The sequence below is a fragment of the Pseudophryne corroboree genome, chromosome 11 (genome assembly GCF_028390025.1).
Source record: "Pseudophryne corroboree isolate aPseCor3 chromosome 11, aPseCor3.hap2, whole genome shotgun sequence".
NCBI classification, from domain to species: domain Eukaryota; kingdom Metazoa; phylum Chordata; class Amphibia; order Anura; family Myobatrachidae; genus Pseudophryne; species Pseudophryne corroboree.
Window position 1 is genome coordinate 260,910,026 of NC_086454.1, and position 67,669 is coordinate 260,977,694.

Below are 67,669 nucleotides of genomic sequence, written 5' to 3' on the forward strand. Positions count from 1 at the left end.
TCGAGACTTACTCTGCCACTGCGATCAGTTCAGTCGTTCCTGGTTTGACGTCACAAACACACCCAGCGTTCGCCCAGCCACTCCCCCGTTTCTCCAGACACTCCCGCGTTTTTCCCTGACACGCCTGCGTTTTTTCGCGCACACCCATAAAACGGTCAGTTTCCGCCCAGAAACACCCACTTCCTATCAATCACACTCCGATCACCAGAACGATGAAAAATCTTCGTTAAGCCGTGAGTAAAATACCAAACTTTTGTGCTAATTTACTTGGCGCAGGCGCACTGCGAACATTGCGCATGCGCAGTTTGCGACTTATCGCACCGATGCGAAGAAAAAGAACGAGCGAACAACTCGGAATGAGGGCCAATGTGAATAATTCATGTGGGGAGCAATAGGATTTATGTGGGGAGAAATGTGATTGATTTATGTGTGGAGCAATAGGACTTATGAGGGGAGCAATGAGAATGTTTTTTCTGTGTAGGCCAATGTATGTGTGGATTTGTATTTTTTTTTTTTTCTGTGAGGGCCAATGTGTGTGTTTTGTTTTTTCTGTGTGGAACTGATGGTGTGCCTTGGCAATTTTAAAATATTGTTCGGTGTGCCGTGAGTAAAAAAAGGTTGAAATTCACTGGCATAGAGGGTTTAAGTCAGGGCATATAAAATAATAAAAAACAACAACAATATTTTGTGGTAAAGAAAAAAGACCTCTAATAAAGGAAAAGTTTGGTTGCGAAAAATTGACAACATGCCATACACCCCAAGCAATAGCAATGTGTTGATTCTGCAACTGTCAGTTAGGCATCTTCTGCCTCTAATGACAGTGCAATACCTTTACAGTCAGAGTCTAGAGGAGGTGCAAAAAAAATGAAAACCACAGTACAACAAACTGCGTTAATAAACAGAAATGTCCCAAATCCCGAGGGGGAGTTTAATACTCCTTTTACACTGCTGCTAAAAACCCAGTCTATTGCTGTGATAATACGGCAGCGGCTCAGTGTAAAATGGTTTACTAGGTCCAGTCACCAGGGAAACCAACCCTGCTAACTTGCAGGGTTGGTCCCAGGAAGAACTCGGGTCGTGGTGCAATGTAAACAGGGTAAGCTGGGTTGGTTCGACTCAGGACCCGTTTACTGCATAAAAAGAGCCAGAGCTAGGAGATGATCTCACCTCCTAGCGGCAGCACTGCACACGTGACCACTAACACCAGTGACCCAGCATTAAGCTGGTTCTTGTCACTAGTCTGATCAGGGTATCAGCCAGGTAGAATACGTATTGGAGCAAGCTACAAAATCCTGGGCGCGACCCAGTATTAAGATATAAAACAGGTATTCGTGCATACCCTCCAACATTTTACACATAAAAATCGGTACTAATTAGAAAAGGGGTGTGGCCATGGGTAAAGGGGCGTGGCCATGCCTATACTTTCAATGGAAGTTTGGAGAGCCAAAAATCGGTACATAAAAAAAATGTACTGTACCTGCTAAAAAGGTACAGCTGGAGGGTATGTTTGTGTGTCCTCGAGTGCTATGTGTGAGCCTGACCTTTCTAATACTGTTCTCGCAGAGAAGCTACATTCAACCATTTCTGCTCCCTCTGCAAATGTGGGAATGAACAGTAAAAGTATAGCTGATGACATAGATGGCACCAAAGAAATGCAAGAGGATAAGGGGGATATTTGTGTAGCAGATGTCACGTCTGGTGAATCTTGTGGATTCGTTTTTGGGGCAGATGACTCTTGGGCACCTGAATCTCTACATAACAGACGAGCAGGACGGATGAAGGTCTTGCTCATGGATTTATTGCATCGGAGTAGTTTAACAGATTCTCCAAAGACAGTTGTTTGAAACACAAAACTGAGGGTCGGTTGGTGGCTGGGTGATACCGGTTACCTTGACCTAGAGCTAGCGGGGAGTAACGGGCAGGCTGGTTACTGCGGCGTCTGGGAACGGGTAGCCAGGAAGTTAGCTGGGACTAGGATGGTCAACGGAACGGAGCTGTAACAGGAGTGTCGGGTAGTCTGCAGCTAGCAGGAGTCGGATACCGGAGACACTGCGGGAGCACAGAGAACTAGCTTCACAGTACCTGTGAAAGACGTTGCACTGGCAAATTCCATCCTCCAGGCTACCCTGTCTTATAGCAGCTGCCCCAAGCTAATTGGCCACAGGAATGTGATAAAAGGACGAAGTGTGGGCAAGACAGGCTTTTTGCCCACATCCAAGATGGTGCAGGCGGAACCTGGCACCAAGAACACAGCTCCAGCCTGATCACCAGGGCCGCCATCCAGTGGCCCTGACAGACCTTCCAGCATACCCCGCCTGGCGCCAGCAGCCCGCACCTCCACCCGATGGACCTTCCCAGAGAACTTGGACAGGTAAGAGGCAGCCCCCCGCACATACTCACGCCGGACCATGACATTACCCCCCCTCTTTAGAGTGGCCCCTGGACACCCGCTAGGTTTCTCTGGGTGTTCAGAATGAAATTTGCAAACCAACACTGGGGCATGGACATCCGCCGCGTACTCCCAGGAACATTCCTCAAGTCCATATCCTTTCCAGTCTAGTAAGTACTGTAAACGACCATAATGAATTCAGGAATCAAGTACTTTTTTAACTTCAAATTCTAATCCACTTTGGGTGAGCACTTTCGGTGATCGTGGCAAAACTCTCCGGAATTGGTTCAAAACTAAAGGTTTTAACAAGGAAAGATGGAATGAAGAAGGAATTTGGAGGTAAGGAGGTAGTTTTAGGCTGTAAGCCACTGGATTAATTATCTCCTCAACTGGAAAAGGACCTATAAAGCGAGGGGCAAACTTCATTGAAGGCACTCGTAAGCGCAATTTCCTCGTAGAAAGCTAGACTTGGTCTCCTACCTTGAGACTAGGTATTGTTCTCCATTTCTTATCAGCCCATTTCTTGTAACGAAGAGAAGATTTCAGAAGGTTACTATGAACCCGATTCCAGATGTTCAAAAAATGTTTTAAGGAACCTTCGACTGCTGGTAGGTCGAGTGCTGGTAAACTTTGAAATGCTGGAACTTTAGGATGGGTTCCATAAACAACGAGGAAGGGAGTGAGTCTGGTGGAAGAATGGTAAGTATTATTGTGGGCGAACTCCACCCAAGGTAAATATGTTCTACCCAGTCATCTTGAGAAGAGGAGAGATAAAGGCATAAAAAGGTTTCCAAGTCGTTGTAATAGTACGACGCGCGTGTGCATTGTGCCGCATACGCATGCGCAGAAGTGCCACTTTTTTGCCTGATCGCTGCACAGCGAACGAAAGCAACTAGCGAACAACTCGGAATGACCACCCAGGACAATAAGAAAAACCTAATTATTGGTCTACAAAATACCCATTGTCCACTTAACCACAGATATGTGGACAAGTAGCAGTGGGAAAAATAATGATTATTTGACTGTGACAGCCCATGGGGTGGGTGAATTGCCCTCAGAATCATTATCTAACTACAATTTAAAATGAGAAAGACAGACAAAAAAACTCTTTTTGGGAGCACTCTTTTGTAATAATAAAGTAAGTAAAATTAATGAAAACAATCTGAATGTGCTAATATTATAAAACTTAACCTTTAATTGATTCCCCAATAAAATCTGATATTATTGTCTTAGAACAATTATATAAAAACTTGATTTCCTTTTTAACACAAGGTTCAAGTTGCAGAATTAACTGCAGGTGAAAATCTGTGGAATGTATTGTGGATCCCTATATTATTATTAATGAAAAGGAATCTGATTGACCACTGAGTGGTTTGTAACTATGGGGGTCATTCCGAGTTGATCGCTCGCTAGCAGTTTTTAGCAGCCATGCAAACGCATAGTCGCCGCCCACCGGGGAGTGGATTTTCGCTTTGCAGAAGTGCGAACGCCTGTGCAGCAGAGCGCCTGCAAAAACATTTAGTGCAAAACAAGACCAGCCCTGAACCTACTCTTCGTCTGCGTTGATTCTAATGTTGGAGGGTTGGCTTTTGACGTTACATAGTTACATAGTCAGTGAGGTTGAAAAGAGGCAAAATGCCCATCGGGTTCAACCTGTATTCTGCGTTAATCTGTTCATATTATACTGTGCATGCTGAAGTAATGGTTTAGTACCGATTTACAGCAATGATTCCAACCACTCCCAGAATATTAATGTCAATATGCTTAATGCTAAAGCCCTGTTAGAAATTTGTCCAATCCGTTTTTAAATGCAATTACAGAGTCTACCATTACTACCTTCTCCGGCAGTGAGTTCCAAATCTTTATTCCCCTTATGGAGAAGAACCCCTTCCTACGCTGTGTACGGAATTTTCTCTCTTCTAGCCTCAGTGAGTGCCCACGCGTCTTATACAGAGTTCTTTTAATAAACAAATCCGCTGCTAACTCCTTGTAATGACCCTTTACATATTTGAAGATATTGTGTCTCTAACCCTTTAATCAATTTAGTAGCTCATCTTTGAACTCTTTCTAGTTCCCCGATATTCTTTTTGTAATATGGGGCCCAGAACTGAATGCAATATTCCAGGTGTGGGCGTACCAATGATTTGTACAACGGCAGAATTACATCCTCATCCCTGGTCTCAAAGCCCCGTTTAATGCACGCAAGCACTTTACTTGCCTTCTTTGCTACAGTTTGGCATTGTGTACTGTTACTAAGCCTATGGTCTATGAGCACCCCCAAATCTTTTTCCACCAAAGTTACCCATAGATTTTCTCCATCTAGAGTGTAGGATGCAAGTGTGTTTTTTGTCCCAAAATGCATAACTTTGCATTTTTCTATGTTGAACCTCATTTTCCATTTAGATGCCCAGAATTCCAGTTTAACTAAGTCATTCTGTAGAGACTCCACATCGGTTTCTGAGTTAATTACCTTACACAGTTTAGGCCTATTCCTAGATCATTGATAAATATAATGAACAGCAGTGGGCCAAGAACGGACCCTTGTGGTATTCCGCTGACTACTGGTGCCCAGCTGGAGAACATCCCATTGACCACTACTCGTTGTACCCTGTTATCCAGCCAATTACCTATCCATGTACAAATAGTATTTCCTAGGCCAAGTTCCCTTAATTTGTGGACCAGTCTCCTATGTGGCACTGTATCGAAAGCTTTTGCAAAATCTAAGTAAACCACGTCCACTGCTTTTCCATGGTCAATATTCTTGCTCACTTCCTCGTAGAAGCTAATTAAGTTGGTTTGACATGATCTGTTCCTTACAAACCCATGCTGACTTTTTAGTAATAAACTTAGATACCTGTAGGTGCTCCTCTATGCTATCCCTCAAAATGCCTTCTAATATTTTGCCCACTATAGAGGTTAAACTATCTGGTCTATAATTTCCAGGATTATTTTTAGTTCCCTTTTTAAATAAAGGCACTACCTCTGCTATGCGCCAATCCTTTGGTACCATGCCTGATCTAATCGAACTATTAAAAATCAGGTATAGGGGTTTTGCTAGCTGCGTCCTAAGCTCCATAATAACCCTAGGATGAAAACCGTCTGGGCCTTGTGATTTATTAATCTTTATCTTGCTAAGCCTCTCCAGGACTACTTCCTCACTTAAACAGGTATCTAGTGATAAAGCTAATTATTTATCTTATAACACAAGCTATTTCCTAATTAGAGACAACATACGCAATAGGCGCACGAGGTGCCGTAACGGTACGCACTTAGCGTAGCAGACGCTAGGCCGTGGTCGAGACGCACGAGCGGCACGTTCGCTCACGGCTTACGCTTGGTATCGAGCACGCTATAGGCGGCCGACTACCGTAATGCTACGCTACTAGCGTAGCGGACGCTGTGTCCACGAGAGGAACACGAGCGGCGCAGATGCTCACAGGATGACACACAGTAAACCTTGTATGCAACACACTGAAAGGCTAAGCTTATACTGTAAACCTTACTACTGAAATACTGTAATGATATAACGCTTCTTAACCTTGTTAATATAAAAGCTGCTTGAGCGACTGAGATGCTCAGTATACCCTTAGCAATGTAATGATAAACACACGATACCTTGTAAGGTTCCAAAACCTTTATCTAGATGATTTTAGTATGTAAAAAGGGGAAAACAGTAACAGCTTATACACTACAGTCCTAACATTAATAACTAACAGAAATATCTAAACAGAAATATACACAATAACGAACGATTGCAAATACAAATAAACAGAAAGTGAATATATGGCAAACACTTATAGGTTAGCTAAGAGAACAATTGCATACATACAGAGTAACGAAATGGCCACAGAGAAAAACTTACACACGTGGGAATGAATCGCCTGCGCTATCTGGAATCCAGCTCTAAGTTAATCAATGATGAAAACCTTTGTAGAGAGTCTGTGAGTGAGCTGGCCCAGGCTGGCTGCCTTATATTTACAGCCTACATTCACAATACAATGGTCCCTACAATCTCATTGTTCATTGGACACAGGAATGTCTCTTTGCACTATAACAAAAGGTCATAGGTGGGTTCGTACGGGGGGGATGTGTCTCTCTCCAACTGCTCAGGTGGGAGGCATCCTCTGGATTCCCCCTGCATGTGTAATGAACTGCAAATACTGTAAATGTCCATAAACTTCTTTTAAACATAACTATACGCAGGAGCGATTTATCTCTTCCTAACCAACACCGGATTGTTTCTAATAAAATACTCTTCAGTTAGGTACCAGACACCACTGTTCAGACCCTGTCTGACCCTTCGTATCATGCAAAGAGGAATTCCCCTGTCCACGAACCATTTACACTAAACATACTTACAGATATTATTAAAGGGAATATTACCTACAAAACACGCTATAAAGGTTAAATATACTATAAACGAGTCGCCCGCTACAAGCTCATAAACTCTACCGTAAATATGCATATACCGCGCGTACTCGCCGGAGCGAGCGTACGCAATTTGCGGACATGTGCACGTACAGCAGACTATATGCACGAGCAGCGGGCATGTGCATGGGGTTAATATATGGCAATGTGAAGCATGATATTTTTCGACTTTGACAGTCCACCCTTTGGCAGTCATCAATAACTGCCACTTCCTAAACAATTCAAACAGAAAAATATATGTCATCATGTAAATACCTTTTTATGATTGGGTAAAGGGAGGAGAGGAGAAGGTGGGAAAGATATGACCTAGTGAGATAGTAAAGCATGTGTGTATGAATCTATGTCTGAGGGGTCATGTATCATCGTGCCGTACGTGTTCTAAATCAAACTTCGAGGTATTGCGAAGTATACATTTGAATCCTTCTTATCCCGTATTAAGGGTCTGTGGATGGGCTGTCAAACTCTACCGAGCTCTTTTCGGCTTTTGGTTGCAACAAATGGGGTGCACATTAGTTGATGATACATGAAGGGGGAGAGTATGTGGATGCTAGTATGTGAATATCACCTGTCGACTATGTGGGATACTACCTGGAGGTTGCAGAGATGAAGATAAGAAACAAGCGTTATAAATGCAGTCATGTAACTATGTGAGATTTAGTGTACAGTCGCCGATTGAGGTCTTGTCTGATGTCTTGTCTGATGTACATGTTGTCTGATGTCTCACGGTGCTTTTGCTGTAAGTGGTGAACAAAAGCTTTTCCAGTGTCCATAAAATTTCAGTCTCTAAAGTATTGGGTTTCCAGTAGATAGTTAAAGTCACTAAAAGTATTGGGTGTCTGTGACACAATTCATCAATGGTCTGTATAAAAGAGGTTGTCAAATTCTTCTTCCAAGTGGATGTCTTTGTACCTTGGAGGAAAACAAAGGAGAAACGGGTGAAAGAAACAGACCGTGGAATCACATTTTCATCACAACATTGTCTCTATCGTTGGGTCATAAATTAAATTAGTTATTGTTATTACAGTGTCCTCGCTCCTCAGACTCATCACTCTGGTACTACGTTTACACTTCGTTAAAGTCCGAACGCATCTAAATATCAGACCAACCAATATGACGACTCCCAGAATACACAAGAGAAATTTTCCCTACATCCATTATAATGCCTTGGGCCCATTCTCCTAAACCAGAGAACCAATTTCGTGGGTTCAACCATGACACCCAGCTGGTCAGTTTATTACCCACAGCAGCGAGAGTAAGATTATGCCTCCTTCGAAACTCCCACTTTAATTGCAAAATGTCATCCATCTTTTGGTCTATGACCTCGGCCGGGTCCTCAGTGCTGTTTGTAATATATGTGCAGCACTTTACACCATACTGAGTTGCTAGGGTAACACAATACCCACCTGTCATTGCTGTGAGGTAATTGAGAATCATCCTATGCTGAACCAGCTCTGTTTTGTAGGCTTGTAGCTCTCTCCCAGTATACCTGAACGTGTCGTCATACATTTCGGTGATATTGTCTATCAGGTTCGCAAGTGCGTTTATATACCTAAAGTTTATCACTCCTCTGGCGGTACGAGTGATATCCAACGCGAGTAGGAATTGAATCCCGGTGGATTCATGGATCAGATCAGAGGCCGGATGCTCTGTCCTCTCTATCAGGTGTCTTTTAACAACGTGCTCGTAATGAGTGTGAGTATAAGGAGCTTGGGCACCGCGGTGAATGTCTTTCATTTTGTTATGGGATACAGTCATTACTTCAGGCAGTACCTTTCCAATGTAACACAATCCCTCTGAGTTTGGGGCGAGCCACTTATACGCCTTCCTCCCGCATATGAAATATGCATCATCGGGGAGAACATATGGGACGGAGTATGACATAACCATGTTACAAACTTTCCATGTGAAATCTCCTAACCCTAATTCTCCCATCTGTCTAGTGCACGTATCCGGTTGTACGATATGTGCACAGTATCCTGGTGATACTTCTCCAACTCGCATGATCCTACTTCCTAGAGTGTATCTATACCGGAAATATTTTCCACTGTCGGCTATCTGGCGTATAAGCTTTGAATCTATGGGCATTCTATCGGCTCTATGTGAAAATGTCATGGTTTGATTACTCCATGACACTTCCCAATTTCCCGGCTTTCGGGGATTGGAAATGTTAAAGCATAATAAGGACCTATCCACATGATATTGGTGGAGCTTCAAGCTAGGAGGACTAGAGATATTAAACCTCTTGTCCACCGGCCTCCCACCACTTAACTCAAGTACCTCTCCTACAGTTAAAGGGAATGGTACTAGTCCTGATTTGCTATGACCTTGAGGTACTTGAGAGCACACCCAACAGTCTGTCTGGTTTAACACTTTACCCACTAAGGAGTGATAGTCACTCAATGGATGCCTGTCCATGTGGATATTAAAACTGGACTGACATTTCTTGATGCACCCATCCTCAACTATATTGTCACAATGCCTACAGATGCAGTTCTCTTCAGCTAACAATCCTTCACAATTCCTTCTATTGTCAATGCTACCAGATCGTTTTCTGATACTCGCCTTTACTCGGTGATTGTGTTGCTATTGGAATTCTACGAATCCATCCTGATCATCAGAACCCATTCCAGATCCTTTCTCGACCTCACTGGTACTCTCACCTAAATAGACTGCTCTGGTCAACAACAGGGTCAAGAGGAAAACACGGACTGCAGTCAATTGGGGCGAGTCCATCTTACAGGAGGAGAAAGAGAAAGTTGTAATGGGGGTACAGAAAAATAATTGAAGGGGGAAAAAAACTTGTTACGATGTTTTCTAGTCTTGTTATTATTATTTTTTATTATTACATTTTATTTATAGGGCGCCACAAGTGTTTCGCAGCGCCGTACAAAGGACAGTACAGGGAGACAAAACTTAGCATAACAGTAAATAAATAACAAAAATGGAGTGCAGGTAACAAAGAGCAACACAGTTCTCAACATAATACAGCTTAGATGTAAGTAGCGAAGGAGTAATCATTGTACTACTTGGGGCTGGCGGCCATAGCTAGAGATGAGCCTTTACCAGCGGGAGAGAAAGCAGGTAAAGGTGGTCGCTGAGTGAAATGTGTCAAGAAGAGGACAAGAGGAAGGAGGGCCCTGCTCTGAAGAGCTAACAATCTAGTGGGGAGGGGCAACAGACCGATGACATGAGGTACAAGCAAGCAGGTAGAAGCCCGATAGTGGTATGCGAGCAAAGCAGAGATGTCCAAGGCATGGGGCAGGGGGATGGAGGAGCAGCTTAAGGACTAGGTTATGCATTGGAGGGGTACGCTTTGATAAATAGGTGGGTTTTCAATGCCCGTTTGAAGCTTTGCAAGGTCGGGGAGAGTCTAATGGAGCGGGGGAGCGCATTCCACTGAAGGGGTGCAGCACGGGTAAAATCCTGAACTCGTGCATGGGAAGCAGTGATCAAGGCAGAGGAGAGGCGACGGTCATCAGCCGACCGTAGTGGGCGGGAGGGAGTATGAAGGGAGAGGAGGTTGGAGATGTAGGGAGCAGTGGAATTAGAGATGGCCTTGTATGTGAGGGTGAGGAGTTTGAAGAGGATTCTGTAGGGGAATGGGAGCCAGTGTAGATTTTGTTGAAGAGGAGTGGCAGAAGTGGAGCGGCGGGAGAGGAAGATGAGCCTAGCTGCAGAGTTGAGGACAGATTGGAGGGGAGCGATGTGGGAGCAAGTGAGGCCAGCGAGGAGCACATTGCAGTAGTCAAGTCGTGAGATGACCAGTGAGTGGATGATAAGTTTAGTTGCACTCTGGGAGAGAAATGGCCTGATGCGCGCAATGTTGCGTAGCTGGAACCGACATGATTGCGCCAGAGCTTGGATGTAGGGTGCAAAGGAGAGGGAGGAGTCAAGAGTAACACCCAGGCAGCGGAGTTGGGGAACAGGGGAGATGATAGTGTTGTCAACAGTGATAGAGATATTTGTAGGGGGTGTTGCTGTGGCTGGGGGAAAGATAATAAGTTCAGTTTTATCCATGTTGAGCTTCAGAGAGCGCTCAGACATCCAGGAGGAGATGGCAGAGAGGCAGCTGGAGACCTGAGAGAGGACAGAGGGGGACAGATCAGGAGAGGAGAGGTAGAGTTGTGTGTCATCAGCATAGAGGTGGTATTGAAGGCCAAATGAGTTAATGAGCGCACCCAGGGAAGAGGTGTAGAGGGAGAACAGAAGGGGGCCTAGGACAGAACCCTGAGGGACACCAACAGGAAGGATGGAAGGGTGTGAGGTGGTTCCGGAGGCAGACACAGAGAAGGAGCGGTTAGTGAGGTATGAGGTAAACCAGTCAAGGACGGTGCTAGAGAGGCCAACATTTTGAAGTGTGCGGAGGAGGAGAGGGTGATCCACGGTGTCAAAGGCAGCAGAGAGGTCCAGAAGGATGAGCAAAGAGAAGTGGCCCTTGGATTTGGCCGAAAGCAGGTCACTGGTGACTTTCACCAGGGCAGTCTCGGTGGAGTGGAGTGGGCGAAAGCCAGATTGTAGTGGATCAAGGATGGAATGGTCAGAGAGGTAGCTTGTGAGACGGCTGTAGACCAGTCGTTCAAGTAGTTTGGAGGCGAAAGGGAGAAGAGAGATGGGGCGGTAGCTAGTGAGTGATGAAGGGTCGAGGTTGGCTTTTTTGAGAATAGGGGACACCAGAGCATGTTTGAAGGGTGCAGGAAAGATGCCAGTAGAGAGCGATAGGTTAAAGAGGTGAGCAAGGTGGGAGCAGGCAGTTGGGGGGAGGGAGCGGAGAAGACGGGAGGGGAGGGGGTCCAAGTGGCAGGTTGTGGGGGGAGAGGATAAGATGAGGGAGTGGACTTCCTTGTCTGAGGTGGGACGGAAGCAGGACAGGGTGGGATAGATGGGCGGGAGGGATGGTGTGAGCAGAGGTGCAGCGGAAGGGTGACGGGAGGAGATGTAATTTTGAATATCCTCAATTTTGGAGATGAAGAAGGAGGCAAAGTCAGTGGGAGTGAGGGAAGAGGGGAGGGGTGGAGGAGGGGGGCGAAGGAGAGTGTTGAAAGTTTCAAAGAGTCGGCGTGGACTGGAGGACTGAGAAGAGATGAGTGTTTTGAAGAAGGATTGCTTGGCGAGAGAAAGAGCAGAGCTGTAGGAAGAGAGGATAAACTTGAAATGGACAAAGTCAGCCAGAGAGTGGGATCTCCTCCAGGAGCGTTCTGCAGACCGTGAACATTTTTGTAGGAATCGTGTGAGTTTGGTGTGCCATGGTTGGGGTTTGGAGCGGCGGAGGGGGACAGATGAGAGGGGGGCCACAGAGTCAAGAGCAGCAGTAAGGGAAGAGTTATAGACGGAGGCTGCCTGGTTGGGACAAGTCATAGTGGAAAGAGGAGAGAGGGAGGTCTCGAGGGAGGACACAATAGTGGGGTTGAGGGACCCGAGATTGCGTCTGGTGATGGTGGGTCTGGGTGTGGAGCAGAGAGGGGAAGATGAGAGGGTGAAAGAAAGCAGATGGTGGTCAGAGAGAGGGAAGGAAGAGTTAGAGAAATCAGAGAGATCACATCGGTGGGTGAAGACAAGGTCGAGGGAGTGGCCGAGATTGTGGGTAGGGGTGGTGGACCATTGGGAAAGTCCAAAGGAGGTGGAAAGAGCAAGAAGGTTAGAGGAAGCTGCATTAGTGATGTCGATAGGGATGTTAAAGTCACCGAGGATGATAGAGGGGAGGTCGGAGGAGAGAAAGTGGGGAAGCCAGGCAGCAAAGTTGTCAAGGAAAGGTGTACAGCGGCCGGGGGGGCGGTAGATCACTGCCACATGGAGGTGAATGGGGTAGAAGAGGCGGATAGTGTGGACCTCAAAGGTGGAGAAGGTGAGGGAGGGCTCAGGTGGGATGACGCGAAAGGTGCAGTTAGGGGAGAGAAGAATGCCCACACCTCCACCCTGGCGGCCATCAGGTCTGACCGCGTGGGTGAAGGAGAGGCCTCCGTAGGAGAGGGCAGCAGGGGAGGTGGTGTCAGAGGAGGAGAGCCAGGTTTCAGTGATGGCGAGAAGGTTAAAAGAGTGGGAGATGAAGAGGTCGTGGATAGTTGGCAACTTGTTGCAGATTGATCTAGCATTCCAGAGTGCACAGGAGAAGGGAAGGGATGGGACAGGGGAAATGGGGATCAGGTTGGCTGAGTTCTTAGTGCGTGTGGGTAGTCTGGAAATTTGTGTGGCGGGTGATCTTGCAGTGAGGATTGGTATGGGACAAGATCGAGGAGCCATGATTCCTGTTCAGTAGTGTTGTTCAGAGGGATAGTATTGAATGGAGTGGCTGTAATAAGGAACTAACAATGATAAGGGGAATGTAGTCAGAGCAGAGACAGTGGGAACCAGTTTTTCTGTAAATAATGGAGGGAATGGATACACCGAGAATGTTACACAGTGGTTGTAGAGAGTATAAATGAGGAGCAGAAAGCAATGTATGAGAGCAGTGTGGCTGTTACTTAATCAGACAGGGAGGTCAGTGTCCAGGCTGTGTGGATTGCAGGCGTTGGTGGTACTGGATTAGGTTACTCGCTGTAGGCTGTTGTCTGCAGGTGTGGAAGATAGTCTGCTGCCCTTCTGTTCCTCTCCTGTTTATCTCCGATTATCTCCAAGGTCATATCGCCATACTTAACACTAACATACTTCACAGCTAAGATGCTATACAGCCAGAGGCTTATACAGCCAAGTATGTACTGATTAAATACAGACAGTCTAGATTGCTAATAGCACCCACCCACAACAAAAGGTCTGCTACAGGTGTGAACAACAGAGCAGGACATCCCCCACTAGTACACAGTGAATTCCTACTATAGTAGTGGTTAGGAATAACAATAAACAAAGATGCAGGTTACCTATCACAATTCATAAGATAAGCTTAGAAGTTGCAGGGATGAAGAACCATGTAGGAGTGAGATAAAGTACCTATCACAATTCATAAGATAAGCTTAGAAGTTGCAGGGATGAAGAACCATGTAGGAGTGAGATAAAGTACCTATCACAATTCATAAGATAAGCTTAGAAGTTGCAGGGATGAAGAACCATGTAGGAGTGAGATAAAGTACCTATCACAATTCATAAGATAAGCTTAGAAGTTGCAGGGATGAAGAACCATGTAGGAGTGAGATAAAGTACCTATCACAATTCATAAGATAAGCTTAGAAGTTGCAGGGATGAAGAACCATGTAGGAGTGAGATAAAGTACCTATCACAATTCATAAGATAAGCTTAGAAGTTGCAGGGATGAAGAACCATGTAGGAGTGAGATAAAGTACCTATCACAATTCATAAGATAAGCTTAGAAGTTGCAGGGATGAAGAACCATGTAGGAGTGAGATAAAGTACCTATCACAATTCATAAGATAAGCTTAGAAGTTGCAGGGATGAAGAACCATGTAGGAGTGAGATAAAGTACCTATCACAATTCATAAGATAAGCTTAGAAGTTGCAGGGATGAAGAACCATGTAGGAGTGAGATAAAGTACCTATCACAATTCATAAGATAAGCTTAGAAGTTGCAGGGATGAAGAACCATGTAGGAGTGAGATAAAGTACCTATCACAATTCATAAGATAAGCTTAGAAGTTGCAGGGATGAAGAACCATGTAGGAGTGAGATAAAGTACCTGAGGAAGACAAGAGAAGATAGGGTCACGTCAGCTGAAGCATCTCCGATTATCTCCAAGGTCATATCGCCATACTTAACACTAACATACTTCACAGCTAAGATGCTATACAGCCAGAGGCTTATACAGCCAAGTATGTACTTGTTGTTCTTCTTGCTCAGATGTCATCTCAAAGGTGCTGTCTCTCAGTCTTCCAAACGAACATTCCGGTGATGCAATATTCTTTCCGACTCAGCGATCTTTCTGTAAGGAGAATAAATCTTGCATTACCATTTGTCTAACTGATGTGTGACATACCATCTGTAACGCATGAAAACATGAGAAAAAACTAAAGAGAGAGAACAATATATATATGTTACATAAGACACAACAAAAAAAAAACATTGTCAGATCTTCCGTTCACCATCAGGCTGTCACATCAACACATCCATTGGTATCTTTGCACAGTCTCCCCCACCAGTATTTCCACACTCCACCCTTTTGTGCCTGGCCAGGACACAACGATGCTGGTAGGACATATTGGGGTTGGGTAGACCTCTGAATAGACCAAGTAGTCATGTGACGTTGGAGCTGTCGTGGTGAACGTCAGAGATGGGAAAAAGAAACATTTACAGATAAATTACAAAGCTTACCCGGCCGTCCCTGTGTTTACAAGGAATGGCCTCCCAATTACATTGACTGTAACCTCAGGCTTACTATCAAGGTTAATGACCAACTTTCCTGATCATAAATTATAGGTGTAGCTCAAAATTTTACATATGTGGTACCTGATTACAATTTCATTTTTCATGTCGTTGCCTAGGAGGTTTATATGACTTTTGTATATCTCTCAATCTACAATCTCTTGCAAAATGTCCCTTTTTGTGACAGTTATAACAAGTTAACACATTTGAATTACTCACAGGGGTTTGGGGCTTAAGCTGGTGTGGCTTCGTTGTCAGGGCTTGTCTACTGATTGTCATTTGCTTACTGCTCTGTGACTCCAGGTGTCTTTTGATGTTCCATTCATGGTCAATAGCAGACTCTCTCAAAACAGCCACCGAGATACCTCTCCAGTTAGGTAGAGAGGTTTGTACCCTTGTTCTCAACACTTCCTTTAAACCATCCATTAATACCTTAACCGCTATATCTCTATGCTGTGCATTTTTCTCAATGTCCGTGATCCCAGTGTCTCTAGCCATTACTTTCAGTGCTCGATTGAAATAATTAGAAGTACTTTCCCCTTCTCTTTGTCTTATGGAGAAGATTTTGTTCCACTCGACAACGGCTGGGAAATATACTCCTAACAGTAGGTTGATCTGCTTAATATTTTCCTGATTGTATTCCTCCGTACGAGGTACTTCTGTGTCTAATTTACAATCAGTAATAAATTTCGCAGGGTCAACACTGGAGGGTAAACATGCCCTCAGCACTGTCCGCCAACCTTTGTTGGTGGGTTCGGCGGAGTTTCCTAGTTCTTTAATAAACCTCTGACATGCGGCTAGATCTCTCCTAGGATCAGGAAATTCAGACATAATTGTCCTTAATTCTGTCCGGGACCAGGGGCAGGGCATTGCACTGTTCCTGGCGGGAATGATTCCCTGAGCGTCAGTCTTCCCATTGGGGACTGTGATCACCCTGACAGGATTAAATTCAACCACATCATCTTGTGTTGGTTCTACAATATGAGGTACATTTGTTTGTGCGTGATATATAACACCGTACTTACCTGTGGACACGACCTCACCTGACCCTCCGTTAGGGGGTTTGACTACTGCCTTTACCGATTGGGTCGCGTTCACCTGGATGTCTTGTATGATGGCTGCTGGAAAAGGTGCCGACATCGTGCTGGGCTCACTTTCTTGTTTGTAATCCTGAGGGAAGTTTAACATGGAGTGCAACTTGCACGGGTTAGAATTTGTACATTTATCAGTTTTCCTTCTATCATTATTATATTTGTTACAATTATTCTTATCAGTAATAATACAGTTGCTAAGTGCACAATTATCATATACCAGTGTGTCATTCTCTGCAGCCATTTGTTCTCCTGTTGCCATAACTGTCTTACCAAAGTGAGAGTCAGCTGTGTAAGCTAATCCTCCTTGTATCTCACCTTCCCGTTGCCATAACTGTAAACAATCATAATGCCTAATCCTCTGTTTTGCAGATGTTATTAGACATATCCTTTTCTTTAAATTTTGTAACACCTCAGGACTAAAGCTGCCTACTCTTAGGGACTTTTCCCCGTTATGCACAGTCACTCTTTCCCATTCATTGAAAACCTCTGTGTGTGATCCATTTCGGACCTCCTGGTCTGTATCACACGTTATATACCTTGCCGACCTTATGGGCCGGTTTACTAAATCAACCTGAACCAGGGTTGATCGCCCCCTACCTGAACAACTGGCCCCCATCTTTGCAGGTGTTGCTTTCACTACCTCTGACCTTCAAATCAGGGTTTTCAGCGAACCCTTACAAAAAACAAGTTGTCTGGGGTAGGTCGACGGTGAAAGTTTACCGAGTACCTTCACACACTCGCCCACGTCGACCAATATGCCCACACGCTGCCTTAGCGCTGGCGTACTCAACCTAGGGCCCCTGCAACCTGAACCTCTATTTACTGGAACGTGTGGGTGTGATCCGCAGAGCACTTACCCTTCCTAGTAAATATCAGTTGCTGGAGAATTCCTAAATGATCAGCAAACCTCCCTTAAAATGAAAACTAATGCACACAATTACATGCGGTACAGTCGCACTATGTATAAATAACTATTATTTATACGCCTTACGACCAGCGGAATCGATAATTGCGGCTGCAAATTCCTTTCAGCTTGAGCTTGATGGCCTATATGGGTATTGCACCAACCCTCCCGGAGTTGTGCCTCTTGACTCTATCTCTAGCGGACTTCCTAGTCTGCTGTACCTGGACCTCCTGGTCTGTGACCTCCTGGTCTATGTCTACAGTAGACCTCCTAATCTGCTATACTCTAATGCTCTTATTACAAGACTAACAAGGGATGCCTCCCAAGCCACCACGTGCTATCACTCGCACGGATGTACCTCTACGAGAACTCGATTTCCTAGGTTCCAACCAAAATGAGAAACTTATATATATGCACACGCTCTTTCACCTCATATACTCTTTACTTTCTTTTCTGTACAGAAAATTCCTTTCATGCAGTAACACAGGCTAGTCCCAGAGGAGTTGCAACTAGAGAAGGATTAAAATTTTGGACACTGAGATTAACTTGCGCTATTATCGCGTTGCCTCCGTATCGCCTACTAAAACAATACTATCGTGTGATTTGTATTAAGTGGACGTACCCATACGCTCCGTTGCGTAATATACGCTACGTGTATCGACCTTTGCGTCGCGTACGCTTGTCCCGCCCTTTGTTAGGGACACGTGTACACAGGCCAGACACGTCCACAGTAACACAAGTAACACGTTTCTACCAATGCAAATGATATTTAACTGTAATCATTTACCGAGCACCACACAGATCTCCCTTGTATCTTAGGCAAAGCCGTGTGCGTGTTTTACAAATTACTCCCTTACGTATTAATATTACTTTTAACTACCAATAGCAACAAATATTTCTCAGCACGTTATCAATGATAAATGGCAAACAGGAAAGTGAGATGTGAAAATACACAGATGAAAATGCAATTCTAAATTAATCTAATAACATACATTGATGTCACACACATATAATATTACATCTATGAGACCTTATTCAGTGCTTCTAATTTGCATATGAATACGATTTCCTTCACTGCTGGGAGAAAAAAAAAACAGTTATACAGGTTCATTTGCATTTCAATGGCCCATCTCACAAGTAGCAGAGTTAAACAGACTCTTGAAGGGAGAAAAAGGAAAAAAAAAAAAACAACAACAACTTTGTTTTATTTCTGTGTGTCGTTCTTACATCAAATATTAATTTTACTGTTAACTTATATTAAACTCCATCTGAACTATATATAATTGATTATGCATGGGTTAAATAAATGCATTGGTAACTCAAATGGTGATTTCTTTTTGACAAGGGACGGCTGATTATTCCTGAGTCAACTGAAAATCAGCCATTCAGATTTTTTTTTTGACCTTCCCAAAATGGCCGCTGCTCCTCCCCCTTCCACATCCATGAGGGTTACACAAAATGGAGGACAGACCATGCGGCTTCTATTGTCACAAAAAAATCACCATCCAAGCCCCTGAAGTTATTTTAGGCCTGGGTTAAAAATAAAACTATCAAGCTATTCAGAGCGATTATAATACTTTCAAACCTACTTAACAGAAATTAAAAACCGTTTAAAAAGACAATAGCGTAACGTTCTTACCTTCCTCAGATTCCACCAGCATCCCTACAACCCAAGAGAATCAGACGCAGACGCTCATCTGATCAGCACTACAAGATACCACTTTTCCGCCCTTTGCTGATCGATAAAGTCTGCACGTTTTCGCCTGACTGCGGATATGAGGTGGACCGGACTTGCCCCCAATTGATAAAGCTAATTATTTATCTTATAACACAAGCTATTTCCTAATTAGAGACAACATACGCAATAGGCGCACGAGGTGCCGTAACTGTACGCACTTAGCGTAGCAGACGCTAGGCTGTGGTCGAGACGCACGAGCGGCACGTTCGCTCACGGCTTACGCTTGGTATCGAGCACGCTATAGGCGGCCGACTACCGTAATGCTACGCTACTAGCGTAGCGGACGCTGTGCCCACGAGAGGAACACGAGCGGCGCAGACGCTCACAGGATGACACACAGTAAACCTTGTATGCAACACACTGAAAGGCTAAGCTTATACTGTAAACCTTACTACTGAAATACTGTAATGATATAACGCTTCTTAACCTTGTTAATATAAAAGCTGCTTGAGCGACTGAGACGCTCAGTATACCCTTAGCAATGTAATGATAAACACACGATACCTTGTAAGGTTCCAAAACCTTTATCTAGATGATTTTAGTATGTAAAAAGGGGAAAACAGTAACAGCTTATACACTATAGTCCTAACATTGATAACTAACAGAAATATCTAAACAGAAATATACACAATAACGAACGATTGCAAATACAAATAAACAGAAAGTGAATATATGGCAAACACTTATAGGTTAGCTAAGAGAACAATTGCATACATACAGAGTAACGAAATGGCCACAGAGAAAAACTTACACACGTGGGAATGAATCGCCTGCGCTATCTGGAATCCAGCTCTAAGTTAATCAATGATGAAAACCTTTGTAGAGAGTCTGTGAGTGAGCTGGCCCAGGCTGGCTGCCTTATATTTACAGCCTACATTCACAATACAATGGTCCCTACAATCTCATTGTTCATTGGACACAGGAATGTCTCTTTGCACTATAACAAAAGGTCATAGGTGGGTTCGTACGGGGGGGATGTGTCTCTCTCCAACTGCTCAGGTGGGAGGCATCCTCTGGATTCCCCCTGCATGTGTAATGAACTGCAAATACTGTAAATGTCCATAAACTTCTTTTAAACATAACTATACGCAGGAGCGATTTATCTCTTCCTAACCAACACCGGATTGTTTCTAATAAAATACTCTTCAGTTAGGTACCAGACACCACTGTTCAGACCCTGTCTGACCCTTCGTATCATGCAAAGAGGAATTCCCCTGTCCACGAACCATTTACACTAAACATACTTACAGATATTATTAAAGGGAATATTACCTACAAAACACGCTATAAAGGTTAAATATAGTATAAACGAGTCGCCCGCTACAAGCTCATAAACTCTACCGTAAATACGCATATACCGCGCGTACTCGCCGGAGCGAGCGTACGCAATTTGCGGACATGTGCACGTACAGCAGACTATATGCACGAGCAGCGGGCATGTGCATGGGGTTAATATATGGCAATGTGAAGCATTATATTTTTCGACTTTGACACTAGCCAAGAGTCATTGCCTTCACTATCGTTAAGCACTACTGTCACCTGTGCATCCTCCCTGGTGAATACTGATGAAAAAAAATTGTTCCATATTTCGCTTTCAATTTGTCATCGTTTGTCAATGATCCCAATTCATCTTCTAATAGGCCCACGTTCTCCTTCTTCAACCTTTTGCTGTTTATATATTTATAAAACTTTTTAGGACGTCACACACCCGCCAGCGTTCGCCCAGCCACGCCTGCATTTTCCCCATCACGCCTGCGTTTTTCAAAACACTCCCTGAAAACGGTCAGTTGACACCCAGAAACGGCGCTTTCCTGTCAATCTTCTTGCGTTGTGCCGTGCGACTTAAAGCTTCACTAGAACCTGTGCAAAACCACAAAGGTCTTTGTACCCGTACATCACGCATGCGCATTGCGGTGCATACGCATGCGCAGAAATGGCAATTTTTAGCCTGAACGCTGCGCTGCGAACAACGGCAGCTAGCGATCAACTCGGAATGACCCCCTATGTGATATCTTTAACTGACAATCTCTGTTGACAGTAACAGGATCTAAAGATATACATATGGGATGTTTGTTTCTTGAAAAATTGCCCACGACACCTAGTATTCCCAGGTGGTCTCCCATCCAGTTACTGACCAGGCCTAACCTGCTTAGCTTCCGAGATCGGACAGTATCGGGTATATTCAGGATAGTATGGCCGTGGGCGGTTAATTCAAGAATGGGAGAAACACTTCTGCTTATTGTACTTGACACAAACCGTATCTTTTCCAAATGAGAGAGTGTGAACACTTCTGCTTTCTGTTGTGACTTGGTATAGTAATTGGTGTATTGGCAGAGGTGAATCACCTCAGCCAGAGTAACTGTCAACCAGATGAGAGAGTGTTAGAATGTGGGTGGTCTGATGATTTGGTGGCAAGAATACATCTTCTGCTTTCTGGTAAGAAAGTGACTTGAGTGCTATGGACACATGAAATTGAAGTGTAAAGAATTGGTGTACTGAAATTCTATCAAAGATCCACACCTCTGATTAACCTGTGTGAAAAAAATATGGGATTTGGTATACCTGGAGCTCAAAGCTGGCTCAAAAATAACACCCCCCCCCCCCCCCCCCCAAAAAAAAAAAAAAAAATGAAAAAAACAAAACAAAACGGTGAAGCTCAAAGGCTCCCTAAATATAAGGATAAGTCATCAGGACTGACATAATAAATCACAAATACCATCCAGGGAGTCTGGACTTTGGCTTTGACAAGATAAATCACTATATATAGATAGATAATTAGCTATTGGCTGTCAAAATAAAGCACCATATGTAGATAAATAATCGGCTATTAGCTGTCAAAATAAATCACCATATGTGGGTAAATGATCAACTATTGACTGTCAAGATAAATCACCATATGTAGGTAGATAATCAGCTATTGGCTGTCAAGACAAAGCACTGTATGTAGGTAGATAATCAGCTCTTGACTGTCAACAAGTCACAAACATTTGGCTTTGACAAGATAAATCGCCATATGAATGTAAATAATCAGCTATTGGTTGTCAAAAATAATAATCACCATATGTAGGTAAATAATCAACCAATAGCGGTCAAAATAAATTATCATATGTGGGTAAATGATCAGCCACTGACTGTCAAGAAAAAGAACCATATGTAGATAGATAATCAGATACTGACTGTCAAGGCAAATCACTATATGTATGTAGATAATCAGCTATTGACTGTCAATAAGTCACAGACATTTGGCTTTGACAAGATAAATCACCATATAGGTAAATCATCAGCTGTTGACTATCGTGATAAATCACCATGTGTATGTAGATAATCAGCTATTGACTGTCAAGATAAGGATAAATCACCATATGTAGGTGAATAATCAGCTATTGACTGTCAATAAGTCACAGACATTTGGCTTTGACAAGATAAATCACCATATAGGTAAATCATCAGCTGTTGACTATCGTGATAAATCACCATGTGTATGTAGATAATCAGCTATTGACTGTCAAGATAAGGATAAATCACCATATGTAGGTGAATAATCAACTATTGACTGTCAAGATAAATCACCATATGTAGGTAATTAGTTAACTATCAAGAAAAGTCACCATATGTAGGTAATGATCAGTTATTGACTAGCAATAAGTCACAAACATTTAACTTTGACAAGATAAATCACCATATAAAGGTAAATAATCAGTTATTGACTGTCAAGATAAATCACCATATGTAGGTAGGTAAATAAATAATCATCTCTTAACTGTCAATATACATTGCCATATACTGACCATGCAGTGTAGGCATATATTAATAGCTGTCCTGAATATCACATAGCACACAGCATAATATATAGTTAAAAAATTTAATTAATTAATAGTGAAGGGGAGCATCAGAAGACCAGTGCAATTAGCATGCATAAATAAATGTCATTATCTAACTAACAACACCAGCTCATTCAGAGGCAGGCTACTCTGTTTACAGTATCACCAGCTTTACTAAAAGGCATACTGCTGACAACCTCTTAGAAAAACTGAGGGATGTCATAGCAAAATGGTTTACCCCACTTGGACTGTCCTCAGGATTTGTGATTTCTGATAATGCCACAAATATGGGTGAATTCCAACACGCCCCATGTTTTACTCACACAATCAACTTGGAGGTACAGGGTTTTTGTTTTTTAAATGACAAGGGCATGCAGGTGATGATGTCTGTGGTCCATTTCAATTTGCCCTGCCAGCAACCGAAGCAAGATGTGGTAACCAGGTGATATTCCCTCCCTTATATGTCTCAGTGAATGGAGGAACAGCAAAAAGCCATCCACAGCTACAGTATACAAGCCATGACTTGGGAGAGGAAGGGGAGTGTAGCTTAGTTCAGTGCAGTAGAGAATACTTTCTGTGTTGTGCAAGGTGCTCAAAACTTTGAAGTAGCCACCTGTGAAGTGAGTTAAAACACTGCTATCTTGAGTCATGTGATTCTCCTACTTAGGATTTTGTAAAATCAGCTCAAGAAATTGAAGGAAGAGATTAAATGAAGTGATTCCACTTATTATTTTGGACTTGTAGATCATGGGGCTAATTCAGACCTGATCGCTTGCTAGCGTTTTTTGCAGCACTGCGATCAGGTCAGAACTGCTCATGTGTATGCACCGCAATGCATAGGCGCTTCGCACGGATACAAAGTTGATCGCTGATGGGTTTGTGCGAAGAATCCATTTGCACGGCCGTTCGCAAGGATATTGACAGGGAGAAGGCATTTGTGGGTTGCAAGTGACCGTTTTCAGGGAGTGGTTGGAAAAATGCAGGCATCAATTCCGTCCCCGGACAGGCTGATGTGATCACAGTGGCTAAGTCCTGAGCTGTGCAGAGACTGCACAAGATCTTTTTGTACAGCTCTGCTACACATGTGATTGCATACTTGCAAAGTGAAAATACACTCCCCTATGTGCGGCAACTATCTGTTCACAGCAGTGTAAAAAAACCCTAGTGAGCGAACAGGTCTGCATTAGGTCCCAAGTCCTTTATTCACTTTACAAAGAACCAAGGGTTGCCAATATCTTGAAATTGGATTACTACATTTTAGCAACTGTGCTTGATCCTTGGTTTAAGTCATACATCATGTCTTTCTGTCCAACTGACCCAGATCTTAGGAGATGCAAAGAGCTCTTGGTAAGCAAGTTTACAGCTCAAGTGTAACATGCCATCTCCTCCTTCAGTTTCTCTGGTAGCTACCAGGAAAAAACTCAGCTTTTGCAAGAGACCCAGTGATGATGCAGAGGAGTCAACACAACACTGACATCTGGTCGGGTTTAAAATAATTGCCTAAAATTAGTGACACTTCTACTGTAACTCCATCTGATATGTTCACCATCCAAAGAATGGTGGAGGATTATTTTCATGAAACCATAGAAATAGGCATGTCACAGAGTCCCTTTGACTATTGGAAGAAGAAAAAGGCAATTTGGAGGCCCTTGTACAAACTTACTTTGCATTACTTAAGCTGCCCATCCTCCAGTGTGTACTCAGAAAGAGTTTTTAGCCCAGCTGGGAACTTATCAGCAGTCGACGTAGTAGGCTACTTTCTCAAAATGTGGAAAGATCATGTTCATCAAAATGAACTAGAAATTGAAGGACGAAGACCTTTACCAGCTTGTACAGAGACTTCTTGAATGGTGGATTCCAGCTGGGATACATTGATATTGTGTGAGGATGATGTACACACTGATGAGGGTGAGGATGAGGGGGCCCAAACAATCCAAGCACTTCAGCTACAAAAGTGTCAGTCTCTTACTGAAGTTCTTGATTTGTTAAACTGTGCATGTTTTTTTAAATATCCAGCATAAGGGTGAGTGGGAGGGCCCAAGGAATTTTTCATTTTGCACCACTGTTCATTTCTGGCACTGCTGTTTGGCAATGTTTCATAGATGTGCTATAAACTGCAGTATGCTTGTTCCACTGCTCTGTCGCTTACTAACCAGCTAGCTCACTGCAACATCTGGCCTAAACTGAATGAAAACAATATTGTGATCTGTGAGGTGGTCAAAATTGACTGGAAATGACTAGAAATTAATGTTATTGAGGTTAATATTACTGTAGGAACAAAAATGGCCCAAATTATGTGATTTTAGCTCATTTTTGTAATTTTGTGAAAAAAATACAAAACCAAAACCAGTCACAATGTTTAGGCAAAACCAAAACCAGACGACAAATTACAATCAAAACCAGCAAAAATGGTCTGGCGCACATCTCTAATATATACACACGCATACATATATTTTAGTTGTTTTATTTCTGCATGTGCTATCTCAGTTAGCATCTATAAAATGTAAGTACATATTGCTATTTCAGATGTCAGGGTCAAGTTTCTATGGAACCATGGAGGTGGTAACTGCAATGAAAAGAGTCTTCTTGTCTTTTTCTCATGATGTCCTGTACACCTATTCAAATCACATGGAGACTATGGCTGCTCTAGGAGCCTGGTACACGCTGCGGAAATCTCTCCACATTCTGCATGGTGGTTACAGCTTCTTCAGACAATATGTTTCCCCATGTATCCTCGACAGGACCAGTAATCTCACAAAATATGGAGAGTGGGCCGTAGTCACTGGTAAGTGCCACAAAATTCACCAGACAATATGATTCCCTTGTATCCTCAGCAGGACCGATCATCTCACTCTATATGGAGAGTGGACCGCAGTCACTGGTAAGTACCACAAACTTCATCAGACAATATGTTTCCCTTGTATCCTCAGCAGGACCGATCATCTCACTCACCAGTAGTCACTACTGACTACTGGTGAGTGCCAAAAATGGATGGACTGCATCATCATGCATTTTGGTGTAAAATGATCTATAACCTTTGGAATATGGCATTGTTATAGAATTTACAACTATACAACTGTGCATTTTCCCTATAGCTTTCAACAAATTTACAATCGTATTCAATGCCAATTTACAATCGTATTCAATGCCATGTACTTTTTTGCCATAGCTTATACACCAGTATGTTAGGAATGATAAAATACGAAGGAGAGGCAGGGCAAAAAGCATCACATAAAGGCAAATTGTGTACAGTGATGGTGTCTGTTTCATTATTTTCTTTTGCTTATGCCCCAGGAGCCACAGACGGAATTGGTAAAGCATATGCGGAGGAGTTGGCGAGCCATGGTATAAACATCATCTTAGTCAGCCGTAATATAGAGAAGCTCCAGAAAGTGTCTGAGGCCATCACTGGAAACTATGGGGTGAAAACTCGTTTCATTGTGGCTGACTTTAGCTGGGGCCGCGAGGTATATCCTGCCATTAAGGAAGGTCTGAGAGATGTAGATGTAGGGATTCTAGTGAACAATGCCGGAGTCTGCTATGAGTATCCACTTTTTAATGAGGTTCCAGAAGACAAACTGTGGGAGATCGTCAATGTCAACATTGCTGCAGCTGTAATGATGGTTCATATAGTGCTCCCTGGCATGGTAGAGAGGAAGAGAGGAGCCATCATCAATGTATCATCGGCATCATGTTACAAGCCTGTGCCTCTGTTGACTACATATGGAGCCTCAAAGGTAATAAAATTGATTTAACTCAGCATCCCCTTCCTAAGGTTCAAAGTCAGAGATCTTACCAAAGCATCAATAGCACCATTGATGGAGACCATCCATGATTAACTCTACAATTACCATCACTATAAGGCAGGCACATACAATCCCTGTAATTGTGAATGAATGTCAATTCTGAGTACAGCTGTTACTACCACAGTGACAGAGTAATATGGGTAACAGAGTTAGTCTCACCTCTTGTACGCCAACTTATTCCCATCATTCCCCAGTATCTCAATTCTATCCTAGTCCCTGCACTCCTCATAGAATAGGGCAGCATCAATGAATGTATCAGATACTATATGAAGGATACGGACAATGAGTGTAAAGAATTCTAACCCCATTTGCTGCTGCAAAAACATCATAGACAACAGTGTGATAAGGTTAAAATATAAAGTCTAAATCTAACTGCTGTACACTATGAGCTGCAGGGATCTGCTGTCCCCTCCCCCTCCATCCATTCACAGCTCTCACTGGCTGCCAGGACATCATAGCCTCTCCTTCCCCTCCCCCAGCATACAGGCAGCTGCCCCACTAAGACCTCACCCACCATATGTGCGCCTTAACCTTAAAAAACCTCTTGGTAGTCTGACAAGGACAGAATTCCACCCTCCCTAGCAAACAGACTATTATAAATATATCTGCAATGTCTATATGTGCCTGGGCCATATTGGCACAGACACTAGGGATGTGCGCTGACCCCCATGTTTTGGTTAAGTTCGTGTTTTGGTTTTGCCAAAACTGCCCTCAAATATTATGGTTTGGGATTTGGATGTGCATTTTTTTTAAATGATAAAAACTGTTAAAATCACTTAATTTGGGCCTTTTTGTTCCTACAGAATTATTAACCCCAATAACATTCTTTTCCAGTCATTTCCGTTCAATTTTGAACACGTCACAGCTCACAATATTGTTTTCATCCAGTTCAGGCCTAAGTTTGGACCAAGTTATCTGGCTGAGTAAGCTAAGACACGCACACACACACACACACACACACACACACACACACACACACACACACACACACAGTGGCAGTGCAGTGGCATCCAGGCTCTGGGCGCACCACCAACTAGGACAGTATCCAATAGAAAAAATTACATATGATTTTTTCTCCCCAACTATTGAGGGTTCAATTGTCCGATTTTGGTTTCTTCATTTATGACTACATCCTTGACCTGTGCCCGATCGCCCTTTTTCTTCCCAGAGAAAGTAAACAAGAATGTTTTCATTAATCAAGAACTAGATCAGAGACCTGAAAAAGGGGTGCAAGAATAAAAGAAATGTGGTGCAAGTTAGAAATGTCCTTGGGCCCTCCAACCGACCCTTATGTTGGATATTAAAAACAGATATGCACAGTTTAACAAACAAACAAAGTACTTCAGCGACAGGCACTGCAACTTTTGTGGCTGAAGTGCTAGGTATATTTGGGCCACCCCAAAACAAACTTATGTGCTTAAAGCATCTAAGATAACAGCACTACAGTGGCAAGATATCATCATCATTATTGTTCTCATCCTCACCCTAATCATTGCTGTTTACATCATACTCATACAATATTTATTCATACCCGCTGGAATCCACCATTACAGAAGTCTATGTACTATGATGTAATTGCGGTAAAGGTATTACTTATTAAGATTCCAGTTCATTTTAATGAACATCGTCTTTTCGACATTTTGAGAAAGTAGTCTTCTACACCGATCGCCGTCAAGATTCGAGGCTGTGCTGAAAACGAAGTTTCTGAGTACATACTGAAGGGTGGGCAGCTTAAGTAATATAAAGTGAGTTTCTACATGGGCTTCCAAACTGCCTTTCTTTCTTTCTTTCTTTCTTTCTTTCTTTCTTTCTTTCTTTCTTTCTTTCTTTCTTTCTTTCTTTCTTTCTTTCTTTCTTTCTTTCTTCTCTGCAGCAATCTACCAATCAGGCCTGTACGGTAGAGTGGCTAGATGGAAGCCAATCCTTAGCAAAAAACACATGGCAGCCCACCTGGAGTTTGCCAAAATGCACCTGAAGGACTCTCAGACCATGAGAAACAAAATTCTCTGGTCTGATGAGACAAAGATTGAACTCTTTGGTGTGAATGTTAGGCATCATGTTTAGAGGAAACCAGGCACTGCTCATCACCGGGCCAATACCATCCCTACAGTGAAACATGGTGGTGGCAGCATCATGCTGTGGGGATGTTTTTCAGCAGCAGGAACTGGGAGACTAGTCAGGATAAAGGGAAAGATGAATGCAGCAATGTACAGAGACATCCTGGATGAAAACCTGCTCCAGAGCGCTCTTGACCTCCGACTGGAGTGACGGTTCATCTTTCAGCAGGACAACGACCCTAAGCACACAGCCAAGATATCAAAGGAGTGGCTTCAGGACAACTCTGTGAATGTCCTGAGTGGCCCAGCCAGAACCCAGACTTGAATCTGATTGAACATCCCCATATAACAATATTGTGAGCTGTGAGGTGGTCAAAATTGACTGCAAATTAATGTTATTGGGGTTAATAAAAATCTAGGAACAAAAAAAGGCCCAAAGTATGTGATTTTAGTTTATTTGTAAATTTTTGAAAAAAAAATCCAAATCCAAGACCAGTCACAGCAGTTTGTCAAATCCAAATCTAAAGCCGGACGACGAATCAGAGCCAAATCCAGCAAGAATGGTCCAGCGCACATCTCTAGTTAAAAATAGATTTACAAAATTGATAATCATTGATAAAAATTGATAAAAACATCTAAAATCATTAAATTTTTGCAATCCAAAACCTGAAATTTGGGTTTAAACTTCAAATTCCAAACCGCAGGAAGATCCCAACCAGAACTTAATTTGGAGTTTGGATTGGATCTCCTTGGAAGATATGGATCAGATTTTGACTCGGTTCAGATCCACAAAATTCGGATGGATTTGGATTTCTGGAGAACTGAACCATACATCTCTAATTCAAATCTAGACTACAACATTTAGCGGGGGAAAAAACTATTTTTTCAAGTGCAGATTTACTTTTTACTGTACATTTAAAATCCTGATTTTTGCAGTTTTGGAAGGGTAGATTAATGCTAAAGCAAGAACCACAGAGTTTTTTTTGTGGTATTTACAAAAAGAAAAGAAAAAATCACATTTGCTGTTTATTCACGTTATTGAAATTTCAATTAAAAAAAGCAATTTATTGACATACTAGTGCAATTTTATTAGATAAAGTAAGTAGACTAATGGTATATTTTGGAAAATAAATGCAATGTCTTCTCGAAAAAACAAGGTATAATATATGTGGGTACTGCATAAAAGCAATGGTGATATTGATGTTGGAAAGTGATGAGTACAGTACAAACAAAAAAATGGGCACATGACACAGAGAACCCTCGAGCAGCATAGGAGTTAATCATGAAAACCTGCTTGTAAATTTCACATTAAAATTATTTTATCTTCTTTTTTTTTTTTTCTAGAGTTTTCTGGATTATTTCAGCCAGACTCTGCATTATGAATACTCTTCTAATGGAATTTTTATACAGAGTTTACTTCCCTTTTTTTTGGTTTCCAAAATGACAAATTTTAGCAGTCTTCTTCAGAGGAAGTCTCTGCTTGTTCTCTTTGCTAAAGATTATGTGCATCAAGCAGTGAGAACCATAGGAGTGTCTCAGAGGACAGCAGGACACTGGTCCTATTCTATCCAGGTGAATATATGTTTGAATAAAAATAATGTGAAATTTAGAAAACGTATTGTTGGAAATTATTGTTATTTGTTTACAGTATATAGCAACATAATAGCACTGTACAGAGAATCATTGGGGCAGATGTATTAAGCCTGGAGAAGTGATAAAGCAGTGATTAAGAGTAAGGTGATAAAACACCAGCCAATCAGCTCCAATATGTAAATTTACAGTTAGGAACTGATTGGCTGGTGGGTTATTACTAGGGTTGAGCGGGTTTGGTTCTCTGAGAACCGAACCCTACCGGACTTTACCATTCGAGTCTGGTTCCGAGTCAGGCTCGGGATTTCCCGCCTGACTCGGAAACCAGAACGAGGCAAAACGTCATCAACCCGGCTGTCGGATTCTCGCGGGATTTGAATTCCATATAAGGAGCCGCGCATCGCGGCCATTTTCACTCCAGTCTCAGACAGTGTAGTGAGAGGACGTGTCTCCGTCCTCAGTTTCTGTATGGGTGGGAAAGTGGGGTGGCGATTCTAGTGCTGTCTTGTGCTGCTCTGTCCAGTGTAGTCAGTGTCTTATGCTGCATCAGTCTAGCCAGTCACAGTGTTGGTGTCCTCTGCTGCTATATGGCCCCAGTGCAGCTGGCTGCTGTATATGTCCATTGTAGTTTTGCTGTTTTGTCTTGCATCAGACATGGGGTAGTGTCTCTCTTGTGCAGCATCAGTCCAGTGCCCAGTCACAGTGGTGGTGTCCTCTGCTGCCATATATCCAGTGTTACTGGCGTATAATATTAGTGATATTGCTGTATAATTCCCGTGATATTGCCGTATAATTCCCGTGATACTGGCGAATAATTACAGTGATATTGCCGTATAATTCTCGGGACACTGGCGTATATTTCCTGTGATATTGCCGTATAATTCCAGTGATATTGCTGTATAATTTCCGTGATACTGGCGTATAATTCCTGTGATATTGCCGTATAATTCTCGGAATACTGGCATATAATTTCAGTGATATTGCCGTATAATTCCTGTGGTACTGCCGTATAATTCCAGTTATCCTGCCGCATAATTCCGTATAAATCCATATAATCCCGTATAAATCCAGTCCAGTGGTGCTGCCATATAAATTCAGTGGTGCTGTCCTGTGCTGTATATTATTTACTCCAAATAAAGGGGTTATTAATATTTAATCCAAATTTTTACAGGGTTTGCCTGTGCCGCATATTGTGTTATATAACTTCAGAAAAATAATGGAGAACAAAAATTTGGGGGATAAAATAGGGAAAGATCAAGAACCACTTCCTCCTAGTGCTGAAGCTGCTGCATTAGTCATGACATAGATGAAATGCCATCAACGTCATCTGCCAAGACTGATGCCCAATGTGATAGTAGAGGGCATGTAAAATCCAAAAAGCCGAAGTTCAGTAAAAAGACCCCCAAAAATAAATTTAAATGGTCTGAGGAGAAACGTAAACTTGCCAATATGCCATTTACGACATGGAGTGGCAAGGAACGGCTGAGGCCCTGGCCTATGTTCATGACTAGTGGTTCAGCTTCACATGACGATGGAAGCCCTTAACCTCCATTTTGCCAATTAATTCCAGTGATTTGGACGTATAATTCCAGTGATTTGGACGTATAGTTCCAGTGATTTTGCCATTTAATTCCAGTGATTTGGACGTATAATTCCAGTGATTTTGCCATTTAATTCCAGTGATTTGGATGTATAATTCTAGTGATTTGGCCTTATAATTCCAATGATTTTGATGTATAATTCCAGTGATTGTGCCATTTAATTCCAGTGATTTGAACGTATAATTCCAGTGATTTTGACATTTAATTCCAGTGATCCTGCCGTATAATTCCAGTTATCCTGCCATATAATTCCAGTGGTACTGTTGTATAATTCCAGTGATTTGGCCATATAAATCCAGTGATCCTTCTGTATAAGTCCAGTGATCCTGCCGTATAATTACAGTGATACTGCCGTGTATATATATATATATATATATATATATATACAGCTGCTCGGCTCCGGCACTCCTGCTGTGCACAGCTTGCTCAGGTGCCTTCCCTGTGGGGCATGCCCACCTGCATATAGAAATTGTTGTGGAGGCGGCACTCAAAGACTTGCACGAATAGTGAAAAAGCATCCACGTGTGTGGATGTTGCTTTAATGTGTGACGTTTCGGGGACGTATCCCCTTCCTCAGACAGTGAAAACAGTGCAATGGTACAGGTATAAATACTTATAAAAATCAGTGCCACTTACCCCCCTTCCACGACTCTCAGCTGTGTGCCTCGCGGTGCTCCAGACCTCCCATGTCCCGCACTTCCGGTTTCTCTGTTACCCGAGCACAGGAAGTAGCGTCATCGGGTCAGCCTGTTACCATGACGACGCACAGCTTACTGTCACGGAGGAAACAAATACATAAATATGCATCTATAACATCTAGATACTAGATAAGCATAAAATTCATGGTGAACAATAATACTACGTGTTGGCATACAATATTTTAAACATGCACAATACAAAATACAGTTGCGCCCAATATGGGCTGGAGTATGCCAGCTATAAAACAATAAACAATAAAACTATGTGCAATGTGTACGTGTGGAAATTGCACCGGACGACCTACTGCTCAAACTTACTATTTGGCATAGCCATAAACATCTGCTATTTTTATCACTTTTACCTAATTGTTATCATATGCTAGTTTATTTCTAATGATCAATACTAGGTGCCACCGTATCTTATAGTTCTGAATGTCAACGTTACTAAACATAACGGGGGATTTAAAATCAACCAATATGGTGGATTCTATTAATATAAATTAAAAGTACAGGCGTGTATCACCTTAGACACTTCTATAGAAAATTAATGAGTCCCATATTTTCATTGAGTCCCCTTGGAGCCAAGCTGTCTAATCTAAAAATCCATTTAGATTCGAGTTGGAGCAATTTCTTGCCCCTATCACCCCCACGTAGGGAAGGAGGGACATGGTCTACCGCCTTGTATCTAAGGCTGGCCAGGTTATGTCGCAAGATAGCAAAGTGACGGGCAACCGGTTGATCGCTTTTACCGGATTCTATTGCTGCCCGTATGGCTGAGCGGTGTTGTGTAAGTCTCACTTTTAGTTGACATTCTGTCTTTCCGACATAGTATAACCCGCAAGGGCATACTATGACATATACGACATATTTTGTGGTGCACGTTAGTGGCCACCTGATTTTAAGCCTCTGGCCAGTCTGCGGTCATACCATGGGTTAATGAATATAATACCAAAAGCCCTGGGACAACGAAACAAGTGAAAAGTCTTTGGCAGATGGTAACTACAGACCCTGACTTGAAATGCCTTCAAAATCATAGATTAATGCCCAGTTATTCCCGAAGTAGAAACATCAAGGACAGGATTGTTAAAACGGATGTAACAGGTTTTTGTCAACCAAAAGCACCAAGCAACTTTCTGAGTAGAAAGAACGGATGCTTTAAATGCCTGGGATGCATTACATGTTCGTTTATGCTGACAGGTGATACAATACCACACCCGCAGACTGGCCAGAGGCTTAAAATCAGGTGGCCACTAACGTGCACCACAAAATATGTCGTATATGTCATAGTATGCCCTTGCGGGTTATACTATGTCGGAAAGACAGAATGTCAACTAAAAGTGAGACTTACACAACACCGCTCAGCCATACGGGCAGCAATAGAATCCGGTAAAAGCGATCAACCGGTTGCCCGTCACTTTGCTATCTTGCGACATAACCTGGCCAGCCTTAGATACAAGGCGGTAGACCATGTCCCTCCTTCCCTACGTGGGGGTGATAGGGGCAAGAAATTGCTCCAACTCGAATCTAAATGGATTTTTAGATTAGACAGCTTGGCTCCAAGGGGACTCAATGAAAATATGGGACTTATTAATTTTCTATAGAAGTGTCTAAGGTGATACACGCCTGTACTTTTAATTTATATTAATAGAATCCACCATATTGGTTGATTTTAAATCCTCCGTTATGTTTAGTAACGTTGACATTCAGAACTATAAGATACGGTGGCACCTAGTATTGATCATTAGAAATAAACTAGCATATGATAACAATTAGGTAAAAGTGATAAAAATAGCAGATGTTTATGGCTATGCCAAATAGTAAGTTTGAGCAGTAGGTCGTCCGGTGCAATTTCCACACGTACACATTGCACATAGTTTTATTGTTTATTGTTTTATAGCTGGCATACTCCAGCCCATATTGGGCGCAACTGTATTTTGTATTGTGCATGTTTAAAATATTGTATGCCAACACGTAGTATTATTGTTCACCATGAGTTATATGCTTATCTAGTATCTAGATGTTATAGATGCATATTTATGTATTTGTTTCCTCCGTGACAGTAAGCTGTGCGTCGTCATGGTAACAGGCTGACCCGATGACGCTACTTCCTGTGCTCGGGTAACAGAGAAACCGGAACTGCGGGACATGGGAGGTCTGGAGCACCGCGAGGCACACAGCTGAGAGTCGTGGAAGGGGGGTAAGTGGCACTGATTTTTATAAGTATTTATACCTGTACCATTGCACTGTTTTCACTGTCTGAGGAAGGGGATACGTCCCCGAAACGTCACACATTAAAGCAACATCCACACACGTGGATGCTTTTTCACTATTCGTGCAAGTCTTTGAGTGCCGCCTCCACAACAATTTCTATATATATATATATATATATTGTGACAAGAACACTGGGATAGTGTTTGAGGGCAGGTATGTTTGTCACAGGTTCTTGTCTTACATGTATTAGAAAAATGAAAACTTCTAGGAATATGTTTTGTTTTGTTAGAACCTTTTCAGTTTGTTGGAAAAGCTGGGTAAGGGCCCTGAAAGAGAGATGGGGCAAGTTCCAGACATTGGGCCCAGTTCGGGTCTTTGGCCTCACAGAAGGCTAATCAGGCTTTCAGCTGTGTAAGAGTGTTATAGAGCTGCTGGCCTGATTAGGGTGGGCAGACTGCCTGGGAAGACTGTAGGATCTCTGTGAGAGAAACACGCTTCCTGATACAAGTGAGCTATACAGTGTTTGCTGGAGAACTCTGTGTTTTTTGTTTTAGTGATAGTTAGGAACATCTTGTGTTTAGTTAGTGCCGGACAGGCAAGGTATTTTCTTTTGGTGTTTGTTTTATTTTCTGTACAATAAAACTGGCTGGGGCCAGTTGTACCAGAAACTGGACTTGTGTTGTTCCTCAGCTGCTGCGTGCTGCCATATACCCCAGGAAACGGCACCTTGCACCCTTACAGTGTTACAACTTGGTGGAGAATGCGAGCAGTCCGTTCTGCGCATAAGTGAAAGCAGCAGCTTTATGAGGCCTGCAGAAAATGGTGGTTTATGCAGATACAGCCCAGTGTGAAGTTGCTGAGACTCACCCCTGAGAGTTTGATATATGTCCTGGTTGAAAGCAGCTACAAAGCCGCCTGAAAAATCTGTCGACATGGAGGAACTGCTTAAAGCCTTGCTGCAAGTTACAGCGGCTCAGCAGGAGGCCAACAGACAGAAGCAGGTGGCAATGGTGGAAAATTGGAGACTACAGCAGGCAGCTGTTGACGAACTTTACAGGCAACAGCGTCAGGATAGAGAGGCCTTAACAGAAGTGGTGCAGAGCCTTGCAGCCCGGATTGGAGATGTGGCCGTCAGTGCTCCGACCAGCTCTAGTTCTATACGGGCCAGTCACTTCCTGCAGAAAATGACAGAGGCTGATGATGTGGAGGCCTACCTGACCACGTTTGAAAGGACTGCCGAGCGTGAAAACTGGCCGAAAGCACAGTGGGCCAGTCTGCTGGCACCTTTCCTGTCAGGTGAGCCCCAAAAAGCGTACTTTGATTTAAGCCCTGCTGAGGCTCGGGACTATGATAAATTAAAGACTGAGATCCTGACCCGCCTGGGAGTCACACTGTCAGTACGAGCACAACGGGTGCACCGGTGGGTGTACGCCATGGAGAAGCCTCCTCGCTCCCAGATGCACGACCTTATTCAGCTAACAAAAAAATGGTTACAGCCAGAGACATTAACTGGTCCCCAGATGGTTGAAAGAGTCATCATGGACCGCTACTTGAGATCTTTGCCCATGGTCCTGCGCAAGTGGGTGAGCCATGGAAACCCAGGTACTGCTGACCAATTAGTGGACATGGTAGAGAGGTATTTGGCAGCAGAGGAACTACTGATGACCACCCAGCAACCCATAGATCCTCGACAGCGCCCTTCAGTAAAGACTGGTAAGACTGTTCCTTGGGAAAATGTTGCTGGGCGGATAAGAGAACGCGAGGCTGGAGAGACTGTAAACACTGGCCCTGGAGACAGGCCAATGGGGCTAGAACGGTCTATGCTGCCCAAACGGGTTGATAATCGTGTGGTTAAATGTTTTAGGTGTGGTATGCCAGGTCATGTTATTGCCAATTGCCCAGTCACACAAGAACCCATGCAATGTGATGCTGCCTTTGAATGTCGCAGAATGTCTTTCTTTGCTAGGTTAGTCTGTACTGTGGTACCTTCACCTGAGCTGGAAAAACAAATGTGTGATGTGTTCTTAGAGGGTAACCGGGTAGAGGCCTTGCTAGATTCAGGAAGTTTAGTTACCCTTGTGAAAGCTGGGTTAGTGAACCCCTTAAAGGTCCAGCAAATACCTATTGGGGTAACTTGCATACATGGGGATACCCAACATTATGTCACTGCTGAAGTGAATATAGAAACTTGTTGTGGGTCAGCAATTGTTAAAGTAGGACTGGTCCCCACCTTGGTGCATGAGGCCATAATAGGGAGGGATTTTCCTCATTTTTGGAAACTGTGGGAATCACGGTTATCAACAGATGTGAGAAGTAAAGAGCCAGTTGATAATACCGGTGATTTTATGGATGTACGTGTATCTTCTGAACTTTCTGACCCTTTGCCTTTTGCTAGTTTGGCTGGGGAAGTGACAGATGGGGAGTCCAGTGAGGACACTCTTGCTGGGAACAGAGACATAGTAGTTAGAACTGAAAGCGTGCCTGACCTGGAGGTAAAGAAGGATCTGTTTGCGTCTGAACAGTTAAAGGATCCTACCTTAATAAAGGCTAGGGAGAATGTTAAGGTTGTTAATGGGGAACCTTTGGTACCGTGTGACAGGGTTACGTATCCCCACATGGCCATCTGTAATGAGCTCTTGTACCACATTGTCAAAAGGGGTGAGGATGTGGTGGAACAGCTGGTAGTTCCCCAGCCTTATCGAAGAACGGTACTAGATTTAGCTCATAGTCACGTTACTGCAGGACATTTAGGGGCAGAAAAAACCACTGAAAGAGTTTTACAAAGGTTCTTTTGGCCAGGGGTTTATAAAGAAGTGTCTGAATATTGTTCTTCCTGTCCTGAATGCCAGTATCATGCCCCTAGACCCCATTTCAGGAGCCCACTAGTTCCCATGCCTATTATAGAGGTCCCGTTTGACAGAATAGCCATGGATCTCGTGGGGCCCTTGTTAAAGTCTACTCGGGGCCATCAGTATATCCTGGTAATTATGGACTATGCCACTCGATATCCTGAGGCTGTCCCTTTACGCACTATCACAACCAAGGCAAAATCTAGGGAGCTGGTGCAGGTTTTTAGTAGAGTGGGAATACCAAAAGAAATTTTGACTGACCAGGGTACTTCATTTATGTCAAGGATCATGAAGGAATTGTGCAAATTATTTAAGGTCACTCACCTCAGGACGTCCATCTACCAACCCCAAACAGACGGGTTGGTGGAAAGGTTTAATAAAACATTAAAAAGTATGTTAAAAAAGGTTGTTGAGAGAGATGGGAAAAACTGGGATTGTTTGTTGCCCTACTTGTTAATGGCCATCATAGAAGTTCCTCAGTCCTCTACGGGGTTCTCTCCATTTGATTTGTTGTATGGTAGACACCCCAGAGGGCTGTTGGACATTGCCAAAGAGACGTGGGAAGGTCAGCCCACTCCTTATAGAAGCGTTATTGAACATGTATCACAAATGCAGGATAGGATTGCAGCCGTGGTACCTATTGTCAGAGAGCACATGGAACAGGCCCAAAGTGCTCAACAGAGGGTATATAACCGGAGTGCCAAGATACGGGAATTTGCTCCTGGAGATAGAGTTCTTGTTTTGGTACCCACTGTGGAAAGCAAATTCCTAGCTAAATGGCAGGGTCCATTTGAGATTAGGGAAAAAGTGAATGAGGTTAATTACAAAGTATACCAGCCGGGAAAGAGAAAACCCGAACAAATCTACCATGTTAACTTAATCAAACCCTGGAAAGATAGGTTGTCTCTGTCAGCGGAGCCTTGCCCTTCGGTGTCTTCACCTCGGTTGCTTCCCGCAGTAAAGGTGTCAGAGACATTATCAGCTGACCAGAACAATCAGGTTAAAGAATTTCTCATCCAAAATAGGGAGATATTTTCAGAGCTGCCTGGCCGAACGACCATAATAAAACATGACATTGTCACAGAACCAGGGGTCAGGGTTCATTTAAAGCCATATAGGATCCTGAAGCTCAGCGAGAAGCTGTTACTAAAGAAGTTAAATCCATGTTAGAACTTGGAGTCATAGAGGAATCTAACAGTGAGTGGTCCAGTCCCATAGTTCTCATCCCGAAGCCCGACGGTAGCATACGCTTCTGTAATGACTTTCGTAAGTTAAATGAGGTGTCCAAGTTTGACGCGTACCCCATGCCATGTGTGGATGAGCTTATAGAAAGGCTGGGAACAGCCAGGTTTCTCACCACGTTGGACCTGACCAAAGGTTACTGGCAAATACCTTTATCTGATAGCGCAAAAGAAAAAACAGCCTTTTCGGTTCCGGAGGGGCAGTACCAGTATAAGATGTTACCCTTTGGGTTGCATGGGGATCCAGCAACCTTTCAACGGGCGATGGATAAAATTTTGAGGCTCCATAGAAAATATGCAGCTGCCTATTTGGATGATGTGGTAATTCACAGTACAGACTGGGGGTCCCATTTGGTTAAAGTACAAGCAGTACTGGACTCAATCAGAGAGGCAGGGTTAACTGCTAACCCAAAGAAGTGCTGCCTCGCAATGGAGGAGATCAAATACTTGGGCTTCACCATAGGCAGAGGTCTAATTAGGTCCCAATTGATTAAAATTGATGCTATTCAAAACTGGCCTCGTCCAGTGAATAAAAAACAGGTAAGGGCTTTTTTGGGAATAACTGGGTACTATAGACGGTTTATTCCCAATTTTGCAACCACAGTGGTGCCGTTGTCAGACCTTACCAAAGGGAAGCAGTCAAATATGGTGAAATGGAACCCTGATGCAGAAAAAGCGTTCCAAGCGTTAAAAGTGGCTTTGTGTTCACAACCGGTATTGATAACACCAGATTTTTCAAAAGAATTTGTGGTACAGACAGATGCCTCAGAGGTAGGGATAGGCGCTGTGCTGTCCCAGACCAGAGATGGGGACGAACACCCTATCATTTATTTGAGTAGGAAACTCAATGAGCCTGAAAAAAGGTATGGCATTGTGGAAAAGGATGCTTTGGCCATTAAGTGGGCACTAGATACCTTGAGATACTCTTGGGTAGACAATTCAGACTAGTGACTTATCATGCCCCATTAAAATGGATGTATGTAAATAGAGGCAAGAATGCTCGTGTAACTAGATGGTTTCTAGCGTTGCAGGATTTTAAGTTTACTGTCGAACATAGACCAGGTACACAATTGGCCAACGCAGATGCATTGTCCCGCATCTTCTGTTTGGGGGCGAAAAGTGTTCCGGTCCCTAGGTCGAAACAGGGGAGGGGGATATGTGACAAGAACACTGGGATAGTGTTTGAGGGCAGGTATGTTTGTCCCAGGTTCTTGTCTTACATGTATTAGAAAAATTAAAACTTCTAGGAATATTTTTTGTTTTGTTAGAACCTTTTCAGTTTGTTGGAAAAGCTGGGTAAGGGCCCTGAAGGAGAGATGGGGCAAGTTCCAGACATTGGGCCCAGTTCTGGTCTTTGGCCTCACAGAAGGCTAATCAGGCTTTCAGCTGTGTAAGAGTGTTATAGAGCTGCTGGCCTGATTAGGGTGGGCAGACTGCCTGGGAAGACTGTAGGATCTCTGTGAGAGAAACACGCTTCCTGATACAAGTGAGCTATACAGTGTTTGCTGGAGAACTCTGTGTTTTTTGTTTCAGTGATAGTTAGGAACATCTTGTGTTTAGTTAGTGCCGGACAGGCAAGGTATTTTCTTTTGGTGTTTGTTTTATTTTCTGTACAATAAAACTGGCTGGGGCCAGTTGTACCAGAAACTGGACTTGTGTTGTTCCTCAGCTGCTGCGTGCTGCCATATACCCCAGGAAACGGCACCTTGCACCCTTACATTGTTACAATAAATATATATATATATATATATATATATACCCTGTTGCAAAGCCGATTACTGAGGCCATAACAACTATGCTGGTGTTAGACGTGCATCCGGTATCCACCATTAGTGCAGCAGGACTGCAGTGCCAACCCTAGATGGGCCAAGTGTTTGTGCGGCACACTTGTGTCGCTTAGCTTAGTCATACAGCTACCTCATTGCCCTCTTTTACTTCTTAGCATGATGTGCTGTTTGGGGACTATTTTTTTAAAGTGCCATCCTGTCTGACACTTCCGTATATGTCCAGTGGTACTGTCATTTAATTCAGTGATTTTGCCTTATAATTCCAGTGATTTGGATGTATAATTCCAGTGATTTTGCAATATAAATCCAGTGATTTTGCAGTATAATTCCAGTGATTTTGGCATTCAATTCCAGTGATTTTGCCATTTAATTCCAGTGTTTTGGATGTATAATTCCAGTGATTTGGACGTATAATTCCAGTGATTTGGATGTATAATTCCAGTGATTTTGCAGTATAATTCCAGTGATTTTGTCATTTAATTCCAGTGATCTTGCCATTTAATTCCAGCAATTTGGACGTATAATTCCAGTGATTTGGACCTATAATTCCAGTGATTTTGCAGTATAATTCCAGTGATTTTGCAGTATAATTCCAGTGATTTTACCATTTAATTTCAGTGATTTGGACGTATAATTACAGTGATTTGTACGTATAATTCCAGTGGGAATTGTTTGTGTCGCTTGGCTAAGTCATACAGCTACCTCATTGCACCTCTTCGACATCTTTGCATGAGGTGCTGTTTGGGGCCTAGTTTTTGAAAAGTGCCATCCTGTCTGACACCGCCGTATGAGTCCAGGGGTACTGCTGTATTAGTCCTAGGGTTTTGCCAAAACCACCCTTTCGTGTTTTGGTTTTGGATCTGGACGATTTTTGAAAAAAACATGAAAACAGCTAAAATCACAGAATTTCGGGGTTATTTTGATTCTACAGTAATATTAACCTCAATAACATTCATTTCCACTCATTTCCAATCTATTATGAACACCTCACACCTCATAATATTGTTTTTAGGCCAAAAGGTTGCACCGAGGTGGCTGTATGACTAAGCTAAGCTACACAAATGTGCGGCACAAACACCTGGCCCATCTAGGAGTGGCACTGCAGTGGTGGACAGGATGGCAGATTTAAAAAATATACCCAAAACAGCACATCATGCAAAGATGAAAAAAAGGTGCACCAAGGTTGCTGTAAGACTAATCTAAGTGACACAAACACTTTGCCCATCTAGGAGTGGCACTGCAGTCCCACTGCACTTATGGCGGATACCGGACGCACGTCTAACACCAGCATAGTTGTTATGGCCTCAGTAATCCGCTTTGCAACAGGGTATATATATATATACGGCAGTATCACTGGAATTATATGGCAGTATCACTGGAATTATATGGCAGTACCACTGGACATATATGGTAGGATTACTGGACTGGATTTATACACCAGTACCACTGGAATTATACGACAGGATCACTGGAATTATACGGCAGGATCACTGGATTTATACGGCAGTACCGCTCAGTGGCAGAACTAGTGAGCGGTGGGCCCAGTAGCACCACTACACCAGGTAGAGCCCCTTTTACACCTTACGTAGGAGAGATTCTCCTTTTTATACATTACGGCAGACAGCGTCCCCTTTTTACACATAACGGCAGACAGCGCCCCCTTTTTACACATTACAGCAGACAGCATCCCCTTTTTACACATAACGGCAGACAACGGCCCCTTTTTACACTTTACAGCAGACAGCGTCCCCTTTTTACACATAACGGCAGACAGTGTCCCCTTTTTACACATTACGGCATACAGTGTCCCCCTTTTTATACATTATGGCAGACACCCCCCCTTTTTACACATAACGGCAGACAGCGTCCCCTTTTTTACACATTACGGCACATTAATAGTATTTACTATACTAAATGATAATGGAGACTTGAAGCCCATGGTTTGATAGTGACGCTATAATATAAAGTGAATATCTATACAGATTGAGCATACCAATAACAACCGTATACAAGATAATTACTGTAAGTTGATTCATGTTGGAATAGTGAATACGTGTACAATACTGACAGCAATAACTGTGAGCGCCTACTAATATTAGAACTTGAATATTTGTATTTAACATAGGGAGGGATACTAGACCCCGTGATATTTATATGCAAGTGCTCGAGGAGCTGACAGGACAACACAAGTAATGCACAATTTCACCTGCAGTGTCAAATAAAGCCGTGCTGGCCAGGTGCTATGAGACATAGCTGCTACTGTTGTTATGTGAGCACGTGTACCGCATGAATAACAGACATATTTATGCCAATTGTTAATCATAAACATGAAATAGAATAGTGACTCTCACTATTAAGGCTGACATCATTGATTACGAGTATTCAGTTATATCTGGACTTGAATAGAGGGGAATCACCAGGCAGTAGCCTATTGGTATACTGTGATGGAAAGAAAGAATATCCATCAGTGCCTATGATTTTGTGAGGCATCATTTGGTAATACTGTAGTATATATCAATTTAGATTTCACCAGCCCTCATTAGGTATACAGAAAAAGCAGACATACTCATGGGATAACATTGAGGCTATATAACCTAACAGCATATACAGCATTTTTGAAGGTATACTATTCAGTACCTGGTAAAGAATTAGGTAATAAGAAGGATACATCATAAGACACTCACAAATAGAAATATCTTTATTGACACAAGTACGTAATAAGACAGTACACACAATACCATTGGAGGTCATAGTACCAATTAATTGAATATACATGGTATGCACGACACATTGGGCACAGTGTGTGTGTTTTTAACAATATATGTTTACATGGTGTCTTGTCAGTAGTTGTTTTTGGTTTTAATATTTCACAGTTACAGGCCTTTTAATATCTAATTAATAAAAGTTAAATTTTATGTATCCATTTTGTATTGAGTGCGCCACACTCAGACCAATTCTTTCCTTTCCCTGTGTAGAATATAAAGAAAGAAATAATAGATTATACTTACTGTCTCCGCTGGCAGTCAGGCTCCTCGGTGCAGCTTCTTCTGGCAGAGATCCCGTGCAGAGGAGAAGGAGGAGGAAGGAGGGGGAGGAGGGAGCCGCAGCAGCGCAATGTAATTGGCTGAGGCGCTGCTGCAGCTGTCCCTCTCCTTGACCATAGGCTGTCCTCCACCGCTGTGAATGCTGGGATGCACTTCCCAGCATTCACAGTGGAGGAGGACAGCCTATGGTGAAGGAGAGGGACAGCAGCAGAAGCACCTCCACCAATTACACAGCGCTGCTGCGGCTCCCTCCTCCACCTCCCTCTTCCTCCTTCTCCCCCGTGGCCGGTGCGCTCCTCTCCTCGGCTGGCTGGTATGTGCTGCGGGCTGTGTGCTGCGGGCGGCGGTGCAAATAAGATGCATTTTTCATTAAAATAGGCACCCGACGTTAGCAGAGCTGCCAGTTGACTCACGCCAGGAACTATATGTGTCATTATGTGTGTAAGGGTATTAATAATGTGTAACATATGTGTAAGGGGCACTATGTGTGTCATTATGTGTATAAGGGCACAAATAATGTGCGGCATATGTGTAAGGGACATTATGTGTGTCATTATGTGTTTAAGGGCATTAACAATGTGCGGCATATGTGTAAGGGAAATGATGTGTATAAGGGCATTAATAAGGGTTGGCATAATGTGTAAGGTGCATTATGTTTATAAGGACATTAATAATGTGTGTCATATGTGTAAGAGGCATTACTGTGTGGTATTATGTGTATAAATGCATTACCAATGTGTGGCATTATGCGTATAAGGTGCTCTACTGTGTGACGTAACATATAGAAAGGGCACTACTGTGTGGTCTAATGTGAATAAAGAGCAATATGGTGTGGTGTAATGTGAATAAGGAGCAATGTGGTGTGGTGTAATGAGAATAAAGAGCATTATGGTGTGGTGTAATGTGAATAAGGAGCAATATGGTGTAGTGTAATGAGAATAAAGAGCAATATGGTGTGGTGTAATGTGATTAAGGAGCAATTCAGTATTATGTTATGTGAATGAGGGGCAATACTATGAGGAGTAACGTATATAAGGTAAAGTGGTTCTACTGTGTGATGTAATGTAAATAAGGGACACTATCGTATGATAAATTGTGAATAAAGTTGCACTACTGTGAGGCATAATTTGAATTGGGGGTACTGTTGTGTGGGCATGCCCCTTGCCAGCAAAAACACATACCTTTTTGGGCTGTGTGCCGAATGTGCACACTGTTCTTATTTAAATTACAAGGTGTAGGAAACAAAAAAAGAACTGCTATGGGGGTGATGGTGCTGGGAAAGGGTTGCAGGGTCAGAGGCGGAACTAGCAGTGGTGCTAGGGGGCACCAGTCAAAATCTTGCCTAGGGCATCATATTGATTAGGGTCAGCTCTATGGGTTCACATGCCAAATCTTCTACCACCTCACACTTCTGCTCAGAATCATTGTTGACCTTATCTGTAATGTAAATGTGCATGGTCATTTCTGTTTGCCTTTTTTTATTTAATCACAGTTTGGGCTGTGTCTGTGATATCCTGAATAGGGAAGCAATTCCCTCCCCCCTCCGTATCTGCCGGGCTTTGTTACACAAACCCTCCTTTCACACCTGCAGTTTATGAAATCTTGTGGTTATCAACATCAGCCCCTCCTAACTCTGAACATCTGTACAGCCCCCCCCCCCCCCCGATTTCTTCACTATCTGTCCTGCAGCTACAGTATGTGAGTGTGCTAAAACTTCACTCTGTTGTCTGTGCATTTCAGCATCCTTTGTTACATCTTTCATTTTAACTCAGTTCTTATCAACTACTGTGGTTTGGTTATATTCAGTGCAAACAGCATACTGACTTGGAGTTTTTTAAAAAATCTTTAATTTTTTTTACTTTTTCATACTTTACGATCCACGTGGACTACAATTGGAAATGGTAACCTGTGCCAAGCACAGCGGTAGCTGAGCAAGGCACCTTGACCGAAGCATGGCAAGGGGACATGGTGCACTAATTGGGGTTCCCCGTCCTTGTACTGAGAAAACACCAAAAAAAAGTGAAAAAAATTCATGTCGACCTTTTGTCATGTCGACCTAGTACATGTCGACCTAGGGTCTTTGTTGACCTAGAAACCATGCCGACCTACTTACTGTTGACCAATAGTGGTCGATCTAGACACTGTCGACCTAAGTGTAGTCTATCTAACATACCACACCCGACTTGGCTTCCTATCATCATCATCATCATCATCATCATCATCATCATCATCAACATAAGGGTTTTTGGTACTGTTTACAACACGCAGGGTGCAAGAATCAGAATGGATCCACAAAACCCATTAAAGAAGAATTCCAATGTAATTAGACACAGAAAAAATATCAAATAACCTGTAAAAGTGAAGGCGCTATAAATTTATCAGAATGTCCATGCGGTACGCAATAAGTCGGACAAGCAGAAAAAAAATCAAGACCAGAGTGGCAGAACATATCTGGTATTAAAAATTATTTAACCACTCACAGTGTACCACAACATTTAATTGAATATCATGAGAAGAACCCGAAACGTCTAAGATTCATGAGCATCCGAAAAGTAACTAAAGATTGGAGAGGAGGAAATCTGGTTACAAAATTAAAGAAGACTGAAACCCGCTGAATATACCTTTAAAAGACTTTACAACCGCACGGTATGAAAATAGAACATTTTATTCACTTACTTTTTTTTTTTACATAAACTTATTACACATAAGAATATAGGCACAAAAATGACAAGTTTTCTATGGATGAAATATTATATAATAATTACCAGCACGTCAAAATGACGGAACAACATAACAGTAATGTCAGCGCTGGCGGCTGTGCGCTCCCGAATGGAGCAACACTAGAATTTCTCCGCCAGGCACCATCTAGTGTCCGCCGGTATACAAAACACTTGAATTCCCTCCATAGAGGTGAGGAGCAACGTTAGCCTTTTATTATATAGGATGGGAACTTGCGATAGCTGCTGATTTTAAGGAACTTCCTGTCTCCAGTTTCCATTTTTAGAAGAAGAATAATTACATTTTCTAAAAGTTTTTTTCTATAAATAAAGACCCAAGATCACTTTGGACCATGGTCAGATTCGGTTGGCAGGATACCGAAACAGGGTGAGTGGCGGCTGGCACTTCTGATCTTGAGATGATAATGTAGTATAGACGTCTGATATTAATATTTAACATATGAGGATGGAGCATCCCATGCCCCTCCAGACCACGCCCCTTCGACAGTCTCACCTCCATTAGGGCTGCTTCCAAAAATATCCCAGGCTGGTATTCCATCCCAATCAGCGTCTGCTTTTGATTATCCTTGGTAAAGTAGCCAAGCACTACGAAATGTGTTGGTAATACTGGGCATTGGGTAACAGATGGAATATCACACAGAAGAAAAACGCCCTGCGGGTGACACATCAATAGCCGCTGCAGCGCTGACGGCACTAGTGGCAGCTGAAGCCGAACCCTTAATGATTGCCTGACTGGTAATAACCAGAAAACCTCCCAGAGCATCAGGAATAAAATAGGGTAAGCTTATGGTCAGTACATTCTGGAACTTTTATACCTGTGTCACCAGCTGAAACATCCACATGTCTGAAAAGACTGTAAACATTACAAATGTGCCTAATATTATTTTTCCCCCCAGAAATTTTTTACTGAGAATTTGTGCCTTTTTTATTAACATTATTTTTAGTGAAATCACATTTACATAGCACCTGTATTATTATTATTAGTATTATTATACATCAATTTCTGCCTAAATATCAGTTGAGATGATATTTCAGCACACTGATTGTTTGCAATGGTATCTGGTCTATAGATCTACGCTAAAAAAGTCTACAGTCAACAGGTAAACTACTGATGGTCGACATGCATTAGGTCGACAGGGCCAAAAGGTCAAAAGGGTCAAAGGTCAACATATAAAAGGTAGACAGTTCAAAAGGTTGATAGGTTCAAAATGTCAACAGGGTCAAAAGGTCAACATGGTCGACACAATGTTTTCCCAGCTTTTTCATACTTTACCATCCACGTGGATTACAATTGGGAATAGTAACCTGCCCAAAGCTCGCGAGCCATGCGAGGGGATGCGGTACACTAATGGGGCTTGTTTGTTGCAAAAAAGTACCAAAACACCCAAAAAAACGAAAGGAAAAAAAATATTGAGTCTACCTTTAGTTGTGTCAATCATTTCCATATTGGAAAAAGGAGAAAAAGAAGGCTCTTGTGTGGGCGCACTCTTAACGTTTAGGATTATTACATAAAGTAAGTACTGATAAAACTAAACTTTTATTTTCATTACATTAAAAGTTAAATCCACCAACTGTCAATTAAACAGGACACTGACATATAAATTATAAAAACAAATGTTCTGGTCTCACATAATTATACAGTGAATTGAAAAGAATGTAGACACTTCCAGTACTACATCTATTTCCCCTTGACCAGTACAGATAAATCTATATTAATAAGACCGTCATAGGTCAAACAGAGCATATATGTGAGGTCCTAAATTGGCCAAGAAAACACACCTCAGATGCCCTCACTCCCAATCTCGTATGGGAAAACCCGCATGGAGAGGAATGACTGCGTATCTGTGTCCTTTGCTGATATATTAGCCAATTGCTCAACTGTTGTTATTAGACTAAAAGTCTAGTGGAAAAAGAAAAGTGGTGATACTACTGTTAGTGTTGCATCATTAGGGAGCCAGGGAGATGCAGAAAAAGCTCTACAACACTGGGTATTCCTAGGAGGTCTCCCTACAAAGTACTGACCCGGCCCAACACTGCTTGGCTTCCAAGATCAGATGAGATCGGGCATATTCAGTGTGGTATGATAGTACATTTTTTCGATATTTGATGCAAACACCAAATAGGAAAAGAGAAAAAGAAAATATCAGGTGCTAAATTTATAGGTAAGAAAATAAAGAAATAAAGTAGTGGATCTGCTGTCCAACGTTAGGCATGGGGGTGTCCCATGAATCGTGGATGAGAGTCCGCTGAATGTTAAGGTAGTGAAAAAAGAGAACCTAAGAAATGCCGTAATGTTGGATAATTTTGCCAGACCCTAACCACTAGGATTAAAGGTACAATTCCTGAGGCAAAAGGAGAAGGAATAGCCAATATTAACGCTATCTCAGTATTTATTATTACTTATAGGCAGTGAATGATAAAAAAAATGCATCAGCTGGTTTGTGGCAAGATCACAGGGACATGGAGCATAATAATATGAAATATATGCCACTTATCATACCGACAGCTCCCGTTAATCACCACAAGCAGTGAGTGTTGTCCTGCCCAGAAATCAGCATAGGGTGCAGTGACACACTCAATTCATTATAGCCCAGGTATGAACACTGCTGGCTATAAATATTTATTTGGTCAGGATTGGCTACCCATTTGTTAACAGGTGAGTATAGATATCCAAAGATAAACTCTATGTCCTGTTACATAATGTTACAGTTTTAACACAGGGTGAAATAGTGGACTCACTTGTTGAAAACAACAATATACTTGTTGCTGGCTTGCAAAGAAATGTATTAGACACAGAAATACCTTAGTTGTATATATAGTCTCTACCCTGAGTGGTTCCTTATTGGTGCAGGGTCCCTGGGGTGAGGATACCTGTGAGGAAAACGCGTTTCATCCGACTCGCGGGCTTGTTCACTTCCTGGAGCCTTCTTTTTCTCCCTTTTCCAATAAAGATATTGCTACTGGCTCAGGGCGCACCACCAAGTGACAGTAATTCAGGAAGATATTCCTAGGTAGGATTTAACACAATTCTTGGTTAATTTCATTTCATGTTATGTTGGCTGACTTGTGCGGAATCACAACGTTTCGGATCAATCATTTCAATGTTGACCCTTTAACCCTGTCGACTTTTTGACCATGTCGACCTTTTGATCCTATCGACCTAATGCATGTCAACTACTGTCTGTAGACCTTCTTAGTGTAGACTAGCTGTTCTACCCGTTCTTTGAACGGGAGTTTCTGATTTTCACGGTTGTAAATAGACAGTAAATGAGTGTTAATAATTTGGTAAAGCTATAGAGATGTCAATTTGAGATGTCTTAATGTAAGTAAATATTAATCCATGGTTCTTGGTGTTACCTGAGGAGCACCTGTAGCAGATACGGTAAAATGTGACAGGACCATTTTTGTAGTTTATAAAATTCTATCTACTGGAGGTGCAATCCAAATTTTGATCCGATTGTCCGTTTGGACGTTATTGTTCATGCAACACAAGCTACGCATCGGTAATGATGTCATTATGTCAACCCCCTTTTCATACCTGAGAAAGATAGATGTATTTAGCTTAAGCATGTCAGCCATTTTGTTAAGTAGCAGCCATGATGTAGTATATAAGAAGTATGCTTTGCTGAGTTAATCATAATAATGCTGACATTTCATAGTTAGTACATTCTGTGCGCAGAAAGGTCGTAGCTATAAGTCTTGAAAACATGTTATTAGACAGTCTCTGTGTGTTTAGACTTCTCCTGAAGGACACATAGGAGGATGTCAGCCTGAGAGGAGTTATGAGAAGAGATGCATATTGTTTTTTGAAATGTGACGTGTATCAAGTATTCATGCAATTAGCTTTTTTCTCTATATAATGTCATGCTAAATAAAGTGAAGGCAGTCTCATTTTGCTGGACATAACTGACGTGGGGTGTCTGCTTCCTTGAATTGGTAAACAAAGGGTAATGAACAGACAATTGAAGGAGATTGATAGGAGGCTTATCTCCAACAGTTACATGGGGGCTATTGTCCGGGATCGATGAGCTTATCAATATCAGATAACGACGCGACTGTTGGATGTGTGTGTAACTGCTGACATACCCGGGTAAGTAATCTGAAGCTTGATCATTATATATATCAACCGGATTACTTTGTCAGTACTTGTATATACATTCATCTGGTCTGTTCATCTGATTAGGTAAGCAATACTCGATTATTTGGACCCAATTGTCTGTCTGTTTGATAAACATTCATTGTTTGTCTGTGTGCGCTGATAAGTTTTAGGTTCACTGTTGCAAGGGAAAAAATGTGGTTTTATTTTAGAGTTATAAGTTTCAGTTTCACTTTTGCAAGGATTTTTATTTTTAGATAACGTGTCATAACTGCAAATGTTCAGAATTTTTGTGGGGTAATCCTGCTATTGACTCAGAATATTGCGACTTTTAAGGTATATTTGCAAAATAGTGATCTCAGTTTTGTAAGGAACCTAAGACAGGTTTATATATATATATATATATATATCTATAGTATATATACAGTAGCTCTAATAATCCGCACCTTTTTGCAATTACTTGTTCCGTATAAATATTGACCTGAACTTGAACTCGTGGGTACTACAGTGGTTGACTCAGATTTGCACAGAGCTTTTGATACACATCAAAGACACTTGTTAGGAGGGCACTGCCGGCTCAGGGTCTCTGTACCTGAGTAGGTGGTTCGCTGACATCACAATGCAACCTCCAACCTAAGTGCGCTACTGCGAATGCACTGCGTTTCCATCTGTCCTCCATTGGAAGAGGATGTGGCTCTGAGCGTTAGCTGTGGCTGAGACTGTGTTACATATAGGCACTCTGGGCAGCTGCCCAGAGCCCCATGACTATAGGTGCCTTTGAGCAGGGACAGGCTGTGCTGGGGGGAAGGGGAGGGGGGAGGGAGTCTGCTTGGTATGCTGGTGGTAAATGTTGTCCAGCCACATTTTGAGTTACACACAATCAGAGCAACCAGGCAGCATTATATACCTGCCCCCCAGCCTGCAGCCTGACAGTGAAAGGCTGACAGCATTCTAGTTGGTGAATAGCTGGAGCTATCCACCAATTAAAGTATCAAAGCATATGGAGAGACAGTGCAGGACCACAGGAGGCTAATTTTTTATATTTTTTTTAATTTATTCATATGAATAGGTTGATATGGGAATGGGTTCATTGCTCTGCCCAGGGCCTACAATGCTGTTAAAATGGCCATGTGGTTAACATATCTGCCATGTGGATTGGCCTCCATTGCACACTGCTGACACCTATCAACATCAGAGGTTCTACCAGTAGCACTCCCATATCACGTCTAAAAGTTAGGGTAGCTACTTGTGATTGTCATTGTTAAAAAATGTCCTAATTCACGGAAAGACAGATCTGGGCCATCCAACCCAAAATCAGACGAACATATGAAAAAATGCACAAGTTTGCTACTGCATGTGCGCTGTGTGCAAAAACTCGCCATTTGTGTCCATCTGTCTGACTCAGGCCCATAATATGCATGAACAGCAGGGTTCTGGCCTGGGTATGAGCAGAGCAGCAGTGGTGGTAGGGGAAATGTTGGAGAAGAGGGTGGAAAGTCCCTCAATGCTCTGGGTGGACTGTGGCAAGTAATCAGATTTCTCTTTTCCCTGTTAGAATATAGGGGGTAATTCAGACCTGATCGTAGCAGCAAATTTGTTAGCAGTTGGGCAAAACAAAGGCCCTCATTCCGAGTTGATCGCACGTAGCAACTTTTTGCTGCTCGTGCGATCAACTTTTTGCCGCCTATGGGGGAGTGTATTTTAGCATCGAAGGGCTGCGATCGCTTGTGCAGCCCTGCTATGCTAAAAAAGTTTCCTGCAAAACAAGACCAGGGTCAGACTTACTTACCCTGTGCGACGGATCCAGCGACGAAGGTCCCGGAATTGACATCAGACATCCACCCTCCAAACGCCTGGACATGCCTGCGTTCGCCTCACCACGCCTGGAAAACGGTCAGTTGATGCCCCAGAACGCCTCCCGCCTGTCAACCTTCTTGCGATCACCACTGCGATCACTTTTACCGCTGGCGGTGTCGGTTGTCGCAGCGTGCGAATGGGTCGGAATGACCCCCCATGTGCACTGCAGGTGTGGCAGATTTGCAGAGAGATTTAGATTTGGGTGGGTTATTTTGTTTCTGTGCAGGGCAAATACTGGCGGCTTTATTTTTACACTGCAATTTAGATTTCAGTTTGAACACACCCCACCCAAATCTAACTCTCTCTGCACATGTTATATCTGCCCTCCCTCCTGCACAGGCCCGGCGCTACCCACTCAGCGAAGGGATGCAGTGCAGCGAGGCGCTGGGACGGATAGGCGCTTCCCCTGCTCTGCATCCGTTCCCTGCTGCGCCGTCCTGTCCCCCCTGCTGCTGCAGCTGCTGCCAGTGCTGTGTCTGTCACTGAATGACAGGCACTGGCAGCGGGCACCTTCTTCATGAAAAGCCTCCTCCCTCCCCACCCCTCACCTGTGCTGTGTGACAGCGCCGAGTACGGGACAGAAGGGGGCGGAGCTACACAGGGACGGAATGGGCGTGGCTAAACGGGCCAGCAGGGGGCGGGGCTACACGGACCAGGCTGCTGTACAGAGGGAGACTGGCTTAGGTAAGTGGAGGGTGAGAGAGAAGTGTGTGTGTGTGTGTGTGTATATGGCGGGTGTGTATGTGTGTGTATATATGTGTGAATTGTGTGTGTGAGGTATGTCTGTGCGCGCGCTTTATGGATGCTACTACTGGGGGGGCATTACGTATAAGGACGCTACTACTACTGGGGGGGGGCATTACGTATAAGGATGCTACTACTACTGGGGTGGGGGCATTACGTATAAGGACGCTACTACTACTGGGGTGGGCATTACGTATAAGGACGCTACCACTACTGTGGGGGGCATTACGTATAAGGACGCTACTACTACTGGGGGGGGGGCATTACGTATAAGGACGCTACTACTACTGGGGGGGGGCATTACGTATAAGGACGCTACTACTACTGTGGGGGGCATTACGTATAAGGACGCTACTACTACTGGGGGGGGGGCATTATGTATAAGGACGCTACCACTACTGGGGGGGGGCATTATGTATAAGGACGCTACTACTACTACTGGGGGGGCATTACGTATAAGGACGCTACTACTACTGGGGTGCATTACGTATAAGGACGCTGCTACTACTGGGGGGGGCATTACGTATAAGGACGCTACTACTACTGGGGTGCATTACGTATAAGGACGCTACTACTACTGGGGGGGCATTACGTATAAGGACGCTATTACTACAGGGGTGCACTACGTATAAGGACGCTACTACTACTGGGGGGGGCATTACGTATAAGGACGATACTACTACTGGGGTGCACTACGTATAAGGACGCTACTACAGGGGGGCATTACGTGTAGCAACGCTACTACTGGGTGGGCCATTACGTGTAAGGACGCTACTACTACTGGGGCTGGGGGCATTACGTATAAGGACGATACTACTACTGGGGTGCACTACGTATAAGGATGCTACTACTACTGGGGGTGGCATTACGTATAAGGACGATACTACTACTGGGGTGCACTACGTATAAGGACGATACTACTACTTGGGGGCATTATGTATAAGGACGCTACTATTACTGGGAGGGCATTATGTATAACAATGCTACTACTGGGGGGAGAGCATTACGTATAAGGATGCTACTACTGCGCGGAGCATTATGTATAAGGACGGTACTACTACTGGGGGCGCATTACGTATAAGAACGCTACTACTACTGGGGGGACATTACGTATAAGGACGCTACTACTACTGGGGGTGCACTACGTATAAGGACACTACTACTTCTGGGGGGCATTACGTATAAGGACGCTACTACTTCTAGGGGGGAATTACGTATAAGGACGCTTCTACTACTGGGGGTGCACTACGTATAAGGACGCTACTACTACTGGGGGGGGCATTACGTATAAGGACGCTACTACTACTGGGGGGGGCATTACGTATAAGGACGCTACTACTACTACTGGGGGGCATTACGTATAAGGACGCTACTACTACTGGGGTGCATTACGTATAAGGACGCTACTACTACTGGGGGGGAATTACGTATAAGGACGCTTCTACTACTGGGGGTGCACTACGTATAAGGACGCTACTACTACTGGGGGGGCATTACGTATAAGGACGCAACTACTTCTAGGGGGGAATTACGTATAAGGACACTTCTACTACTGGGGGTGCACTACGTATAAGGACGCTGCTACTACTACTGGGGGGGTATTACGTATAAGGACGCGTCTACTACTGGGGGTGCACTACGTATAAGGACGCTACTACTACTGGGGGGCATTATGTATAAGGACACTTCTACTACGGGGGGGCATTATGTATAAGGATGCTACTACTACTGGGGGGGATTGTGTGTAAGGATGCTACTACTACTGGGGGGGCATTATGTATAAGGACACTACTACTACTGGGGGACATTATGTATAAGGACGCTACTACTACTGGGGGGCATTATGTATAAGGACACTACTACTACTGGGGGGCATTATGTATAAGGACACTACTACTACTGGGGGGCATTATGTATAAGTATGCTACTATTACTGGGGTGCATTACATATAAGGACGCTACTACTACGGATGGGGCATTACGTATAAGATTAATAAGATTGTGGCGTAATTTTAAATGGGGGTACTATTGTGTGGCCATGCCCCTTACTTGTGAGACCACACCCCTTTTCCCGGCGCGCGCCAAAGGAATATGGGAGGGCGCAAATTTATAGTTTGCAGGGGGGCGCCGAACACCCTAGCACCGGCCCTGCTCCTGCATTGCACATTATTTTGCAAACTGCCACCTGCACTGTACATAGGGGATTATTCAGATCTGATCACTGGGCTGCGATTTTTGCTGTCCTGCGTTCAGACAGTCACCGCCTACAGGGGGAGTGTAAATTCGCTGTGCAAGTGTGCAATGCTATGTGTACACTGAGCTGCTAAAATTCAGTGTGTGCAGTCTCTGTGCAACTGAATCAGGCTGATCGGGGCCGGAGCTGACGTCAGACACCCTCCCTAAAAACCAGTGACGTGTGGTGAGGCCAGTGAACGGTGAAGCACTGGCTGATTGCGGTGGTGTGCGCCCCCTCCTCCCCCCCCCCCCACAAGAAGGGGGGGGAAACAGCGTAGGGTTCCCCCTATTTAATCAAAACCAGCACTAGGCTAAACCATCCAGGGATGATAATGCCATAGCAGGGGAGCCACTCAGTATGGGGTCCCCCTGCCACAGCATTAACCCCCCCCCCCCCCAAACCAGTCAGCCCAGGGTTGGCATTCCTCAGAAACTAGGGCCCCCCAAAATTTAAATGGGGTACTCCCTTCTGAGCAACAACCAGCTCTGGGGCTGAAAGTCCAGTGTTATGCCCCGCACCCCTGGTGGCGGTTGGTGTGGGGTTCATGACATACTAATATTGACCTCTACAGTCAGCCTACAGGTCCCAGCAAGCCTGCCCCAGCATGACGGCACTTGGAGAACCACAAGTGCCAGCATGCCAGGACATTAAGGGCCCGCTGGCACCTGAAGTCCGACTGTAAAGAAAATATTAAAATAAAAAAACCACACCGAATGTTTAAATAGTTTATTATGCAACACCTCTTTTTCATGACCGCCGCATCCCCAGGGCTTCCGGCGTCTTCTATCTTCGGGAGCTCATGCCTGCTCCCTCTCCGCCGCCGATCTGACCACCGCTGCCTCGCCACTGGCTTATATAAGCCAGTTGAGGGGGCGGGGCGATGTCACTGCGGCCATCTTGAATTTTAAAAATTACGCTGAGGCGTTATTTTTTAAATGGTAAGGCTGCTCTCCGCTGCCGAACTCTGCAGATTGGTTGGCAGGGACTGGATCCTCTCGGATCCAGGTCTGCTGTCAGCCATCTTTTCTCCGATGAGTCCCGCCGCCACGATGCCCACCGCATGTGCCCGCTGGCCAGCAGATCTAGTGGATCCGCTGGTCCAATCACATCTGCGGGACTGACGGGGGTGTGCAGTCATATGGGCTGAATGTACGACCTTGTCATTGAGGCACAAGTATAGGTGCCGCTTCCCCATACTTTTTCAATGGGCTTTAACAGCCCATGGCTTCGCCCTGCCCGCCCCCCGCTGCCCGAACTTTAGTGTTAGCAGCGGGAGGCACCTTTCCCGCTGCCTCCCACCCCAATATGCAGGGATTTTCACAGGGTGAAATTATTACAATAATAAAAGAAGATATTTATCACAGAATCTGTGTTATAAATATGTTCTTTGTATTATTTTAATCATTATGACAGGGGAGGCACTGCCTCCCCTGACTGCACGTCCTTGTTGAAAATGCTTGGGAACACCTGCATTTTTCCAAACGCTCCCAGTAAAAGGTCAGTTACCACCCACAGACGGCCTTCTCCGGTCAATCACATTGCGAACGCCCATGCGAACGAATTTTTTGCACCATCCCGGCGCTTCCTGTCGATGCCCGTTGTTGCCCGATGCACTTGCGCATTGCGGTGCATACGCATGCGCTGTTATGACCTGATCGCTCGCACAGCAGCGATCAGATCTGAATGACCCCATGGTTTTGCCCATTAGAGATCAATTTTGCTGTTGCGATCAGGTCTGAATTAGGCCCCAAGTTTGAATACCAATGGTTTGGCATATCTGCTATTCACATTTTCTTTTCTTTACTGTGATACAGGTAAAGAAAAAATGTAATGTACTAAATATATTTTACTGGTTTTCTCTAACAATCTGCAGGCTTCTTTGGTTACCTGGATGCCAGAGTGGATCTGGGTGTCTCTTATCAGCTTTGTCCTCAATACCTTCCGAAAGGAATGCATATCAAAGAAATGAACAGCTTGAGAGGAGGACAACTTCCTTTACTCTAAATTACGACAGAGGAAGGCCTCTTCAACTCTAAATACTGTCTGAGCTGTTGACCTACTGACCTGTAATGCATAGAAGAGTAAGCAAATAAAATTTACACACAATGCAAACTAATATTAAAATTATTTGTGACTGATGTAAAGATTTTTTTGGACTGTGCACACCAATTTATCCATTAAAAAAATTACTTTCAGATAAAATTACTAAGCGGGGGTTTTAAGTAATTTTAATACTAACCACACCCTGCCACAGATTAACAGCTGGTTTTAATGAGAAAAGAAGATATATTCTCCGCATCCCTCATAGAGGTGGGTGAGGAGGTAATGAGTAGCTAATATTATTCTTTATAAGTGGACTAAAGGTCCCAGCAAGTATGCTAGAATCACAAGTGCTAGCATGCCCAGGCATCAAGGGCTCGCAGGCACTTGTAGTTTTCGTGTACAGAAATATTAAAACAAAGACGGGACACAGACACCGATGTAGGAATATTTTATTAAATAAAGACTCCCTGAATCCTTGTTTCCCATTTATTACTTACAAATAAGAAAACATCAGATCCTCTTCAGTCCATGTAGTGTCCTTAGTCTTGGGGGGAAAAAAGTAACTTCTATGTTTTGCAAGCCCTGGTACTAATGACAGGCCTGCTGTGGCCCGTGTGAAGCCGTGGGTTAGAATCGCAGGACTGGGTGTCCTTAGGAAAGGGTGAACACATTTTGGAGGGTCTCCACCAGGGGCGTAACTAGACCTTTGTGGACCTCATAGCAGGGCCGGTGCTAGGGTGTACAGCGCCCCCCTGCAAACTAAATTTGCGCCTTACCGTACTTCACAAAGGGGGGTGGGACACAATGGTTGGGACAGAAAATGGGGGGTGGGGGATGGAATAGGGACAGAACACGGGGGGGTGGACTAGTGACAGAACATGGGGTGGGGCTTATACAATAGCTGGGACAGAACACAGGAGGGGAGGGAGGGTGTTTGAAACAGTGACAGAACACAAACTACTGATGACAGTCTCAGTGGGTATGCTAACCATTGTGCCCCCGTGCCCTCCCCCAACCCAGTGACCTGAAGCTCAAAGCTGCGTTCACCCACTCAGGTCACTTGACTTACTGGCTCTGGCGCTGCCTGGCTCACTGTGGCCCAGGAGAGCGTGTTTCTTCTTATGCACTGCTGATGAGGGACTGTAGGCTTCATGATGGCGGTCAAGGTGCATGGCATTGGCAGCCACAGCAGGAATATGAGGTGCTGCGAAACATAAGGGGGCGGAGCTTACTGGCATACCGAACTCTCTAGGAGGAGAGGAGAGGAGGGGGCTTGCTGAAACCTGGGCATCTGCACCACTGTAAAAGTGCCAGAAAGGAGCTGCAACTTTGTATCCATACAGCTGCCTGCGTAACGCACTCTCTGGAGGGAGGAGATGGGAGGGGTCTTGCTGAAGTCTTGGCCGCTCCACTGTAGTTCCGGTCCGGAGAGGACTGGGGCTGCACTTCATACACTGTTCACACATGTGCTGGCGCCGCTGCCTATTATACAGACACAGCGGAAGCCGGCAGCATCAGTCATGCAGGGACCCGCACAGCAGCGGGGATGCAGAGCAGGTAGAGCGCCTCTCCACCCTCACACACAGTAATGCCTACTACATTTCATTATGCCCCACACAGTAATGCCCATTGTATCACATTATGCTCCATGCAGTAATGCCTACTGCACCATATTATGCCCCACACAGTAATGCCCATTGCCACCAGGCACCTCTCTAGACAGTAGATCTTAGACCAGAGCAGCCAATGACAGCAGCTGCAGAACACTTCCACTGCTTAGCAGCAAATTTATATCCCTGAAAGTACAGGTGTGGGGGGTAAATCAGCTGGGCATCAGATGATACAGCTATGGACGATCCAGGGGATAGAAGTTAGAACAGCCCAGGGGCAGAGTAATGCAATAACCAATATAAATGTTTGTCTAATCACAAAAGACCATCAATAATACCCCCCCAACAAAAAAAAGGATTATTATTCACTCTAATTAATTTATTATATGCTGCCAGCCGAACACACACAAGACAGCATGATAAGAATGAAGCTAGAGCTGGTAAAGTATCAACTTGCAAGAGACAGAAGACCATCATCAATCCCCAAAAAATGCAGCTCATAATGAAAAAAAAAGTGGTCAAGATGGAAGTGTCCTTGGGCCTTCCCAACCATCCTTATGTTGTATCCACAGTTTAACAAACCAAGCACTTCAGCAGCAGAGACTGCCACTTTTGTGGCTGAAGCGCTGGGATTGTTTGGGCCTAGCAAAACAAGCCATCAATGGGCTTAATGCAGCTAAATTTGTTGTTAATCATCTCTACAGTTGGAAGATGTCATTTTCATCCTCACCCTCATCAGTGTTAATATCAGCATCATACAATATTAGCTCATCCCTACTGGAATCCACCATAACAAAAGTCTCTGTACTTTGAGGTAATTGGTCAGAAAGGTCTTCCTCATGGAATCTGAAGTAAATTTTTATGAACATTAGTTTTCCACATTTTTAAAAAGTAGTGTAGCCTCCTACGGCGATCGCTCACAAGGTACCCGGCTGTACTAATTACTCTTTGTACATACTGGAGTGTGGGCAGCTTAAGTACACCAGAGCTAGTTTGTACAAGGAGCTCCAATATGCCTTTTTTATCTCCCAGTATTCCAAGGTACTGTCTTGCATGTTAATTTGTACATTGGCATTAAAATAATCCTCCCCATTCTATTGATGGTATCTATATAAAATTGAGTCATGGAAGAGGAGTCAATAATTTTGGGAAATTCTTTTAGGCCCGACCAGATATAATAATGGTATTTCATTGTGGTGCACTGAGTTGACTCATCCTCATCACCATTGGGTCTGTTGGAAAAGGTCAGTTTTTTCCTGGCAGCAGCCACAGCACTAGTACTGGGTTGCTGCTCCTGCTCTTCTATTAACTGAGCTACAGTATGTTTTATTTTTGACACCTATCAATAAATACATTTTTTACACTTGAGAATTGTTTTGGGGTGTAGATGATGGGGGGAAACCACCGCACACACAGAAAAGTAATATGCGCTGCGTTACTCATCTGAACACACTAAATTAATATGCAATACAATTTTTAAATTCAATTAGAAAAGACTGCAGGTTTGTTTGCTCTAGACAACAACATGAGCTTGTCAAAACAAATAGGTCTTCTTTTTTTTTGAAAATCTGTTTATTATTTTCAGAAATGCAAAACAGTTTACAGCATCACATCAAATAGCGTAACTGAATCAAGACAGAACAGTACAGAAAAGAATGCACTCGATATACAGTATATTATTATTATTATTATCATTTATTTATATGGCGCCACATGGGATCCGCAGCGCTCAATTACAGAGCAAACAAATAAGCAAAACGTGAAGACAGTGACTTACAGTTCAATACAATATACATCAAGTAGAGGGTATATAAACATAGCTGCATCAGTAAACAGCACTAAAATAAGTATCAGGGTGGCAGAAAACCAAAGGATTTGTCGCCATCAAAGGGGGTATTGAAAAGAAGATAGGTCAAGTAAGAGACGTAAAAGCACATGAGGGAAGAGGACCCTGTTCGTTAGAGCTTACATTCTAAAGAGGAGGGGCACACAAAGGGATGACACAGATTGGGTAGAAAGTGAGTGTGAGCCACAGAAGGCTTAGGATGAGAGATGGCTGGGTTTGGTGAAGAAGTGGGTCTTGATAGCCCGTTTGAAGTTTTAAAGAGAGGTGGAGAGTCTGAGGGGGAGAGGTAGAGAATTCCAGAAAAAGGGAGCAGCAGGGGCAAAATCTTGGAGGTAGGAGTGGGAGGAGGTAATCAGATGGCAAGAGAGGCGGCGTGCATTAGCAGAGCAAAGAGGATGGGTGGGAGTTTAAAGGGAGATAAGGTCAGTGATGTAACTGGGAGTGGAGTGGGTGAGGGCTTTGTAAGTGAGTGTGAGAAGCTTGAAATGGATTCTGAAGGGAAGCCAGTGAAAGGCTTGTAACAAAGGGGAGGTGGATGTAGTGCGTTTGGCGAGGAAGATGATCCGGGCAGCAGCATTGAGGATAGATTGGAGTGGAGAGATGTATGTGTTAGGGATGGAGATTACAGTAGTCCAGTCTGGAGATGACCAGTGAGTGGATAAGGGTCTTAGTGGCATCCTGGGCGAGAAAGGGTTTGATCCTGGAAATATTTTTGAGATGAAAATGACAGGTTTGTGATAAGTGCTGAATGTCTGGTTTGAAGGAGAGGGAGGAGTCAAGGATTATTCCAAGACAGCGCACTTGGGGACTAGAGGAGTGATAATGCAGATATTACCATAGACCGCAAAGCTATACCTCTAGATACACTATTACAGTGGAGCCGCTATGGCCGCTAGACTGACTACACGTGCTACGCACTTTGTACGCTATTTGCGTACAGAGTCCCGCACGTGGTACGTACTTGGCGTACACACACCGCGCTGAGTGTACGGAGTACGCTCAGCGTGCGCACACACAATGGATAGCCTTTAAACCTTGTTAATGATACAATGTAATGATATGCTTACACTTTAAACCCTTAACAGTAAAGTACTGCAATGATGTTATACCTTTAAACCTTAAGTAGCGCTGGCGATATAAAGTACCCGCAGTGCGTACACCTTATCAATGCTTATACACCTTATACAGATAAATCTACTTTAAAGCCCATGCAGGAAAGTGAAAACACAACACTAATTTGTAGTTGCAACCACAGGGTTCTAAGGCCTCAGTGGATTAATTCCAAAAGGTAAAATAATACAAATCATACACTACAGGCTAACAAGTAAATCTACACAGAATAATGGCTACAGAGAATGTACATACGTGAGAATGTTCGCAAGCGCAACCCGGCCGATCCTCCGCTGGTCATACAGATAGCGTTCAGAGTCTTCTGACCGGCCAGGCAACAATGGTCTTTTTATACACAACATGCATACACAATACAATGGTCGCTGTAATCTCATTGTCCATTGGACACAGGGATGTGTCTCTACATTACAGAAAAGGTCATAGGTGGATTTGAAAGGGTGGGCGATGTCTTTCCCCAACTGCTCTTGTGGGTGGTATCCTCTGGATTCCCGCCGCATACATAAAATACAGTAAATACAGTTAATGTTCATATTCTACTTTTGTACATAACTATATGCAGGAACAAGCGATCTTTCTCTAACTAACACTGGAATGTTACCCTCAAAATACCCTACAGCTGGATACTAGACATCACCTTCCAACCTTTATCTAACCCTTCCTATCATGCAAAGGCGAATCTCTCTGTCCAGGAACTGTTTAAACTATTAATACTCGCTGACATGGTCTAGGGGAACTATATCTAAAATGTACACTATTTGGGTTAAATATGCAATGTTCTAATAACCCTCTATGCGTTCACAAACTCTACCGTAAATGCGCATACCACGCACTAAGGCGCATGGCCGTGAAAAGCTCCGTTACGCAAATTGCGGATATGCGCACGCACGGCAGACTGAGTGCACGCGCAGCGGGCATGTGCTCCATTAGTTAGTACGTTAGGCATGCATTACAATATTTTTCGACTTTGACAGGAGATAGTAGTGCCATTTGTAGATAATGAAATTGTGGGAGGTGAGGATGTGCAGGAGGGTGGGAAGATGATCAGCTCAGTCTTAGACATGTTAAGTTTAAGAAAGCGCTGCGACATCAAAGAAGAGATAGAAGAGAGACAGTTGGATACACGAGTGAGGAGAGCAGGAGAGAGGTCAGGGGAGGAAAGGTAGATTTAAGTATCATCAGCATAGAGATGATATTGTAAGTCTAAAGAGCCTTGGGGTACACCTACAGTTAGTGAAAGTGGGGAGGTGGAGCCATGTATGTAGGATCAAGGGTAAGCATAATAAAAACAATGAAATAGAGCCACAGATCAATAATCCAACTGAGTACATAATAACACATGAGGGCATAAGTAATATGAAAAAGGAGATCGGTTCAGATCCATCTAGCATGGGAAACATAAATTGACTGTGATTGAAAACCCATATAAAATCTAAAAAAAACCCAGTAGAATGAAAGAGGAGGAAGGAAGAGGGAAAGGGGGGAAGAAGAGGGAAAGAAGAAAAAAAAAGGGGTGGGTGGGAGCAGTCAATCAAAACTGCTATGTTATGAGATCAATTTTAGCAGCAAGGGCGTATTATCCTGTACAGGGTAGCCCTGAACACTGAGCCATGTTAAGTACAATGAAATCAATGGAATGTCTAAGCAGAAAACACTAATCTCTTCAGGTTATATTCCTATAGAAATATCAAGAGGTGGATTCGAATACTTTCAATGTTTTGGACTGCGTATCAGAGTTAAGCGAATCTATGTAAGGTCCCCATTTCCTATGGTGGATGGAAAGCTGATAGCCTTTGTGTAAAAAATGAATATTGTTTTTTTGTGGTAGAACTACAAGTCCCAGCAAGCCTCCCCCCCGCAAGCTGGTACTTGGAGAACCACAAGTACCAGCATGCGGGGAAATAACGGGCCCGCTGGTACCTGTAGTTCTACCACAAAAAAATACCCCCAAAAAAACACAACACATACACACCGTGAAAGTAAAGCTTTATTTTACATACATGCACACTTACACACTCACATACTTACCTATTGTCCCACATAGCCCCTCGGTCCCCTTGTCAAGTAGATTCCATGAGGTACCTGTCAAATAAAAATTATACCTTCAACCAATCCTGTGTAGCTCTGTCCTCTTCTTCTCCGACGTAATCCACGGACTTGAATATAAAAAAAAACGGGTTGAAACCCGATCCATGCAACTAAAGGGGTTCAATGTTTACACATGGAACCCCTTTCCCCGAATGCCGGGACCCCCCCCCCCCCGTGACTTCTGTCACTGAAGGTCCTGCCAACCAATCAAGGAGCACCACGTAATGGCGCTCTCATGATTGGCTGTGCGCTCCTAGCCTGTCAATCAGGAGGAGTGCACTGGCTAGAATGGAGGAGAGCGCTCCTCCATTCTACCCAATGATGGGAACTTTGCGGTCTGCGGTTAACCGCAAACTTAATTGGGGTCACCCGCAATAGTGAAAAAACAAAGCGGGAGGATAAGAGAAAAATAGGAATGGAGAACCATGGAAGGGGGGGGGGGGGGGTCAGAAATACAACAGCCGTCTTGCAGGCCATCAGGCCCAGAAATAGGACTTCCAGGCAATACAAAAGAAAAACTTCAATAAGAACATAAAGCATAACACGGAGGAAAGGTGTGATACGCCGGTAAAACACTATGAATAATAGTGGGTATCACGTTTGTAAATGGACTTACTTGCTCCTGTACTGCAGGGGTTAACAGTTCCCCTACTGGATGATGCCAGCAGCTAGCAGGGAAACACTTGGACCCAGAAGGATAACAGCCACAGCACCTGGAGAGTGGAAAGTTTCAGAACCCCAGCAACAGGCTGACCTGTGAACTGAGGAAGGGGAGGAGCCTGTGGTGAGGGAAGAGAGAGCTCGGTGAGGAGACAGAGCCAAGCTGAGTAGAGCTGCCTGGGAGCTGGTTTTACCTGAGAGTGCTGACTGGAGGAGTGAGGTGCAGCGGTGGGAGGACTGCAGGAAGCTCTAGTGACTGGAGAGATCCCCTCAACCACCAGGAGCCGCAACACAGGGACAGAGAGTGGTGCAGACATCACAGTGTGACCAGCCAGGCACTAACACCCCAGGGTAAGCTCCTGTAAAATCAGAGGGAGGAGAGAGCCAGCAACAGACAGACCCTCAGGGAATCCCCAGCCTCATACCTGACAGCCAACCTCCTAAGTGCCCAGTCAGTCAGTGTGAGCCAGAAGGAGAGAGAGACCAGATAGAGCAGGAGCTAGAGACTCTGTGTTGAACTTTTACTAAGGGCAGCTGGGTAACCCCCACATTGGAAGAAAGGCATTCAGCCAAGTGTGATACAACAAACTGTCAGTGGCAAGCATAGTCACTCTACTACAACTGACATCCAGCTGCTATTGAGAGTAAGAAACCAACAACCCATTCCTTATCACACAAAGTGAGAGACTTGGACAGTGATATAGTTATTGTCACACCCTGCAGGTTGCATTACAGACTGTAGTGAGAGGACATGAACTCACCAAACCAGGAATTGTACTACTTCCATTTGGCTTTCCTAACAAAGAGAGACACACTGCTTCTGCCTCTTAATGTGCTTTTGCTAACTGAAAATGCAACTGCCACCTGGAGGACACTAGAAATATTGCCAAGGTTCATTTAATTAATATTGTACTACATGCAAAAGTGGAGTACTACATTTGCAAAGTTGTGCTCAACCGTGAAGTGTGATGTAACTAACTGGATATTTCTTTAGCAATTTGGATTGTCATGTGTTTTACCTGATTTGGTACCATTGTGTATGTTAAACCATTTTCTTTCAAAAACAGCAGTGACAACCTTGTTCCTTATAATAATAACTGGTATTTATAATAAAATACCAGTTACTTTCCTAACGCGTGGTGACGTGTTTTTTGGGATCTTTGGGGTCCTTGTCTCTCTGCCTAGTCACAGAGGAAGCCTGAAGAGAGGGTGTACAGAAGGCCGAGGAAGAAGATCAGGAAACGCAGGTACCACTCGATCCACTCAAACACCGCCACTCCACCACTAGTGGCGTATTACAAAGGGCTCAAAGGAGTCGCAGCTAATAATTGCAGTGCACACTCAATGAACCAGAAAAAAATGGATAAACATAAAATAAGGCATATAACCAGTAACGGAATAGTCGCCACCACTAACAGCATAGCAGTTAATTATCATAGCAGCTTGAGATGAGAACAGCAAGTCACAATATTAATAACATTTGAACGGAGCAAATCAATAGAGAAAAATACAATTTAGGGAAAAGGATATCAGGCACATATTGGTACTCAGAGGTATATGTGCCAACTGTGGATACAGTAAGTGCAATAATGGACAATAAGGACAGTCACCACTAAGTTTCCGCATGAGAAGAAGAGTCACCGACAGCATCGTCAGCGACTTCCTGTAAACATGCAGTGGCATTCTACGGCGTAGAAAAGTTTCATAAAGAATCCTCAGTAAACAGATGGAGTCGTGCCAGGAACAATAAAGCGAAACGCCTGTTATCCTTAACCAGACCAGCACATACAGGAGCAAAGGCCTTGGACGTACATGTAACTTCTGCAGAGTAGTCCTGGAAAATAAACAGCTTGTGCCCGTCATAAACCAAGGACCTCTTCCATTTGGAAACATACCAAATAGCTTTACGATGCAAGATACTGAGACACCGGATGCAGAGCCGGCCCTAACCAATATGATGCCCTAGGCAAGATTTTGGCTGGTGCCCCCTAGCACTGCCACTAGTTCTGCAGGAGATGCCTGGCATGAGTCAGCTGGCAGCTCTGCTAACGTCGAGGGCCTTTTGTTTATGAAAATGCATCTTATTTGCATTACTATGTGGCTAGGGTGAACAAGCTGATTAAAATGATATGCAGCATGCCTATATTGTGTGTGTGACTGCGGCTGTATCTGCATACAAAATGCTACATTACAGTGATTTCCAGGAATACACTGCAACGTAGCATTTTGTATGCAGATACAGCCGCAGTCACACATAGAATATAGGCATGCCGCATATCATTTTAATCAGCAGAAACTGCTGGTGCCCCTACGCATACCAAATGCCATAGGCATTTGCCTAGTTTGCCTATGCCTAAGGCCGGCTCTGACCGGATGATCACCACACACGGTCTGGCGTCAGGATTATCACGAGGCGGTCCAAGGCGGTGAGCCCGTTCAACTACCATATCGGAGTAATTGTCAGCAATGTCCAAAAGTTCCAGCCAGGAGGTAGTAATAAAGCGGGGCAAGGACTCACCCTTAATGGATTCCGGCAGACCCACAATGTGCAAATTGTTTTTCCTAGAGTGATTTTCTAAATTATTCAGCTTGTTAATAACTTGCAGATGTTGTTTGTAAAGGGTATCATACTGCTGCTTCAAAGTAAGCACATTCTGGATCACTTCTCCCACTCTGTCATCAGTTGTTTGTACTTGTCTCTGCAGCTGTAGAATATTACTGTTAGACTCCTGTAGTGCCTGCCTGAATGAGTCAGCTAGAGGGGCCATGGTACAGTATCCTTAATAGTCTGTACAATGTCAGCATAGGATGAAAATGTAGGAGCCATGGGTCTCTCAGTGTGAGGTGGAGCTGCTGGAGAAGGGGGAGAAGGAGCCTGGGAGTACGTTTGTGAGGAGGTCATGGCTGCCATCTTAGATTCGCGCCTCTCCAGCTCTTGGCACTGGCGCTATTGTTTGCTGCACACGGAGCAAGTCAAAAACCTCTCCATATACTCCAGGGACACGCCTCAGTACAGTGGTGGCGAAATTCCGGGTTCAGCCATCTCCATTGGGGCGGGCAT

At 43.6% G+C, this 67,669-nt stretch overlaps 1 protein-coding gene and 2 pseudogenes across 1 annotated transcript; 1 reads left to right on the plus strand and 2 right to left on the minus strand.

The window, feature by feature from the left end:
- Positions 1-20,943: 20,943 nt before the first annotated feature.
- On the minus strand, positions 20,944-21,061 carry LOC134970817 (5S ribosomal RNA; annotated as a pseudogene).
- A 4,245-nt stretch (positions 21,062-25,306) lies between these two features.
- LOC134968736 (inactive hydroxysteroid dehydrogenase-like protein 1) lies at positions 25,307-59,557 on the plus strand. The gene is made up of 4 exons (XM_063944234.1): positions 25,307-25,463; positions 25,973-26,415; positions 29,886-30,113; positions 59,459-59,557. Exons 1-4 carry the CDS (start codon positions 25,307-25,309, stop codon positions 59,555-59,557), a joined length of 927 nt encoding a protein of 308 aa, XP_063800304.1.
- LOC134971202 (5S ribosomal RNA) lies at positions 48,274-48,392 on the minus strand (annotated as a pseudogene).
- Positions 59,558-67,669: the final 8,112 nt, after the last annotated feature.

Excerpts from the sequence above, each read along its gene's own strand:
- LOC134968736 (XM_063944234.1), top strand. The coding sequence starts at position 25,307 with ATGGAGACTATGGCTGCTCTAGGAGCCTGGTACACGCTGCGGAAATCT. Across the intron at positions 26,416-29,885 it reads CTACATATGGAGCCTCAAAG|AGTTTTCTGGATTATTTCAG; the intron begins GTAATAAAATTG and ends TTTTTTTTCTAG. Across the intron at positions 30,114-59,458 it reads ACTGGTCCTATTCTATCCAG|TTTAACAAACCAAGCACTTC; the intron begins GTGAATATATGT and ends TTGTATCCACAG.